The sequence below is a fragment of the Pygocentrus nattereri genome, chromosome 13 (assembly GCF_015220715.1).
Source record: "Pygocentrus nattereri isolate fPygNat1 chromosome 13, fPygNat1.pri, whole genome shotgun sequence".
NCBI classification, from domain to species: domain Eukaryota; kingdom Metazoa; phylum Chordata; class Actinopteri; order Characiformes; family Serrasalmidae; genus Pygocentrus; species Pygocentrus nattereri.
Window position 1 is genome coordinate 2,324,094 of NC_051223.1, and position 72,089 is coordinate 2,396,182.

General features: G+C 40.9%; 3 protein-coding genes across 9 annotated transcripts in view; 1 reads left to right on the plus strand and 2 right to left on the minus strand.

Moving 5' to 3' along the window:
* The first annotated feature begins 4,318 nt into the window (after window positions 1–4,318).
* On the plus strand, window positions 4,319–16,936 carry a1cf (apobec1 complementation factor). 6 transcript variants are annotated; one of them, XM_017723803.2, is made up of 12 exons: window positions 4,319–4,432; window positions 6,780–6,923; window positions 8,574–8,708; window positions 8,963–9,093; window positions 9,726–9,964; window positions 10,339–10,503; window positions 11,812–11,909; window positions 12,382–12,661; window positions 14,063–14,280; window positions 14,398–14,534; window positions 14,725–14,885; window positions 15,627–15,778. In XM_017723803.2, the coding sequence occupies exons 2-12, from the start codon at window positions 6,825–6,827 to the stop codon at window positions 15,776–15,778; spliced, it is 1,815 nt and encodes a 604-aa protein (XP_017579292.1). In that variant the 5' UTR covers window positions 4,319–4,432; window positions 6,780–6,824. The 6 variants fall into 6 exon arrangements, with proteins under 6 accessions (XP_017579292.1, XP_037400276.1, XP_017579293.1 ...); XM_037544379.1 differs by lacking the exon at window positions 4,319–4,432 and adding an exon at window positions 4,449–4,608; XM_017723804.2 differs by lacking the exon at window positions 4,319–4,432 and adding an exon at window positions 5,382–5,487 and having other exon boundaries at window positions 5,589–6,923.
* A 5,576-nt stretch (window positions 16,937–22,512) lies between these two features.
* On the minus strand, window positions 22,513–43,680 carry asah2 (N-acylsphingosine amidohydrolase 2). The gene is made up of 21 exons (XM_017723800.2): window positions 43,556–43,680; window positions 42,541–42,674; window positions 41,817–41,920; window positions 40,601–40,744; window positions 37,985–38,161; window positions 37,696–37,823; window positions 36,315–36,392; window positions 34,930–35,050; window positions 34,619–34,744; window positions 34,271–34,357; window positions 34,087–34,191; window positions 33,002–33,083; window positions 31,737–31,852; window positions 31,406–31,500; window positions 29,826–29,865; window positions 29,493–29,591; window positions 28,055–28,150; window positions 27,794–27,940; window positions 27,398–27,454; window positions 25,809–25,897; window positions 22,513–23,054 (listed from the first exon to the last, which is right to left on the minus strand). The coding sequence occupies exons 2-21, from the start codon at window positions 42,668–42,670 to the stop codon at window positions 22,856–22,858; spliced, it is 2,220 nt and encodes a 739-aa protein (XP_017579289.1). The 5' UTR covers window positions 42,671–42,674; window positions 43,556–43,680; the 3' UTR covers window positions 22,513–22,855.
* Window positions 43,681–51,071: 7,391 nt separating this feature from the next.
* The window catches only part of sgms1 (sphingomyelin synthase 1), a 30,042-nt gene continuing 9,024 nt past the window's right edge, over window positions 51,072–72,089 (minus strand). The window contains exons 1-7 of one of the 2 annotated variants that reach the window (XM_017723808.2): window positions 66,426–66,522; window positions 61,602–61,940; window positions 60,797–61,287; window positions 60,590–60,707; window positions 55,211–55,364; window positions 54,469–54,635; window positions 51,072–53,308 (exon numbers count right to left, since the gene is read on the minus strand). In XM_017723808.2, the coding sequence (XP_017579297.1) occupies window positions 53,135–53,308; window positions 54,469–54,635; window positions 55,211–55,364; window positions 60,590–60,707; window positions 60,797–61,287; window positions 61,602–61,730 (1,233 nt within the window). In that variant the 5' untranslated portion in view covers window positions 61,731–61,940; window positions 66,426–66,522 and the 3' untranslated portion in view covers window positions 51,072–53,134. Of the gene's footprint in view, window positions 53,309–54,468; window positions 54,636–55,210; window positions 55,365–60,589; window positions 60,708–60,796; window positions 61,288–61,601; window positions 61,941–66,425; window positions 66,523–72,089 lie in introns of those variants that run through there. The other variant, XM_017723809.2, reaches the window with a different exon arrangement.

Here is a 72,089-nt window from a genome sequence, read left to right on the forward strand (position 1 = left end):
ACTGAGAAATCTGAAAGAAATCAGAGTAAGAGTTTACAGGCACTGAGAAATCTGCTTACTGCGCTGAAATCTATCCGATTTTTTAACCGGATTTCTAGATCAGACTGCGGTGTTTACACGACCGTTTGAACAATCAGATAACTGCAGAAATCTGATTCTGATCGGATTATTGAGTTCATGTAAACGCACTCAATGATTCGGTGAATTAATAGACAATAAAATAAAACAGATGATGCTTTATGGTTATGGTTAACAGAAGATGCCTGCAACTCGCAACATGCTCATAGTTGCATGAAATTTTCTCTGTGTGGTCTTTTTTTTGCTGAAAAAGAAGCATCTCTATAATCAAGTTGGTCTTTAGATGTCTTTATCAGACTCTGGATATCCAATAGGTCAAGTGTTTTGCAATGACACTCATTTACAGCCTGTCTTTATTTACAGTATGCCTTTCATCGAATCAGATGTCCATTTAAAGTCAATTTCTCAACCACTGACGGTCAAGTTATGCTGTCTTGGGTCAGTTCAGATCAATTTTAGTCTGAATCAGATAAAAGACAACACCGATTTTCCTCTCAGATATGAACCAGGGTAATAGTGAAGGTCATTGCCATTCATAATCTCTGAATTACACGCAGTATAAATCCAGGGCTATGGCTTATCAGTGGAGTGTCTTTTGTAAGGCGGAGTCCTCAGGTGCAAATGCCACCTCAGCGCTCGATTCTGGATCTCCACAACTGTGAGGATCAGTCAGACACCTCCTGCAACCGGAAGGTGCCACTGTGGTAGCTGCTGAAATAGCTGTGGGCCTCCTCCTGCAAAGATATATTTCACACCACTGTAAGAAATGGACATTATTTTCAACGGAAAGTTTTCCTAGGCTTTTTAAAATTCCATCAACATGATCGAAGGTAAACTTTTGGCCAGGATATCCGAGGCACCTAGTTTTTCACAATGTTTTCTTTCTCAGTTTGCAGTAACTTTATTTATATAACACATTAATTACAGAGATATTTCTTCACAAAGATAATACCAAACTGTCTTTCTACACCCTTTATTATGAGATTATACAACACCACACAAGCTGATTGGTTGAGAAGTGTTCTAACCGTGCTGTTATTTTGCCATAACATCACGTTTTTTTCACAAACACTGTATCACTCTGCTAAAACACCATTGCTAAGCAACGAGTTTGACAGCTGTAGGAGCCGCTAAAGCCATTTGAACATTTTTACCTCTTACTTTGCGCACAAACAGAAAGTGGATACTTTTAAGATCACATTTGACCGACTTGTTACTCTGACGTAGCAACAAGCTGCTTGTTAAGGAACTATAATTTGGCTGAAGGAAGTGCGAACATTAAAACATATTAAATGACACGTTCACAGCCCAATATATTAATTTCTTACTTTATATATTAAACTGTTGTATAAAAGCAGCAGAACGCTCGAGGTCATGTGTTATCGGCAATAACATCACGACTGTGATGATCTACGGCCAATCACAGTCGTGATGTTATTTCGCGATAACACGCTCCCTCTCGTGTTCTGCTGCTTAATTGGCACTCAAAGTTTTGACGTATTTACATCACATTTGTACTTGTAGCAGTACTTTGGACAACAAAACCTGCAAATCTTTATAACAGCAACACCTACAGTTCATACCAAGGAAGACACTTAGCCAAGTAACTGGGATTAACATAAAACTGAGTTTTGCAAAATATCCCCTTTGGTATTAGAAAATAAAAAGAATTTTTGTTAAAATTCATTAAAAGTATCTGTATCTAAATGTTTGAAAGGCAGGGCGGCATGGTGGCGTGGTGGGTAGCGCTGTTTCCTCACAGCGAGGAGGGCCTGGGTTCGATTTCCCCGGCCAGGCGACCGGGGTCCTCTCTGTGTGGAGTCTGCATGTTCTCCCCGTGTCTGCGTGGGGTTCCTCTGGGTTCTCCGGTTTCCTCCCACAGTCCAAAGACATGCAGTCAGGCCAGTTGGACATGTTACATTGCCCCTGGGTGTGAGTGTGAGTGTCTGCCCTGTGATGGACTGGCAACCTGTCCAGAGTGTATCCTGCTTTCTGCCTGATGACCGTTGGGATAGGCTCCAGCACCCCCCCCACAACCCTGAGGGAGAAGCAGCTTAGGAAATGGATGGATGTTTGAAAGGCTATGTATAAGTGACTGCTGGAAACTTGAAGAGACTATGGCTAAATGTTTGATTCATTTGTCTTATAATGTAATTGAATATGATGCATCCAGTATAAGCAATTATATAAAACCTGGTTGACTGCTTCTCTTGGGTTGTCCACAATGTAAATATGCAATAGCATTAGGCAGCCTATAGGTTTTCTAGTGTTACGTACAGGGCAACAGGTCATAGGCCACTCAATCCTTCCTCAAGTGCTTTTATTTATGAATATGTAATCTTGCATAAAGAAAAAAACGTCTGGAAAACAACAAACCTAATGTGTTTGCACTGGAGGAGGTCATCCAGAAGAACAGAAGCAAGAGCTGTGTGCTGCGGTAAACAGTGGACATTCTCTCAGCCAGATATAATCTACAATCCATGAGGACTGCGTGATTAATATTCAGAAATAGTTACGTAACGCAACGCACAGACAAAAACACACACTCCGTGAGGCTTCGGTCAGACGGGATTATTTAAAGCCGCCTGGTGTGTGAGTGTGTATGAGTGAGTGCTTCAGAAATTCTCATCCCCTGCTCTGCCTGACTGGACTAAAATCGATATTACGGCTATGAAATAAGTTCTTTCAGAGTCAGTTACTGATATACCTCTTAAACCCAGCACACATATGCAGCTATCAGTGATGCTGTTTTCGAGTCACCGCGTGATGCTAAGAGTCTCCTCACTATCACATTTGCATTTAAAAAGGCTCCAATCTGTGGGAGTCACTGAATGAGTCCCTGGTAGACCAATTCTTTCTCAACCTGAGAGTAATATCATCAAATCCAAAGCCCTTTGTAACTCCATCTCCTCCCCAGTTTCCAAGTGAACTGCTCCACCACATAGGGGCGCTAGAATCCAAAGCAAGTTCCCCCTTCTGCCATCTACCCTTCAAGACAGTTGTTATGGTCCATTACCCTGAAAAACCAGGCACAGATCTTCACTAACATTCCATTGGATACTGTACACAATCATTTTGGCCAAACACAGTTCTCTTGGCCTTCATCTCTTGGACTCTTTTCTTTGATCTGTCCATGGTTGGGGTAAGGAATGAGCCTCAGAATGGCAGACTGCCATCCATTTATCAAATAAACTGGGTCAGAGATTTTCAGTGGGCCACTCATGAAACAAGGAATGACAGCTTCAATTCCATGGGCTTAGCTCTGAGATTCCCAATCTTGGTCCTGGAGCACCCCTGCTCTGCATATTTCAATGTTTTCCCTGCTCTGACAAACCTCATCCAGTCACTAACTAATAATCCAACTAATTAAAAAGGTCTTCCTGAGTTGAAGTGGGTGCGTTAGAGCAGGAAAAATCTCAAATTAATACCAACTGAAACCATTCTAAGGTCTTTATATTGTTCTAGAATTGACCAGCCAAACGAATCTAAAGTATTACTTTAGAACCAGGATTGGGAACCACTCCGAAGCCCAAGAGCAGAGGACCTGGCTACTCTCTGCCCATATCTACCTCAAGCAAACAAGCCAGTGAGACAGCAAACACAACATGGCATCAGCAGTAGTGTGTTTACCTGGTCAATAACCAGAATTAAATCAAAGGATGAAAAAGAAAATCATGTTAGCTCTTGAAATTCCCTACGTTGGGAAACTCTCAAAGCACAGTGGACTAATTTCTATCTGTATGAAGAGAGGGAAAGATGATTTAATGATGATAAACAAGACAGGGCTCTGACGATATGGAACTTTGCCTGATATCGCAATTCAGTATAGCAGGATATTAACTTTTTCACATAAACAAAGTGATACGTAACTAATCTCTCGCTTAATTGCCCCCAGGAATAAGAGAAGGTTGAGTTGCATCAGAGGCATCGTTCTCATTACAAAGTCTGCAAGAGAGCTCATCAAGACCAAAGCAAGGCCCTTTCTAAAGTGTTGCCAAGTAACACATAATATCATGTCCATAAACGTGCAGCTAGAGCCATAATTCATTTTGGGCATTTCTCAGAAGAATACAGGCCTGCTACCTGGAGGCACTAAGATAGATCTTGGTGTTCCTGGTCAAAGGGCTTTGCCTGGACACAGAGAGAGAAAGAGAGAGGGAGAAAGAGAGAGAGAGAGAGGCAGGGAGATAGGGCTGGTTAACGTTTAACCCGCCCAGCTTGTAAAGCAGCTCCAGGACAGTGAACCTTTGGAGTTTGATATGATGTGATTACAGAATCACCCCAGTGACACGTTGCCCAGTTTGCCAGAATGAAGGTTTGAGTCTTCCGGGAGGTGATCTCTGAAATTGCTCAGGTAAGCTCCCTTGTCTTTTCCCTCACACGTTGGGTGCCACTAACTGAGGCAGCTTGGGAAGATGTTCCACCAGCTGGCTCTGTTTCGTGGCTCTGTGTTTGTGTTATTTTTTTCTTTTCCTTTTCTTCTTCACCAGTTAACAGATACCAGTCTGCAAAACTGAAGTCATTGTCAAGGTAGGGCGAACGTAAGGCATTTGAATGGTCAGCAATGTTTCAACTGGACTGACAATAATGGATGGTTAATGAAAACTTTGCAGGCAAAATACAATTTCTTTCTTCCTATCTCCACTTCATGAGGGCTGATGCTGCCGAGCACACAGTACAGTGCCTATTTGCCTAGTTTCAGCTGATAAAGGGCAATGGAGCTGCTCCTCATAGTGAGTTGTTGCCTGACGGCTTTGGAAATAGGCATAGTCATCATATGTGTGTAGCCACCATATATATTTAAAGACATAATGATCGGCAGCAGCTATTATTCTATTGCTGTAGCAAATATAACGATGGTGGGATATGAAAGAAGCATATGGCACACTAACCAACCAGAGTGTTATGCCATGCCATGAGGTTTGCATTTAACTTCCTCTAAATTCAATAATTGGAGGCGATAAGCAAGTCACATAACTAAACAATGTCAGTTTCTTCATATTACAATGACTACCTACTTCAGCGAAAGCCTTTTCAGGCAGTACAGGCTAACGCAGTGGCCTTCAGTTCAATGTGTATTTAAGCTTTGGTCAACAAAGCCCCAAAAAGCAGGTACCGATCCGAGCGAGATAAGGCCCCGTCTAGTTATCTTGTTTATGCAAACGGTAACCAGGCTGGTGTGGAGAGCTAACTAATGGAGCTTTCTCCTACTGTATTAGCTGTCTCAGTAATGTGTGGCCTAATGCTCTGCTGCAAAACAGGCCTATTCTATTATCTCAAATGTTGACTTACGTTTATTTCAGTCGACAGAATGTGGTAATGATCTTCTCTGGCACTGAAAAACTGTCCTCATTTGCTGACTGGGAGAGAGCCTGTGCTAATGGTTCGCTTTAATGTGACTCATCAGAGGTAAAAACCTTCCATTTTCAACATGGGGCCTGGACAGTATAGCCAGTGTCTTACCAGTATTGCAGAAGCCAAAAGCAGTCAGCTGTCTTGTTGCTTGACAGACTGCAAGGGCGATGTGGAATGGACATACAGACGGTGGACCTGCTGAATGTGGCAACTTGGCTCCAGCAGTGCAGGAGACTGCACTTCGACAGTTTCCCAGTGTAGGGCAGCACAGAAGAGGCTTTTACACCAGTGCACCCATATTGGGACACACTTGCAGCAGAAGACAATAGGCGTGAGATCATCACCTCAGTCGTGATTGAAGACCCGTGCTTAAGTGCCTTTGAAGACGAATCGCAGTCTCGTCGCCTTTGACCCCCATTCTGCAGGAGCGTGGCTTTGTTTTCATGTGTCCCCTTTGATCAAGTAGAGCTTGAAAGAGACAAAGACAGCCACTCCATTGATTATTTTGAAGGGCTTGGTGCTTCTGGTAGTCCATTTTCTTTGGGCTACCTGTGATTGAATCAGGCTTGTTACACAACAGCCTCATCACCGTTGACGGTGTAGACAGATGAGGCTTGCTCTGATCTGCTGAGTGAGCACTGCTGTCAGCGATTTCAAAGACGGTTTTGTAACGGATGGGGATGGATTCACTCCTTCTTATACGTTGAGAAACGTTGCTTTGAGTTAACTTGAAAACGCACAGGTTGATTCCACATGGATGAAGATAATCACAGTAATTGTGTTGTAAAGCCAATGCACACAGTTGAATCAAGTCAAGTCTAAACAGTATTGTTAAGAGGATTGGGAGGGAAAATGTGGAGTGCTATTACTCAAATTCAAGCATATGTAGTCGCCGACTGCTCTGGATCACCACAGTTAATAATTACACAGTGGTCCTTGACCTAGAGCTGAGAGAAACGTCTATCTCTCTGCACTCACATTGTTCACTTTAGCCACCAGAGAGAGAGAAGCAATTTGTGTGAAGAGTTTTCTTTATGAATCTCAAACAGGGAGAGGGGTAAGCAGCATGAATGAAAGTGGACTTTTCTGCCCAGCCAAGATGAATGTGAATTTTATCCGGTAATAGATACGCCACTAATGTCACATGACGGTCCACCCTGGGATTTGAAGTTTGTGAGGTAGTTGATTTGATGTGTGCTTAAAATGTGACCCAAATGGACAATTCTCTGTCATGTTCTGTTTGCAACCTTACAAGGCGACATAAAGAGCCACCACGGCTGTTCAGCATGCATCAGCAAGCCTTGTCTTGTCATTCACGTTGTGTTTGAACTTTGATTTAATTTCAGTGAGCACCCCTAATTCTGCTGATTTATTGCTGATAATCACTCACAATGGAAACCAATCAAAAATGTGGGGATGGACTGACTGGCACGCAGAAAGAGGCTGCTCTGCGCACTCTCATCCAGCGCACAGGATATCAATTACACCAGGTAGGAGCCGCCACTAACAACAGACTGCATTACCAGCATGTCCAGGTTCATGCAAAAGTAAAGTTCAGAGAGGGAGCTCAATTTGGGACAGAAATAGAGGCAATGAAACGAAAGAATATCTCTGGAAAATTCACCACATATATGCACATTAAGATCTTGGCAACACTTTGCTAAAGCCGGAATTAATAAGGCTACATAAGCCTTTCATGACAACTGGCATAGACCTATGTAAGATGTATAAAGACTGATTGCTAAATGTCAAAACATCATTTTCAGAACATTAAAATTGCCTTTATACCCCAAAATGAGCCTTTTTATACGTTTTAGACGTATGTCAGTTGTCATGAAAGTCTTACGAAGGTGTCATGTTACATTTCAGCGCAGACGCATCAAAAACAAGAAAATTGAATAGAACTTTTTACATTATATTCTTTTACACTTCGTACTTTAAAGAACCATCCAACGAAACCAAAAAGTGGCTCTTTCACTGCATCACTCCAGAACCCTTTATTTTAAGAGTGCAGTGTCAGGATGTTGTACTACAGTACCACCTGGTGGTGAGAGATGAGCATTGCTCTCTATGTCTGTCCCAGCCAAGTGCATTTAAAGCATTCAGGTTCAGTATCAGGGCCGTCCTGCACTGCACAGACTGGTAGCATTGCATGAAACATTAGATTAGAGCTAGCAGTCAGTCATAGCTTATCTTTTTTACTTCTTATGCATGAAATCCAACTGCTGTCACGCGTGGTTGTTTCTCTCAGTGACTCTGTTGATCATGGGCATGGATTAGTATTTTCAATGCAGCAAATAATGTGCAGTGCAGGCCCAGTTCTGAATACCACCAAGCTAAAGCATGCTCTCTCACTCCATCCTTGCAATGAAAAGAAATCACTTAGAGTGAGTAGTTCCTCTGCCATTTACGCTTACTGGCCGCTTTATTAGAAACACATACTTTTCTGGTATACGTTTAGAGAATGTTGAAGGACAGTTTGTATTAGCTCTTTTCTATCCTTTAGTCAGTCATCACTTTCTGACCACAGAGCCGCTCTTGGCTGGATGTTTTTGGGTGACGGACCACTCCCAGCTGAGCAGGGATACTGATGTGTGTGAAGACCAACACCACTGAGGCGGATACACTCATACTATCCATCGCTGCTGTCAAAACAAAACCTCATATCTCTATTTTTGTCATTGTTTTTCAGTTTTCTGCCATAGTTTGAAAACGCTTGCTGTTTGTAAATTTCTTGATGAATGGACCGAAAGAAAATGGCCAAAAATGACTTGGAAAGACGTCTGGTTCCATTGACTTTCATTAAAAGTAAAGAAGGTTTTTCTTGCTTTTCTTGTAAAGTTATCGTTTTGGAGATACGAGGTTTTCTTCCAGCAACCGCAACATGCTACCGTGCCACCATGTCACTGTCATTGCTGTGCTGAGAATGGTCTACCACCCAAAAGAACTGATCAGTGAAGCGTGTAAAAATTGGTTGATAGATTCTACATCACAACACATGGTCTAGTCTATAATCGCAGGCTTATACAGTAGACCTGTAAAATAGATGGACTGAATGAAGTGGCCAGTGAGTGCATAACACTGTGGTCATTAACTGCTGATTCTCAGAAGTTTGTCATACCCTTTGTCTTGTTCTTCAGGAGAACGGCCAGAGGAGATATGGCGGTCCGCCTCCAGGTTGGGAAGGGCCGCCTCCAGAGAGAGGCAGTGAAATTTTTGTGGGCAAACTGCCTCGAGACCTCTTTGAGGATGAGCTGGTGCCTCTCTGTGAAAAAGTAAGAACAATTTTGAAAGCAAGCGCTGTAGACCCTGCAATAGATTTCTTAACATGAGCTGTAAGTGGTGATAAATCACACTGTAATTTTACGTTAATTATTCCTTATTGGAACTTATTGTTTATTGAAAGTGCAGATTCTGTCTGTTGTCACGATGGAAAGTCAGTGTTAATGTAGTGACTAAGTTTTTCATGCAAAAAGGAGAAAGAGATCTTTTGGTGTTTTTCTAAAATGATGTCTTTTTCTCTCCACAGTTTGGCAAAATATATGAAGTACGAATGATGATGGACTTCAATGGCAACAATCGAGGTTATGCTTTTGTTACCTTCAGCACAAAACAAGAAGCCAAAAATGCCATGAAGCAGCTCAATAATTACGAAATCAGGTAAGATGCTACTCGGAGCCTCTTAATTAGAACCACTTACCTTATAAGTTCTATCACTCACCACTTTACGAGCTCCACCTACATTATCAGCCCAAGTACAGACTGTGGCCAATCTGTAGCCCATCGTGCACAATTCTTCTACTCCGTTTATCCAGTTTCTGATTCCAGGACCGCTGTGGGCCAGGCATTATTTTGGTGGTGGATCATTCTGACTACAGCAGTGGCACTGACGTGGCGGTGGCATTGATGTGTGTGGCACTGGTAGGGGTGTATCAAGCACAGTGTCACTAGGGTTGTTCTACTAGGCTGGTCCACCACCCAAAGTCCACCAGCCAAGAGCAGCTGTGTGGTCAGAAACCATAGGCTATAATGGACTAGAGGATGGGAACAATAATTGTGCATGGCAAGACTTTAGTTGAACCCTGCTAGATAACCATGCCATAAACATGTAATGGCAGATTTCTTATGCTGTCGTTAGTTAACATATTATGTCGAGTAATATAACAATGTCACAGCATATGCTTATAGCATATGGAGGGCTGTAAGTTGGAGGTTTCTAATGAAGTGGCTGGTGAGTGTGTATGACTAAAGCACTCTGCAACTGAGATAACACCTCTGTGATCTTTCCCTAGAAACGGCCGTCTCTTGGGGGTGTGTGCAAGTGTGGACAACTGTCGCCTCTTCGTGGGGGGCATCCCCAAAACCAAGAAGAAGGAGGAAATCTTGGCTGAGATGAAGAAGGTGACGGATGGAGTGGTGGAAGTGATTGTTTACCCCAGTGCTGCAGACAAGAGCAAAAACAGAGGCTTTGCCTTCGTGGAGTACGAGAGCCACCGTGCCGCTGCCATGGCCAGGCGGAAGCTACTGCCAGGTAACAACTGACTCAGACAAAGAAAGCAATGCCTCCGTCAGTTCAGCGCTGGCATTAACGAAGGACAGAAGGTGTAGATGTATAAAATGATTCTAATCATTTCTAGTAGTGATTTTTAATTTCTTGATAAGCTACCTGTCTTGACGTTTGATCACCACTTTACGAACACAAGGCATTCTGGATTTTATCATAACTTCAGCCTGGAGGTTATTATGCATTCATCTGCGTCTCATGTTCATCATTCTGGACGCATCTCGGATTTTTTTTGCAGCTTCCTTGCGTCATTCCAAAACCTTTTGAAGGGTAATGCTTGAATGTACTGTGGTATTCTGTCCTTCTGAGTGGTGGTGTGACAAATGATTGTGATTCTGCAGGCCGAATCCAGCTGTGGGGTCATGCCATCGCTGTGGACTGGGCAGAGCCAGAAGTGGAAGTGGACGAGGACACCATGGCCACCGTGAAAATCCTCTACGTGAGAAATCTAATGCTTGCCACAACAGAAGAGAGCATAGAGAAGGAGTTTAATGCCATTAAACCCGGTAAGTCAAACAATAACTGGCACGAAACAAACACATAACAGTTACGTTCAACAATATCATAGAGTGCTACTGAAGATTATACAACATATAAAGATTACACGACTTTTAAAGGTTCAGTCAGTTTGCACGAAATGTGAAAACTACACCAGCAGTTTATTTATAATCGGATCTCCAGTAATGAGCCTCAAATTACTGGACCCAGTGTATCGCTCTGCCCTGAGCTTCATTACTGGAGGTCCCTACAGAATCACCACTGTGAGCTGTGTGCGAAAGTTGGGTGGCCCTCTTTAACGGGACGAAGGGAAACACACTGGTTGATTTTTATTTATAAGACACTCTCTGGTCTTTTGCCAGAATATATCACTTCACTGATGAATACAAATAACAGTAATTATCAGACTCGCTCTAGTAACTGGATCAGCTGCCAGGTACCAAGAGTTTTTACTGAACTTGGAAAATCTGCTTTTAGTCACAGCACCAGCTGGAATTCACTACAGGACCCACTAAAACTCGGCTCACTGGCGTCACTCAGTCATTTTAAACTTTTAATATCGAACCACCTTCAGACTGCCTGCACCTGTTTTACTTAATCTTATTTATTCTTAACTTTTATTTCTTGTTTTAGTTCTTCTCTTAGTTCTTTATTACTTTTAACTTATTTTAATTAGTTTATTATTATTATTAATATTATTATTATTATATTTTTGTAGTAATAATTGTTTTGTTCATTTCTTATCTTTTGATCTTAATCTCTTATCAATTAAACCTCAAGTTTTATTTTTATTATAATTTTTATCTTTTTTTTCACTGTTAGTTTTAAATGTTCTTTTAATTTAAAATGATTAAATATAGATATTATTTTCTTCACTTTAGGGAAGAAAATGTTCAACTGCAACTTTCCAGATCCAGATGTCTAAAAGAATTACACTCAGACATCCCTGAGGATTTCAGTCTGGAATTTTATGAATGAAGCACAATAAAAGGCAGCTAGAGCAGAGAACAGTTACCTATACAGTCTTAATGGCACATTAACAAGATCAGCCTGTTTAATTCTAAGCGATAAAGAGAGGGTCAAAAATTGTCATGTGAAAATGAACTACACATTGCACAATACAATAAATATGTTGAAGGTGGGTCATCTAGGAACACCCACACACACATTTTCTTAGCCGCCTATCCTCCTGGGTCACAGGGGTGATGAAGCCTGTCCCAGCGCTCATTGATTGCTGACAGGTTGCCAGACCATCGCAGGGCATTTGAACGTATGGAGGCTTAGCAGCAGAATTGAAAATGTGTGTGACCTCACAGGTGCAGTGGAGAGAGTGAAGAAGATCAGGGACTACGCCTTCGTTCACTTTTCTCAGAGAGAGGATGCCATTACTGCGATGAAGGCCCTGAACGGAAAGGTGAAAGAACCAGCTTATTTAACATCGCAGCCACTTTTGCACATTGTGCCGCATGTCCTACGCACATATACGCTGTTACCTTTGTTTGAATCCGTTACGATACCGTGTATTCAATAATATACACCCAGTTTGGTTACATTTACTAAATGATTTATGAAATGAAGCCATCACTCGAATACAAGTACAAGTTTTAAAAAAATAGGACGTTATTGGAAGCTGTGAAAATAGGAAATATTAAATGTGTACAAAATGATCTGTAGATGACTCTGTAATAATGGGCAAGGGTGAACAGCAATAAGAATAAAGTTATAAATAAAATAAAATGCTGGATCTTATATCAAAAGGAAAAAAAATGAATCGAATAATAACTAGACTCTTGAAAATACTTTCTAATGTCTAGATTGTAATATTTCAGTCTACACTGTACAAGAGTGTAGCGTATTAATAATCAATAAACACTTTGCCTCTTCAGGTTGTTGATGGCTCTCCGATAGAGGTGACGCTAGCCAAGCCTGTAGATAAGGACAGTTATGTCCGCTACACTCGTGGCACAGGAGGACGTGGTGCTTCCCTGCTGCAGGGTGACTATGCCTACACTCTGGGCCAGATGTATGACCCCTCGACTGCCTACCTGGGTGCCCCTGTGTTTTACGCCCCACACGCGTATGCAGCTCTCCCGAGCCAGTTCCGCTTCCCCACAGCCAAAGGTCATGTAGGGGCTCGGGGGCTGGTGCGCTCGCCTTCTGTCAGAGGTGAGTGTTGTAACTAAATCACAGGCGAATCAGTCTTTTCTGAACCCAAGTTGAACCCAAATCAATAGGCAACAAAACGTGCTTCTTTAATTCTGCACTGGAGCTTTAAGGATAAGGTGGCTAAAAAGTAACACAAACTTGGACACCACACTTAGCACTTCAGAGAACACATGCCTACATTATCATAGGCCAGTAGTCTAGAAGTAGGAGATGTTAGCCAGCAACTGGAAGGCTGCGGGTTCAAGTCCCCTGACTGGCCGGGTGGTTGTACATCCAACTATGCCAGGTGGTGCTGCTCCCAGACTGGACACTGTTAGGCAGCAAAATGACACGTTTCTGTTGAATTACGTCATAATTCTTGTCTCGAACCACACTGAGCTGTTAACTGGTCTCACATAGCTTGATTCTGTAGCTTCTAACATACTGCTGAAAAAAGTTAAGTGATACTTTTTTAATCCCACAAACGGGGAAATTCCACCTCCGCATTTAACCCATCCGTGAAGTGAAACACCACATACACACTAGTGAGCACACACACACACTAGGGGGCAGTGAGCACACTTGCCCGGAGCGGTGGGCAGCCCTATCCACGGCACCCGGGGAGCAGTTGGGGGTTAGGTGTCTTGCTCAAGGACACCTCAGTCATGGACTGTCGGCTCTGGGGATCGAACCGACAACCTTCCGGTCACAGGGGTGTCTTAAGTGACTTATTAAGTAATCAATAGAGCATCAGTGCTGTTTGAGGCAAGTAACATATGTGATGATTACGTCATGCAGTTTTAATGGATCTACTTGTTGGGTTAAAAGCTACTATTACTCAACAGTTATTACTCAGAGCTCCAGTACAAAATGAAAGAAGCAACTTTTAGACCAAAATGTCTTAGCTGATCAACAACATTGGGGAAAATGAAAAATTGGGTACATTTGATTTGTTTGCCAAACTGTCATGAATACATTGGCTTTTTGAACAACGCTACAATTTTTCAAATGAACGGTTTTGTGTTTTTTAATCAACTTTTAAACAGACAACAAATATTGGTGGGTATGTCATTTAGCCTGTCAAAAATCCTATGATATTTTTGCATATTACTAAAATATGCTAAATGTCATTTATGATAACTTTGTTAACCATGTCTGGCTTTTGGTGCAGCATTTTGAATATGTTCTCCATGCCTGCATAATACAGCCATGTAATGTCGATCAAATCTTTTTGGAAATTGGGGTACCAGTGTTTTCATGAAATCCATAAATATAATGATGCAAACAATCAGAGCTACTTTAACAGAAAATCAGAAGGGAGCCTGTACTGTGCTGGCTTGGAAGTCTTTTCTCTGAATCTTGACTGAAACCCAGGTGATTTCTGGTGATTTGATTTGATTTAATGCCTTCTTGCATTCCTAGAAATTTACATGAATGTGCCTGTAGGGGCGGCGGGCGTGCGTGGTTTGGGCGGCAGGGGGTACCTCGCCTATGCAGGCGTGGGCCGCGGCTGTCCCACCTACCAGCTAAAGACAGACAAACGCCCTGAGGACAAGCTCTACGATTTGCTCCCTGGCATGGAGCTCACACCCATGAACCCTGTGACCCTAAAGCCTCAGGGAATCAAGCACGCTCCACAGGTACTCTTATGACCACGCAGTACATTCCTGACACACACATACACACACACACACTTCAACAATTTTTCCAACTGTTCACATGACCAGCTTAAAGGAGCAATGCTTATCATTCTGCAGATCTTGGAGGATATCTGCCAGAAGAATAACTGGGGACAACCAGTGTACCAGCTTCACTCTGCCATCGGACCAGATCAGAGGCAACTGTTCCTTTACAAAGTCACTGTCCCTGCTCTGGCAACCCAGTACCCCAACATGTGAGCTCACCTTTTGTACAAATGCATCACAGAACGACTTTGCAAAATGCAAAACTGTAAATAAATAAAACAACACACACTGTGCATCAACAGATGAGCTATCATCTTTAACCTTACAGCTACTAACAAGCTATACATGTCTAGTAGAGTGAACAGTAAAACATGCTGCTGCTTATTTGTACCTCCACAGACACCCATTCACCCCAGCTAAGCTGTGTGCAGCAGTGGACGAAGCTAAAATCCACGCTGCGGAGCATGCACTGCAGACTCTGGGCCTGCAGACAGAGGGCACTGACGCATCTGCCGCTGCCGCTGCCGCTGCCGCCGCCGCTGCCGCTGCAGCATTCCCAGGTATGTGAGGTCTGTAAGACACTAATTATGACTTATTATGACTGCTTATGTTCTCAGCTTGAAAACGTTATCCAGTGCGGAGTCATTCTGCATGGACTGATAAGTAGATGGGATTAAGATGCATGACTTAATAACATAAATGAAAAATAGGTCGGAAAAAAATATACCATAATGCTGAGAGAGTCAGGTTGTAGACATAATGTAGAACTGGCAACATTTTCACTATTAAAGTCATGACCTGTTGGTTATGGCTGTATGTCTAGTAGCTTTAAAATATGCAGCGGCCTGCAGGAAACATCATGAATAGCTTGGCAGCCCAGTATTATTTGTAGTTATGATCCAATAACCGCTTTATCTAATCAAGATTTGTCCTTTTCAAACTTACTACTTTTTACTGTATGTATGTTTGGGTTTATCTTATGCTGAGATAAGAGTGCTTTTAAATAATAATAAGACTTTCGCACAGTGCAGTATTTAAATAGCATCAATATTTCTTCACTATTTAAAGTCTGAGATGACCTTAATTATTTCCTTTAACAAACAAACAGCATTAATGTTTAACATAAGCAAAATGAATATTTGGCATCGAGCTGTTGTTGCCTGCATTTTTATGTCTTCTCCACACCAAAAAGACAATTACTTAACTTTAGACAATAATTATTTTATAGTGGTTCGTAGTTTAAACACTGTTTTAAGATGCCGGTACCAGCATTTAACGTTCTCTCTCTCATGCTGCTCCAGGTTATGCAATAGCCAACACCGCTGCCACAGTTGCCGCTTCCCAGCTCAAACAGACCGTGTCTCTGGGTCAGGACCTGACGGCGTACGCCACCTATGAGGGTTATCCAGCGTTCGCCGTGGCAACCCGCGGAGACGGCTACGGAGTGTTCTAAAACCAGCACCACAATCTCAGTCAGCCACACTCAGATGTGCAAGTGCCCATTTCTGCCCCATGCGGACACCTCAGCCTCTTCAGGGGAGCAGAGACCATTGCTAATATTACCGTCCAGCAGATTGACAGAATGGTTTAGCTCCCTTTCCAGTATCATAGGACATGGTTTTAACTCATCTCAGGAATGGACAATCTGAGGGCTGTTAACAGTAAAGCTTCAAACACATCTGTTATAACAAAGTACACTCAATACCCACTTTATCAAAAAACGCCTAGCTGTACTTCCACTTTGTGAGGTCCACCTACCTTTTGACCGGTGAGTGTCCTCCACGTCCATTACACAATGATGAAGTGAAATGAAATGATTGGATATGAAAACCTTGGTAGTGAAGAATGTGTCAGGTTCGTTTCTCTCGCCAGAGATACACCCTAACCAGTTTACCTCTGGCTGGACAACCTCGCACGACTTTGTATGTTCTTATTGACGCTGCCTTTAAATGAACTTTTAGAGATGTCCTACGCAGAAACCAGACGCTGTCCTATAGACCATAAACACTTTGTATCGCCGTAGATGGCTTTCATACTTCTTTGATATTTAAAGTGCGTGCTAGTTTTGTTTCAGTATTTACTTTAACAAAGACGATATCAGGAATGTTTAACGTAGGGAAAAGGTGTGGACAATGTGTGGCTGTCATATTTACTGTTCATCGTGTTGTTTGTTTTTTTTTTTTTTAACAAATGTGACACTTTAGTTTAGACAGTTAGTTTATAAGTCTTTTCCTTTTATTACTGCCTTTAGAAATAATAGTTCCAGGCTTGCTACCTACTACAAGCTTTACACATCCCTCATCCTTTGATGAACGATAACTGTGAGACGTTTCTCATAACACGGTTTTTTTCAGACATGGAGATGCCTAAGCAGTGACAGTATTAAAGTGTGTGTAGCACTTAGAACTTATTTTTATACCAGAATTCCAGCGTTATTTGTATGACGTTGTTTTGAGATGTTGCAAATCATCTGTCTCAGTGATTGGCATAAAGAAAATCATAAAGAGGGTGATATTTCAATTCCAAACATCATTGTGCTGGGAAATGAGAGGGAGTGATGGGATAATTTCAACGTGTCATCTAGCATCAATAAATTAAGCTCAATTCTGTAGCTGTTTCTCTGTGATCGTTTGTTTTTTTATGCTGATGAAAAGAATGAACAAAGAGGTTTTAACAGCCTTCAAATCACCCACTAAAGTCATTTAACAGTTAGAGAAACAGTTTTTGCAAGATTGCGTATTTAAACACTGATCTACAGACATAAACTGTGATCAGAGTGGTATGAATGACATAATATCATTGATTTTTATAATACATAATAACATTAAAACCGGTAACTGCACCATCTTCAGAACACTGCACTGGAAGCTGCTTAGAACAGCTTCTCGAATCCTCATAATGAGAAAGGCAGCAGTCTTTCACAGTGAAATGACAAGGTCAAGGAGTAGGACGAAAGCTAAACAGTCGTGGGCTGGAGGTCAGGGAACCGGCCCTGTGACCGGAAGGTCGCCGGTTCGATCCCCAGAGCTGACAGTCCATGACTGAGGTGTCCTTGAGCAAGACACCTAACCCCCAATTGCTCCCCGGGTGCCGTGGATAGGGCTGCCCACTGCTCCGGGCAAGTGTGCTCACTGCCCCCTAGTGTGTATGTGGTGTTTCACTTCACGGATGGGTTAAATGAGGAGGTGGAATTTCCCCGTTTGTGGGATTAATAAAGTATCACTTAACTTAAACAAATGGACGAGGTTAGAAGAACATGAACAATAAACCTCCAGCACATTCAGGCCCAATCCCATTTCTTCTTTTTACCCCTACCCCTTGTTGTGAGTGTCAACCTAACCCCTTGGAACTGAGTTACATAATACAGTGGTTATCGTAATTTTAATGGAGAAAATTCTCACATTTGTGGTTTTCTCTGGTCGCTCGTGCAGCCATCTTCTAGTTTTTTCTCATAAGGCTCCATTTGGGGTGTGCCTCTGAAAAACCTCCATTTGGAGGGCCATATAGGCCCAGTCCCATTTCACCCCTGGCCCCTACCACTTAGCCCTAAGCCCTCCGTTTTGCGCATTCATGTGGTTAGGGCGTCCCAATATTAGTTGAGATAGAGGGGTAGGGTGAAGTGTTAGGGCTACGTGGCGCTCCAAACGGAGATCTCTGCTTTTCACAACTCAACCTCCAACATGAGAAAACCATTAGCTGGCTAGCAAACTACTTCTTAGTGCTGGACGAACTACACAAACCATGTACTCGAGTTGAAGTAGAGATACCCAGGGTACAATATCACTCCAGTAAAAGTAGAAGTTCCTCCCTTTAGACCTCCACTCGAGTAAAAGTACTAAAGTATTTACCTTCAAATGTACTTAAGTATAAAGTACTAAAAGAGTAATTAACTTAATTCAACTTAGTTACAAGTTTAAGTTTAATAAAAACTTGCTTTAAGCTTCCTTTACTACGTTGATCTGTAGGCCTCTGTTCATAAACATAAACCAGCCCAAACTAATTTACTATAAAATGAAACAGTGTTTGTAGAAATTCAGAAAAAAGCCGCGTCAGTCTCGACTGCATTTGACCCAACAGGTCAAAACCAGCTCTAAACAAAGTGACCGCTGGGCCCTGATTGGTGCTCTGGCTTTGCGCTTCTTTCGTTTTGACATGTTACGTTTTTATACACACAGAAACCAAAAGGAACGACAGATTTCTCAAAATGTAGGAGGAAAAAGTCGGATATTAGACTCTGAAATGTAGTGGAGTGAAAGGAAAAAGTCGCCCAGAACGGAGAAACTTCAGTACAGATACACCAAAAATACTAAAGTACAGACACTAATTACATTTACTGAGTTACTGTCCAACACTGCTTCCTTTAACATTTTCAGTCATTTTAGAATAGCAAGTACGATACCTTTTCATTAAACCTACTCATGGGTTCCGTTGAGAATGACTGTCAGCTAATTTAGCTAATCTTAGTTAATCTTCACGTAGGTGAACAACATGACGCCGAGTATGAAATGACGACGCGACTGCAGTGGCCTATGATTACAGACTGGCAAAGGCATAAAGTTACATTGCCCAGCTTTATAATTAACACAGGTTAAACTTTCAAGATCATCCCAGTTTAACCATAACTAATGAGAGAAAGTACACGGTACAAGTGGCATGGTGATGCTAGCAAACTGCTTGAGGAAATGCCTGCGTATGTGCTGGAGAAGATTAGAAGTTCAGGTGTGCAGTGGTGGACAGTAACTCAGTAAATGTAATTAGTTTCTGTACTTAAGTAGTTTTTTTTTCTGTATCTGTACTGAAGTTTCTCCGTTCTGGGCGTCTTTTTCCTTTCACTCCACTACATTTCAGAGTCTAATATCCGACTTTTTCCTCCTACATTTTGAGAAATCTGTCCTTCCTTTTGGTTTCTGTGTGTATAAAAACGTCACATGTCAAAACGAAAGAAGCGTAAAGCCAGAGCACCAATCAGGGCCCAGCGGTCACTTTGTTTAGAGCTTGTTTTGACCTGTTGGTCATACCGATCCAGTGCAGCACACGGTTCAACGTCAGCGCAGCAGCGTAAAACTTTGGGAGCACATACATACATATATATATATCTTCTTCTTCTTCTTCTTCTTCTTCTTCTTCTTCTTTCGGCTGCTCCCTTTAGGGGTCGCCACAGCGGATCATCTGCCTCCATCTTGCCCTGTCCACTGCCTCCTCTACTTTCACACCAACCATCTCCATGTCCACCTTCACTACATCCATAAACCTTCTCTGAGGTCTACCTCTTCTCCTTCTACCCGGCAGCTCCATCTCCAACATTCTTTGCCCAATATATCCACTCTCTCTCTCTCTCTCTCTCTCTCTCTCTATATATATATATATATATATATATAGGGGCGGGGTCAGCGGCGGCTGTGTGGGTCTCCTCTGGCTAAATACAGCGACAAAGTCTCTAAGCAAGTTTAGTCTGAGCTTTCAGGTTCTCTGATCTCATTTTAGTGCATTCTATTTATTCCATTTGTTGCTTTATATCATGTTTTATTCTTGTTATTTTATTGACCTTTGGATTTATTGCTTAATTTTAAACTTGTAAAGCACTTTGCTCAACTTCGTTGCTTTTAAATGTGCTCTAGAAATAAAATCGACATTTATATTGACTAAGTTGTCAAACGCGGCGACGGTACGAACGAAAACCGGACTGGACTGAACTGCGTCGGCCTGTGCTCAGAAGTTCATCAGATCCAGTGCAATCCAGGATTCCAGTCCGCTTCTTCCAGTTTTCCCTGTGTCTTGTCGCTGAGCGCTGGAGCGTTTGAGATGTGCTCGACTCCACCATAGACCATCGTCTATTAAGTGTTTGTTTTGTTTGTTTGATTTGTTTGTTTGTTTGTTTTTACATTTATTCCAGCGCTGTTTGCTTTCGCCCTTTTAGGTCTGTTTTAAATGGCTGTATTTACAATCAAACATTTTTGCCCATCCGATTGAACCCATTCCGAGCATATGTAAGCCTGAGGTGTTTATATGCACGCACTACTCAACACTGACGGAAAATCTCAGTTCACATGCACGCCAGAGCCAGTTTATGACGAGCCTGGTCACTTCTTGGTTCCCCCGCTATAAAAATACATGACAGCTGAACAGCAGAGGGCGCCCGCGAGTCGTCCATCAGAGCTGTGCTATCTCTACAAGCTCTCTAGCCCGTGGAGTGAACGGAGCCAAACGGATAAAAACGAAAGGTTAAAATAGCTTCTAACCATTTTCTAACCATCAGAAAAACTCACCTGTGTGCTTGTTTACTATTTACAGCAAGGGGGCAGAACAACGCCAGCATTACTGCCACTGAGTGACGAGCGAGCGGAGCAGCTCATTGGCTGTTCGTGCTCACTGACGTCATGGGCATGAGAGTTTTAAATTCGAGTAACAAAAGTGTTTAAAAATATAACAATGGCCTTAAAACTGTTTTTTTTTTTATTATTATTTATAAATTATGATTTGACTCAAATGCTCAATTTTAACCCATTCGTTTGGACCAGCTTGGGAGAAACCTGGAATCCATTACAGACTGGTAGTTCTCCTCTCTACCAGTCCTCTGTGCACACTGCAAGTAATCCCAGTTCTCAGCTGGTGCACTTGTGTTTTAATCAGTGGTGGACAGTAACTCAGTAAATGTAATTCGTTACTGTACTTAAGTAGTTTTTTTTTTCTGTATCTGTACTGAAGTTTCTCCGTTCTGGGCGACTTTTTCCTTTCACTCCACTACATTTCAGAGTCTAATATCCGACTTTTTCCTCCTACATTTTGAGAAATCTGTCGTTCCTTTTGGTTTCTGTGTGTATAAAAACGTAACATGTCAAAACAAAAGAAGCGCAAAGCCAGAGCACCAATGATGAACTAACCTAACCTGTAAAAACACCACAATATAGAAATATGTCCACATATGCAGTCGAGACTGACGCGTTTCTTTTTTTCTGAATTCATACAAACACTTTCATTTTATAGTAAATGAGTTTGGGCTGGTTTATGTTTATGAACAGACGCCTACAGATCAACATAGTAAAGGAGCTCATCTGTGATCCTGAGTTTAAAGCCAGTTTTTATTCAACTTAAACTTGGAACTAAGTTGTAAATAAATCTGAAACTGAAACTTTGCTTGTGTGTAAAAGTGATTTCAGAGCCACTCGGTTCTCCCTGATGGAAACTGTTTACCTTCAGTGTTTTGTGCTTCTGATCATTTTAATAGACGTCAGCGTCACTAATTAATGACGTTCTATTAAAAGACTGGTTTACCAAGAGAGACGCTGGAGGACTTTCACCTGAAATGAGTTCATGAAGCCAGTCTGGTTATAAAAATGATAACAGGACCAGATCAGAGCCAGAATTACTCTTTTAGTACTTTTACTTTTGATACTTAAGTACATTTGAAGGGAAATACTTTAGTACTTTTACTCAAGTTGAGGTCTAAAGGGAGGAACTTCTACTTTTACTGAAGTGATATTTACCTTGGGGGTCTCTACTTTAACTCAGGTACATGATTTGTGAACTTCATCCAGCTCTGCTTTTAAACTACTTTAAAATTATGGCAGACTCAGGAAAACATACTTCACATTTGCTTATTAAAGAAATATTTGTATACAGGATATAATATTGAAAATATAAACATTTCTGGTTTGAGACTTGATCAGCACTTTGTTAAGTAGGCATTCTGAAGACTCATTTTATTACAACCTCATTCTTGATGTTGTACAGCTTTCTCAGTCAAGTCTCACTTTTAGAATCATCATTCTGGACCCAAACTACACACATACCTACATATATCACTGTTGTCGGAAGAAAACCTCGTATCTCCATTTTTGATGTTTTTCAGTTTTTGGCATAATTTGAAAATACCTGTTGTCCTTCACATTGTGTGTAAAGTACATGATGAATGGATCAAAAGAAATGACCAAAAATGACTTGGAAAAAATTCTGGTTCCATTGACTTACATTAAAAGTAGAGTAGGTTTTTTCCTTCTCCTGTAAAGTTGTCGTTTTGGATATAGATTAAGAGATTCTTATTAGTCCCACAGCAGGGAAACTTCAACTCCGGCATTTAACTCATCCGTGAAGTAAAACACCTCATACACTCTAGTGAGCACACACACACTAGGGGGCAGTGAGCACACTTGCCCAGAGCGGTGGGCAGCCCAATCCGCAGCACCCAGGGAGCAGTTGGGGGTTAGGTGTCTTGCTCAAGGACACCTCAGTCATGTGCTGTCAGCCCTGGGGATCGAACCGGCAAACTTTTGGTCATGAGGCTGGTTCCCTGACCTCCAGCCCACGACTGCCCCAACCCGAAGTTTTCTCACGACACCAGTGATATATTTATATGCGCATACATGTGTGTGTTTGTGTGTATGTGTGTGTGCATGGATATGTCTGTGTTAGACCTACGGTTTACATTTCTTCTACATTTATGGTTACAGTTCAGCTGGTTACAGTACTCTTTCATGATGGCAAACGCTTCCAGTAGCTAAGTTTGAAACAGACAGTTAAAGGGGAAGACACATTAGCGGGAATAGAGTGTTTTCGAAACTTGGAATACGTCTGAAGCTCCCTCATATGCGGTGATCACAGGGGTGATAACCACTCGCTTTTTATAGTGGCCGAAGTGTCGGATCCTGTAAGTGCCTGCCGCTGCTGAGAGAGGGATGTGCCACTCCACTGTGGCATTGCTCTGCCCACCAGACCCTTTAATCCAGTGAAATCTGGACACACAAACAGACCAACAAACATGCACAGTGCTGAGTGCTTAGTCATGGTTGAACTGCCATCACTCTAGACCTTGAAACCCATCACTAAAATGAGCACAAAATGTCAGGGATCTCGGTTGGAAACATTGTCCTGTAACATGTACTGATTTTACATGTTGACATGTTGTCATAGTGGGTGAAATGCATAAGGCATTATAGTTAAACTAACATAAGCTCAATACATTAACTGAAGGTCTATATCCAGGTGCATGGTTCAAATCTAATGCTAAGTTCAAGTGGTGTTGGAAACTGAAACTGAACTGTTTTCTGACTACCGGCCGACAAAGTCACATTTACGACTGGAAAAGAATTATTTACTAAATGTGCTGCGTAAAGTGACCTTTCACTTTCCCCCCGGGAGGAAAAATGCATTAAACTTGCCAATGAATGTGAAAAATATACCTGACGCATTTCAGCTCTTGGCCCAATATAATAAAAAACTACAAATGTTGTGTTTTATAACGCAACAACAGTAAGAAAAAGTTGGATGTGACATTTTCTTATCCCATGTTGGGGATGTGTCTTTCAGCAAGGACTCAAATTCAAATGGAGGTGTATCTAGTAGTTAAGCAGCCATCTGGTGCACAAGACCTTTCATTGAGCACCCAAGTGCAGCATGAGTCACACTGTCTGTAACGGCTGGTTATGCCAACAAGATAAATGACTAATCTGACTCTGTTTTTAAAGTAATTCCTCTACATATCCAGAATTTCAGCTCATGTGCTCAGGTTCAACGACAGAAAAGTAGTCGGGGGTCTTGGCGCACATAAACTTTTGGCCTGCCTGAAATCTGAAGCGAATTAAAGCTGAAATAAATCGGTTTCTATCTGATTGTTTTTAAATGACCTCTGACGTGGACTAAGCAGAGGCCCAATTGACATGTTCCGAAAGAAATGTGTGGTAAGATGATAGGTGTCAGTAAACTTTTGGCCTGTATGCCTATCAGCAGATCTGCTTACTAAAACATTGTGTGTGCAAGTGGTTGTGTAATCAGTGACAGGAGGCTAGAAATCACAATAACGCTTGTTTATGTTTATGGTCCCTGCATAAATGTGCATTCCACAGATTTGAACATTTTTTCATAATTAAATTGTTAAGCTGTAAAGAAAGTCATTCAGAATGGTTTGATGTGAAACGCTCCGTTCTAGAGAACCTACTTCATTTAACTGTTTAATGCTTCGAAAAGCTCCCTCACAGAAAGCTGTTACATGAAAGCGCTGCCTGATGTTAGAGACATTGTTTATGATAGTTTTGAGATAAACACATACATGACTTGCTTACTGCACTCATTTAGACATTTATGAACATTTATACTGTACAGAGGTGGACTGTAACTGAGTAACTGAGTAAATGTAATTAGTTTCTGTACTTTAGTATTTTTGGTGTATCTGTACTTAAGTTTTTCCATTACTGGGCGACTTTTTCCTTTCACTCCACTACATTTCAGAGTCTAATATCCGACTTTTTCCTCCTACATTTTGAGAAATCTGTCGTTCCTTTTGGTTTCTGTGTGTATAAAAACGTAACATGTCAAAACGAAAGAAGCGCAAAGCCAGAGCACCAATCAGGGCCCAGCGGTCACTTTGTTTAGAGCTGGTTTTGACCTGTTGGTCATACCGACCCAGTGCAGCACGCGGTTCAACGTCAGCGCAGCAGCGTAAAACTTTGGGAGAGTCTGTTCAACATAAATGATGAACTAACCTAACTTTGTGTAAATAGAGCTCAATATAGAAATATGTCCACATATGCAGTCGAGACTGACGCGGCTTTTTTCTGAATTTCTACAAACACCATTTCATTTTATAGTAAATGAGTTTGGGCTGGTTTATGTTTATGAACAGACGCCTACAGATCAACATAGTAAAGGAGCTCATCTGTGATCCTGAGTTTAAAGCCAGTTTTTATTCAACTTAAACTTGGAACTAAGTTGTAAATAAATCTGAAACTGAAACTTTGCTTGTGTGTAAAAAGTGATTTCAGAGCCACTCGGTTCTCCCTGATGGAAACTGTTTACCTTCAGTGTTTTGTGCTTCTGATCATTTTAATAGACGTCAGCGTCACTAATTAATGACGTTCTATTAAAAGACTGGTTTACCAAGAGAGACGCTGGAGGACTTTCACCTGAAATGAGTTCATGAAGCCAGTCTGGTTATAAAAATGATAACAGGACATCAGAGCCAGAATTACTCTTTTAGTACTTTTACTTTATACTTAAGTACATTTGAAGGTAAATACTTTAGTACTTTTACTCAAGTTAAGGTCTAGAGTGAGGAACTTCTACTTTTACTGGAGGAATATTTACCTTGAGTGTCTCTACTTTAACTACTTTAGTCCATCACTGATACTGTATGGGACTTAGACTTTTATGCCAACACATCTTCCATGAAATCTTTAAGTAGGGGTCTTTAAATACCTTCCAAAATCACTGTATGCACAGTATCACATGAATTAAACTAGAGTACCCTGTGTTTGACCAGAGGTGAAATGAAAGCTCTTGATAAGGCTCTGACTCAGCGTTTGCCTTATCAGTGAATACACTTCAGCAGACAATTCAGTGTGAAGGAATAGCATACAAGCATTCTGTAGCTGCTGGAGAAAACAGAGCCAAAGTTATGCCATAAATAGATAGAGTCCTTTAAAAAAAACAGTGTCTGATCAGGTTACTGGTGCACGTGTACATATGGATTAGATGCATTAATGATCCACTACCTTGTCTCCCACGATGCATCTGTATGAATGACCTCCCATGTGCCAGAGCTGTTGTGAAACCTTTCCACTGTGATGAAGGTCTTGCCTCTCTGTTATCATAACCAGCAGAGATTATGAAGTATTCAACACTTTAAACACCAAAAGTGCAGCATTAAGATTTCCTTATTAGTCCCACAACGGGGTAATTTCACCTCCGCATTTGACCCATCCGTGAAGTGAAACACCACATACACACTAGTGAGTACACACACACACACTAGGGGGCAGTGAGCACACGTGCCCAGAGCGGTGGGCAGCCCAATCCGCAGCGCATGGGGAGCAGTTGGGGGTTAGGTGTCTTGCTCAAGGACACCTCAGTCATGTGCTGTCAGCTCTGGGGATCGAACCGGTGACCTTCCGGTCACGAGGGTGGTTCCCTGACCTCCAGCCCACGACTGCCCCAAGTTATGCCCCAATTAATGTGCCAAAATGATTAACATGGCTTAACGTAATGACAGTAATGTAATGTATTTAACTGTTAATGACGGTGGCAGCAAGGCAGATTCAGACAGCCAGGGTAAGTTTATTGTTTATTTTTCTTGTGTTTTATCAATGGACTGTGTGCAACAAAACTGCAAAACTTATTTGTAAGCGTCTTTTCTCCCATTCCACATTAAATGGTGCAGTGGTTACGGTAAAATAAAAAAAAGAGGGCCCGAGGCATCGGAAAGCACCTGTGGCACCATTTAAGATGGAACAGGAAAATCGAACAAGGAGCTAACAAACAAGTAGCTTGTTAGGAGTTCAGCCTCCTAACAAACAGCGTGCCAGATAACGTTAGCCACGTTTGCCTTACAAGGTACATCATGATTCATGTCGAATGCTGACAGGACACTTTGTACGGCTTTGTGATGTTCCGTGATGTTTGTCAGATAACTAAGCCAGAGACATAAATGAGGAGACAGGCCACTGGTTTAAATACGAATACATAGCGTTGTTATAGAGTAAGGCCTGCCCTTCAAGAAAAATAAACTGCTTGCAGGTTACGCCAGTAGCGAGAACAACCCATAAGACCGACTTTGTACGTTACTGAGCCAAACTCTACAAACTAGTTATGAGGTTTTGAGTCAGATTTTATCAGTGATTTCAACGTATGGACATAAGGAACATTGAGAAAGCTGCTTTCTGCCACAAAGCCCTGATGGCAAAATTCTATTTGCATATTCATAGATCCAGAGGTGTCAAATCCAGGTCCAGAAAGTAAAAATCCTCCCCAGGATTTTGTTCCAACAGGCTGGCTTCTCTAGTTAGATCACACCACCAGCAGAGCTGTCCAGCCTGTTGGAACAAAATCCTGGGGAGGATTTTTACTTTCTGAACCTGGATTTGACACGTCTGCTAGATCCAGACCTAGTGAATGAAAGCAAAGGTATAGAGTTACATTTAAGCAACTTTTAAGGCATTAGGGAATTTTTCTTGGAAATAACTTCAAAATCTATATAATTAGGAGCTTCATCAATGAATCAGAGTCTCGGCATAAGCCTTTTGGTATAAGCTGTGTTCAGCAGTTTCATGAAGCATTTTAGAATGCACACTACCAAATAACTCACCATGTCCCCGGAGTTTCTGGGATTACCAGCAACAAAAGTCACAGACACAACCTCTCCCTGCACACAACAAACCATACAACAGAGCGTAGCTTAATGTATGAAAGACTGTGGGCACGGCAAACCATTTGAAACTCCATAATTGCATCTGTTAAATAAATCACAAGCAATTATTTATTGAATAACGGTGTATTTTATCATTATTGCACTTTGTCATCTTCTTTATAAACGATACACCACTAAAGGCTGTGCATTACTGTCAGGTTACCACAATTCTTCACTAAGACCTCTTAATTATAATAAAGCCATGATAGTTCAGTGGTGTACATTTTACAGCACCTGCTAAACTAAAACTAAACTATCCATTTTATGAACCAGATTAAAGCCTGCGTGACTCACCACTTTATAAAGTGAATCGACCTGCTCTAAGACTTGGCCGAAGGTGGTGTTTTCTGGCACTTTATCCACTGGTGGTTCTCCCAGTAGAGGAAAGACATTGGTGAAAAATGGAGGCTCAGGACCTTTCGGCAACTCCCCCACTTTACCCTGTGATGAAGAAGTGCATTTTATCACAAACAGTACAGAATGAAAGTACGTATTTCACTCTGGCTGTGTTTAAACTGGTAGCCACAAGGTTAGATGTAAGCGAGATATTCTTGCCTCTACAATGGCTTTGGCCAGGCCTCTGAAGTGCTGGATGTAGGCTGATAGAGTGTGAGGGCCATAGATAGTGGAAGCACCTTCATATCGCTGCACCTGTGAATGAAAAATAGTGTCCACTAGATGTTGAATGTGGGCTAATATTGCACTGGAAATCCCAAACAAGAATCCGTCTCTATGGCCAAGTAGCCCTGAAAAGTCAGTTATCTCTGGCAGTTGCAGATACTTGACCATGTTTGTGTTCATAAGTATGGTCTGAATTTGGTGAAATATCATAGCTGTGAGTGCTGTTTATGTTTTTGTCATGTTTGACATTAAAACCAGAGCTGGACGAAGTTCACAAATCATGTACTTGAGTTAAAGTCGAGACCCCCAAGGTAAAATATTCCTCCAGTAAAAGTAGAAGTTCCTCCCTTTAGACCTCCACTTGAGTAAAAGTACTAAAGTATTTACCTTCAAATGTACTTAAGTATAAAGTAAAAGTACTAAAAGAGTAATTCTGGCTCTGATGTCCTGTTATCATTTTTATAACCAGACTGGCTTCATGAACTCATTTCAGGTGAAAGTCCTCCAGCGTCTCTCTTGGTAAACCAGTCTTTTAATAGAACGTCATTAATTAGTGACGCTGACGTCTATTAAAATGATCAGAAGCACAAAACACTGAAGGTAAACAGTTTCCATCAGGGAGAACCGAGTGGCTCTGAAATCACTTTTTACACACAAGCAAAGCTTCAGTTTCAGATGACTTTGTAAATTAGTTACAAGCTGAATAAAAACTGGCTTTAAACTCAGGATCACAGATGAGCTCCTTTACTATGTTGATCTGTAGGCGTCTGTTCATAAACATAAACCAGCCCAAACTCATTTACTATAAAATGAAAGTGTTTGTATGAATTCAGAAAAAAAGAAACGTGTCAGTCTCGACTGCATATGTGGACATATTTCTATATTGTGGTGTTTTTACAGGTTAGGTTAGTTCATCATTGGTGCTCTGGCTTTGAGCTTCTTTTGTTTTGACATGTTACGTTTTTATACACACAGAAACCAAAAGGAACGCCAGATTTCTCAAAATGTAGGAGGAAAAAGTCGGATATTAGACTCTGAAATGTAGTGGAGTGAAAGGAAAAAGTCGCCCAGAACGGAGAAACTTCAGTACAGATACAGAAAAAAAAACTACTTAAGTACAGAAACTAATTACATTTACTGAGTTACTGTCCACCACTGATTAAAACAAATGGAAAATGTCAGAAGAGAACAAACAAACATTTTAGCAACTATTTACATAACTGCATTAAAATAGTATAGCAAATAACAATAACTAGATTTCGAATTTTCGAAAACACAAAATAATGCATGATTGCCATCTCGCTGGTTAACCAACTCCTAGGACAACTGTGAATAAGCAAGAAAAGCAAAGCTAGATGTCATGGTTATTTACCTGGTACTCCTCAAAGGTAGTAATGTAATGCGTGTAGATGTTGCAGAGACCAGTAATGACAACTTCTGTGTTGGTGAATGAATTATGCATCTCCAGCTCCTAAATTGGTCAATAAAAAACATCATCACCTTCATCACCACTCACAACATTCACAAAGCATTAACAGTGGTAGTCTTCTACTACTGCAAACAAAATAATCAAACCATTTGAACCTCCTTTGAATCTAGACCGATTCATATAAGTGGAGAAACTCTAAATGAGCTGATGTCATTGGAATAAACAGCTTTTATTCTTCCCTTGAGCTTGGTATTCGGTATATGTGCATGTTCTCACCTGTTTGACAGCCTCTCTGATTCTTCTCCCAGACATAGTGCTAGAAAAATATGAAAATGTGAAACCTCATGCCTTATAATTCACATAAATTCACGCAGTTGCACTTTTTATTGGTTAATAGCTTCTGCAAGGCCAAAGTGATTGTTTTTCCCTTACCCTAATAATATACACTGCCTGGCCAAAAAAAACGGTCACCACCTGGATTTAACTAAGCAAATTGGCAAGAGCCTCCCATTGGATAATTACTGCATGGGTGATTATGTTTCAGCTGGCAACAAGTTATTTAACCCTAACTGATGCGGTGAGTAGTTAATCTGTTTCAGAAGGGTCAAATTATTGGCATTAAGCAGAGAAAACTTCTAAGGAGTTTGCTGAACCTACTAAAATAAGGTTAAGAACTGTCCAGCGCATTATTAAAAAGTGGAAGGACACTGGGGAAACATCATCTTCGAGGAAGGAATGTGGTCAGGAAAAAATTGTGAAATCAAATCATAGAAAAACAACAGTAAAACTCAGGGATGTGTCTAATAGTGAAAGTAAGAGCGTTTCCACACGCACGATGCGAAGGGAACTCAAGAGACTGGGGCTAAACAGCTGTGAAGCCTCAAGAAAACCACTTATCAGTGAGGCTAACCAGCAAAAAAATGGCTTCAATTTGCTAGGGAGCATAAAGATTGGACTCTGGAGCAATGGAAGAAGGTCATGTGATTTGATGAGACCAGATCTACCCTGTTCCAGAGTGATGGGCACATCAGGGTAAGAAGAGAGGCGGCTAAAGTGATGCACCCATCATGCCTAATGCCTACCGTACAAGCCTGGGGTTGCTGCACTTGGTCAGGTCTAGGTTCAGCAACCAAAGAATGAGGTCAGCTGACTACCTGAATATACTGAATGACCAGGTTATTCCATCAATGGATTTTTTTCTTCCCTGATGGCACGGGCATATTCCAAGATGACAATGCCAGGATTCATCGGGGTCAAATTGTGATTTTCACATGTGGATTGGCCACCGCAGAGTCCAGGCCCGAACCCCTATGAGAATCTTTGGGATGTGCTAGATAAAACTTTGCACGGTGGTCCAAATCTCCCATCATAAATACAAGATCTTGGGGGAAAATTAATGCAACTCTGGACAGAAATAAATGTTCTGACATTGCAGAAGCTTGTGGAAATGATGCCACAGCAGAGGTGTGCTGTAATCAAAGCTAAAAGCAGTCCAACGAAATATTCGAGTGTGTGAGCTTTTTTTCTGGCCAGGTAGTGTATGTCTGGTGTCTGAAGTGTGACATAGTTATATAAATATCTGACAGTATGACATACTGTTATCTATGAAAAACAACAAAAGTATATTGCACAGCTAAAAGCAGCAGAAGCCACCTTGAAATGTGATTTTTGTCCATACTGACGTTTATGTTCATAGACAACAGCTTGTAATACCTTTTCAGAAGCAACTATATGAGATCATTTCTGAGGTACCACCAAACCTGCCTTAGCTGACCAACTACATTTAAGTAAGGAGAATAATTTATTTTTAGTCAAGCTATAATTTTAAGGTTCATCTGTCTCGCTCAAACACTTACGTTGCCTCTCCTGGGACTGCCACTATGGCCACCGAACCGATGGTGATAATCTGAACGTCCACTATGGCTGGGTGCCACGGCAGAGGCCGGTTCATCTAGAAAGCCCATACACAACTTCAGGTCACACCTAAACATTAAAGCACTGAGGGACATCTGACAAAAAATCCTTTGTATGAACTGTTCTGCCCTGTGATGGACTGGCGACCTGTCCAGGGCGTATCCTGCCTTCTGCCCGATGTCTGCTGGGATAGGCTCCAGCATCTCCCCGCGACCCTGACGGAGAAGCGGCTTAGAAAATGGATGGATGGATGGATGGATGAACTGTTCTTACCTCACCAGTACTAAAGAGAATGGGTTTGGGATCGTGACAGTCTTGAATGTCTTTCGAAGGAGTTCCAAGGACTGAGTCCCTAATACCATCCCAAAACGGATCTCCTTCAACTGCCCCTGTAGATAATGAGTTGTTGACTTAATGCTACAGTAGAGATTGGACAGCATTGCTCATTACCTGGTGGCAAAATAAGCACTGAAACAACTAGTTGAGGAACCAAAAGCAACAGAATGAAGGTTTGAGAACTTCTGAGAGCTTCTGATTGTAATCGTTTTTAGAATTAGTCTGTGTGGGCTTTTTTGAAAAGTGCTTTATCATTGCTTCTTCCCAGAAATGCAATTTTATGTAAAGCTTCTCTTTCAGTCACTCGTCTTCAACACAACAGATGGCAGTATAAACTAGGCCCCAAGTGTCAGCAATTAAAAACTTTCCTACAAGTCCAAAGGATGTTATGAAGAACATTGTGATGAGCTGCAAGTACAAAACTTTTAATGAGACTCCACTGCAATTCTGCATGTACACAGACTTTAGAAGATGCTTCAGCACAGGCTTCTGTAGAACAAACAGAGCTTCTCCATTTTCCCGTACTTGTGAATCCACATGTAGTTCTTTTTAAATGAACCAAACTCAGATCTGCTCAAATGAACCCGAAAGGAAACCAGCTGCAAGTGACCTTAGTGCTTTTTGTGTTTGCAGTGGAGGCACTCAAGAGGGGACTCTTTACGATAAGCCTTGAGGTTGTTCGACCATAAAGAAAAAAGCGAATTGGACCGTTTCACTTTCACAACAAACCAATTAGACAAAAAATAACCAACAAACTAACGTTACTGAGGCCACATCAAAATCTCTCTATGGCTGTTATAGAGTCGATTTCAGTTCTGGCTAGCACAAAGTAGCACATTCACTTTCCTCACTAAATGGGCAATGCCAAATTTCAGAAGAAGTTGTCATGACCTGCTGTACAGAAAGATTTATGCCTGTTGGCACATTCATATTAGAGGCTCGCTGAGGAATTTGTTTCAAGAGCTTTTAGGAAAAGGCGACAAGTGCTACCCCTGACAAGCCTGACCAAGTAAATCAGGAGAAGACTTTCAAAGCTGTGTTTCAGCTGGGCAACTGAAGGAAAAGTGTCATTTGTTCTTTTTATTATTTAACAAATACATAATTCCAGGCCATTTACTGCCTTGACATTCCAATATCATCCAACAATGGCAACTACAAACAGGCCCCATGTGAACAGACTCAGAAAAGAAAGAATAACTTGCCTTGCGTAAAGTTAAGATCTCCTCCTCCATCTATTGTTCCTGCAGCAAAGCTGTGGCCAAGCGCAGGTTTACATGTCTTAACCTGGTGGCAGCAAAATTCAAATGAGCTTAACTGCATGAACATATACCTGTGCACACCACAGTGCCATAGAACAACTTTGGACTAAAATCTTCAGAGCGTGAAATAAAAACATTTCAGATGTGTGGATCCGTTGAAGGTCTATGCAGTGGCATATTAATCACAATATTGTCATGAGTAAAATGTTTTATTGATTTTCTAAACGGAGGTAAATTAACACGTCCTCTACAGTTACAACAGCCATCGCTCATACATGAAACAAACTTAAATACGGCTTTTTCTTCTGCAATTTTATGCGTCTGTTTATTCGCTGAGTTTAACATACTGGAATAAAAATACACAAAGTGTAAAATGTGCCATAACTTTTGCATTTTTTTCTTCAAAGTGCTAAGTGCAGAAAATAAACAGGTTGTCACGATTGGCCCCTCCCTGTCCTGTCCATGTGTTCGTGTTGTGTTTTGATCTTCCATGTGCATTTGTTTTGGTTTCCTAGTCCGGCCCCTTGTTTTGGTGACTCCTCCCCTGATTATTCTCACCTGTGTCTTGTGAACCCTCGTTAGCCCTCTTGTATTTAAGCCCTGTGTTTTCATTAGTCTAGTGCTGGTCTTTGTGCTGATCTTTGTTGTTCTTGGTGTTGGAGTTGGATGCTGTGTTGGATGCTGTGTTGGATGCTGTGTTGGATGCTGTGTTGGATGCTGTGTTGGATGCTGTGTTGCATGCTGTGTTCTGGTATGTCTGTCATGTCTGTCCCCTGATCTCTCCGTATTGGCTACTTGAACCTGGACCCGTCACACAGGTACTGTGCAGTACAATGTGCAGAAGTGCATTCTCTGTAAATGATGTGTATTTTCACTCAGAACATGAACAAAACATTGCCCTTTAAAACCACAACAAAATAAGCCAAGAAATGTTTGTTTCACAGTTCTAAGGATTGAAGGATTGTAACCATGGAGCAAAAATACAGTAAAGCTTTATTAGATTAAGTAATTCTGCAAGGGTTACTCACATTGTGGGTGGAGTTAAGCTGGACAGTGACATCTGTCATGTTGACCCACTGGTGAGCAGCGTGGATGCTGCCATGCAGCTCCTGCTCAGCTTTGCTATACAGCTCCTGCACATCGGTACAGGGTGTTAGGGAGTGTGGAGGACAAAGCTAAAGATATAAATGGAAACAACTGTGTATAGCGCACCTTCGCCTTTCTGTAGATATTCTCTCCTATAATCCTGGTGCTTTCAAACATGTCATCCCCCGGCCCAAAAGCAGCACACATTTTAGTCTGGAATCACAGGAAGAGAAATGAGAAGATTTCACCTGCACGGTTTTTGGCCATTTTTGGCCAGGGCTTTAGTTGTGACTAGGTAAGACGTAGCTTATAGACTGGTGGTGCAAATGAACTGTGTAAAACAAAACTTTGAAAATAACCTGTGCTAAAGTAAACCTGTGATAAACCAAAGACTTTATTCACAAATTAAATTGTAAACATACACATAGCCAGTGCAACCCACAATCCAGCCCAGTATACGTAAAAGTAACTCACCCCACCAACGGGACAGGAGCTGTTGAGGTAGTCGCATTTGTCTCCTGTGTTTATGCAGTATGGGCCACGAGTGTTGGGAGATACATCTCCACTGTTGCTGGTGGCAAATGCTGCTACAAATGGACCCTACCAGGTGAGGGAAGAACATGATGCACTGGGGAAATCTGTAATCCTACATACGGTTCCCGTCAAAATTTTGGACATATTCACTCACAAGGGTTTTTCTTCATTAGCCCTCTTTACCTCATAGTATGAAGTAAGACTTTTAAACTCTAAATGAAGAGATTCTTAGAAACAATGAGACACCTCACCTCACCAGGTAACGAGCCAATGTTTTTCTCTTGCTCAAACAGATAGGAAGCGTAGCCAAGGTTGTCTGAGCTCACCAAGCGATTGGTATAATTCATACTGACTGGATGAACAGCAAACCAGCTGAGAACAGATCAACAAAAAAGGGTCAGTTTCTTAATTATTGTGTTCAACCTTATCAATTTTTTTATTTTTTCATTGACATTCTCAGCACTCCCATTAAAAAAGTGTGCACTATCGTCTTATTTCAGAATGGCACTAATAAAACCATGGTCTAGTCATGTGATGTATAGCAGACTAATGTAATTGATGCTTGCGATGCTTGGATTGTGCAGCAAGTATTTAAATTTGATTAGAAAAAATTCGTTGCAACTACGTCACATGTCTGTTTCACATCTAATAAACTTACATTAAGTATGAGCTGTTCACTCGACCGTTAGCACCTCCATATACCACCGCACAGGTTTGAATCCAACTATCTGAAGATGTACTCCAAACACCCTTGTAGTTCCCTGCAAAGTGTACTGCGCAGGGTATTCATACATTTTAAGGGAGTTCTCTTGGAAGGAAACTACACAGGGAGAAGTGAATAATGGTTTATCCCTTCGCAGGAAGCTGCGGAAAAATGACCCATTGGTCATTGCAGGTCTCTTGAAGAAGCGTGTTTGATGACCATGCTGCAGGATGTCCCAAATGAAGGTATTTATTAACTCCAGTTAATTTTACTGACATCCAGCATTCCAGTGTGTGGGGAATATATCAGTACTGCTTAGGGACCTTGTGGAATGTTTATAGCATCTCAGCTGCTCAGTGTGTTCAAACATGTAGAGTTGTATTTGTCAGTGTAGCCTCTTACCATGCCTGAGTAGCATAGTTCATGAAAGGTTAGAGCGTAATAACCAGGGCAGTGGGCAGGAGGGGTGAGGTTTAGATAACTAAAAGTCACAAAGGCATTTCAAATTTGCATAATCATGCATATTCAAAAATACTAGTTTTAGTATTTCTAAGTGGTTTTTAGTTTTAGTAGTTGGGCACATAAATAATAGGAAATTGTGACAACATTCGATTTGTTTATGCTTTAACCAGTTAAACTCTGACAGTTATATATGACATTTATATTATAACCTAAGGATTATTATTTAGCGATTACATGGAAAACAATGCGCACGTGCAACACGACTTGTCAGCAAGTTATCAAAGTGTAGAATGCAAGCCTGATTAAAGTTCAACTTTTTAGGGGATGGCCTACTGTAAGTGTCCTTCTCAGTGCCATTTGAAATCATAATCAGTTGCCAAAATGTATAACTGGTTGCTAAAAAGTTCTAACGTTGTCATAATATATCAGTTTGTGTCAAACACTTGTTTAAAGCTGCTGGTGTAAATATACCTGAAAATTCCCATTCCATCCCCATCCAAATCTGTAAACTTCAGGGTCACAATCTGCTCATCTGTGTTGGATTTGTATCTGGAACAGAAAAGTCCTTACCAATTCAGTATTCATAATTTCACTTTAATAATCAGATATATTTATGCAAGACATGATCCATCCATCTATCCATCCCATCCATCCATTATCTTCCGCTTCTCCGGGGTTCGGGTCGTGAGGGGCAGCATCCTAAGCAATGAGGCCCAGACCTCCCTTTCCCCAGTCACTTCCACTAGCTCCCCGGGGGGATTCTGAGGCGCTCCCAGGCCAGCTGGGCAATATAGTCACACCAGTGTGTATTGGGTCTTCCCCGGAGTCTCCTCCAAGTTGGACTTGCCTGTGACACCTCCACAGGGAGGCATTCAGGCGGCATCCTAACCAGATGCCCGAACCACCTCAGCTGGCTCCTCTCGACGTGGAGAAGCAGCGGCTCTACTCCGAGTCCCTCCCGGATGAACGAACTTCTCACCCTGGAACTTCTCACCCATAGATCGACCAGTAAATCGAGAGCTTTGCCTTATGGCTCAGCTCTTTCTTTACCACAACAGACCGGTAAAGAGCCCGCATCACTGCTGACCCAGCACCAAACCTGTCAATCTCTCACTTCCTTTTACCATCACTCGTGAACAAGACCCCGAGATACTTAAACTCCTCCACTTGAGGCAAGAGCTTATCGCCGACCCAGAGAGGGCTCTCTGCCCTTTCCCGCCTGATAACCATGGCCTCGGATTTGGAGGTACTGATTCTCATCCCAGCCGCTTCACACTCAGCTGCAAACTGATCCAGTGAAAGCTGAAGTTCACGGCCTGATGTCCCCAATAGGACCACATCATCTGCAAACAGCAGCGATGTGACCTTGAGGTCACCAAACTGGACACCCTCCATCCCCTGACTGCGCCTAGAAATTCTATCCATGAAAATTATGAATAGAATCAGTGACAAAGGGCAGCCCTGACGGAGTCCAACTCTCACTGGGAACGAGTCTGACTTTGTGCCGGCCATGCGAACCAAGCTCCTGCTTTGTTTGTACAGGGCCTGAATGGCTCGTAGCAAAGAGCCATGTACCCTGTACTCCCGAAGCACCTCCCACAGAATACCCCGGGGAACACAGTCGAATGCCTTCTCCAAATCCACAAAGCACATGTGGACAGGTTGGGCAAACTCCCATGAACCCTCCAGAATCCTGAAAAGGGTTAAGAGTTGGTCCAGTGTTGCACGACCCGGACAGAACCCATACTGCTCCTCCTGAATCCAAGGTTCGACTATAAGCTGGACAAGCAAGATATGCAAGACATGATATATACTACATATACCTTAAATATGCAACACAAGCTTTACACACCTTTCCCTCTCCTCTTTAGGGTTGTTCATGTATGAATGTGGGCTTCTGTTGAGGCTGCTGTCCACAATTTCTCCTTTGTTCAGAAAGATTCTCCCAGGCTTCATATTATTATGTGCCACATCAATACTCTGGTTAAGAGGATTATGGACATTTTATTTCAGAAACGTTAAATAATCAGTACAGAGCGATCTGCTATGACAATATTAAGAGTGATACTGATGCCAGTTTTCTTGATTTAAAGTACTCTTAACAGTCTGCACAGAAAAGACAACAAATCAGCAAGAAGTACCTTCACAATTCCCCTGACAATGGGCTGGGTAGATGACTTGAGATAGCCTTTACTGGTGATCATAAAGAGAGTGTACTGGAAATATCCCGCCAGGCCGGAATGTGTATGCGTTCCACTCAGAATCACGTTGTCTTGCCTGTATAGATCTCCATATTTCACCTCAAGCTCCTTCAGCACCTATAAAAACCACAAGCAGTGTGAGGTATGCGTGGTCCTATCATAGCTTCTCAGAGCACAGTTCAGAATAACGTGAGGTAATGGGACAAAGTTTTAATTAGTGTTTGTAATATGAAAAAGGATTGAGTTTTGCTTCAGTTGCATCAAAGCAAAAAGATGAATAATTGGAATAACAACACAGCGCTCACCTCACAACAGCAACAGTCGACGCATTGCTTTCTTATCTAAAATGTTGGATTTCATGGTATATACTGAAGCCTACATACTGTAATAATTTAATATGATAATTTTATGTATGTTTGTTTTATTTATTGTCAGCTTTTTTCGGTTTTGTATGTATCCCAATGTATCCCAAATTTCATCAGTTTCAAGCAACATTTTTTCATTTTGGTGCATAATTACTAATGCTCCTCCTCCCACTAGTCCTACTACTACTACTACTAATCAATTCCGATTACCCTTCACGTTGGATATTTCATGATGAATGGACCAAAAAGAAACATTATATATATATATATTATACCCAACCCATCCAAATAATTGAATTCAGGTGTTCCAGTCACTTCCATGGCCACAGGTGTATAAAGCCGAGCCCCTCGGCCTGCAGACTGCTTCTACAGACATTAGTGAAAGAATGGGTCGCTCTCAGGAGCTCAGTGAATTCCAGCGAGGTACCGTGATCGGACGCCACCTGTGCAGCAAGTCCAGTCATGAAATTTCCTCACTACTAAATATTCCGCAGTCCACTGTCAGTGGGATTATAACAAAGTGGAAGCGATTGGGAACGACCGCAACTCAGCCACGAAGTGGTCGGCCACATAAAATGACAGGGTCGGGTCAGCGGATGCTGAGGGGCATAGTGCGCAGAGGTCACCAACTTTCTGCAGAGTTCATCACTACAGACCTCCGAACTTCATGTGGCCTTCAGATCAGCTCAAGAACAGCATAGAGAGCTTCATGGAATGAGTTTCCATGGCTGAGCAGCTGCATCCAAGCCTTACATCACCAAGCGCAATGCAAAGCGTGGAATGCAGTGGTGTAAAGCGCCGCCACTGGACTCTAGAGCAGTGGAGACGTGTTCTCTGGAGTGACCAATCACGCTTCTCCATCTGGCAAAGAGAATGGATGATTCTGGGTTTGGCGGTTGCCAGGAGAACAGTACTTGTCTGACTTCATTGTGCCAAATGTAAAGTTTGGTGGAGGGGGGATTATGTTGTGGGGTTGTTTTTGATTTTGGACAATTTCACACTCCCAACTTTGTGGGAACAGTTTGGGGACGGCCCCTTCCTGTTCCAACATGACTGCGCACCAGTGCACAAAGCAGGTCCATAAAGACGTGGATGGGCGAGTTTGGTGTGGAAGAACTGTGGAGTCCTGACCTTAACCCAGTAGAACACCTTTGGGATGAATTAGAGCGGAGACTGTGAGCCAGGCCTTCTCGTCCAACATCAGTGTCTGACCTCACAAATGAGCTTCTGGAAGAACGGTCAAAATTTCCCATAAACACACTCCTAACCCCTGTGGAAAGCCTTCCCAGAAGAGTTGAAGCTGTTATAGCTGCAAAGGGTGGGCCAACATCATATTAAACCCTATGGATTAAGAATGTGATCTCACTCAATTTCATATGCGTGTGAAGGCACATGACCGAATACTTTTGGCAATATAGTGTGTTTGTATGTATATATACACTCTACAGAGTACATACTTCAGTACAGTTATTGTTTATTTGCCAAATTTAATATAATGAAAAAGTATATAAAAAAAATGAAATGTGACCTTTTAGAAAACTAATGCCAAATTGCATATTTTGTGTTTTATTTTTCCTAGTATGTTACAATCAAAACACATGAGTAAAACATGTACACCAAAATTTGCGTAGAATATCAGCAAACATGTAATTTTTATATTTTTCTTGTATATGACTGTATTTCAGTGCTGTCAGAAAAAAAACCTTGTATCTCCAACATGGTAACTTTACAGGAGAAGGAAAAAAAAACATACTTTACTTATAATGTAAGTCAATGGAACCAGACGTTTTCCCAAGTTATTTTAGGCCGTTTCTTTTGGTCCATTCATCATGAAATTTACACACAATGTAAAGAGCACCAGGCATTTTCAAATGACGTCATCGACTGAAAAACATCAACAATGGAGATTCAAGGTTTTGTTCTAACAGCAGCGATATCATAAGTCATATACAGTCAAATATTTTCATATGACTAACTATTCTGAAAAAGTCACTATGTATTACGGTTGCAAAAAACGTACTAAACTTTTCTCTTAACACTAAATACTTATTCATTTTTATATATTTTAAACTTTGAAAGATTTAAAATCGCAAATGCTTTGCTTTTCACTTTTCACGCTGTTGTCAACTTGCTTTACAAGCCTTCAGAAAGTGGATACCTAGTCATCTAGATATCAGGAATATCTGATTACCTCCAGTCTCAGTCTTTGGGAGACCATGCCTATTTCTGCACTCACAAACACCACCCTCCTGCTGCCGTCGTCCACAATGAAAGCCCTGCTGAACAAACGAGTGTGGATCCCTCCTGCTGTCTGATCCAGGTTGGCATAGCCCATCTTTTACAAAACATACACCAGATAATCAGTGATGTTTAATAGCCTTGAAGGCCAAGTTACATCAAAGAGATCATCATTCATTGCAAATGTAATTGCTGGGTTCTTATATGGTTTCATACAGCCATAATCACCCATAATAAATCTTTCAGTCTTCCACTGCAGAGTTGCAGTTTATATAAGTTGGTCCACCTTGTGCTCCCAACACAAATGCATTGTTTATTTGTGATTCTGAGTTTAAAGCCAGTTTTTATTCAACTTAAACTTGGAACTAAGTTGTAAATAAATCTGAAACTGAAACTTTGCTTGTGTGTAAAAAGTGATTTCAGAGCCACTCGGTTCTCCCTGATGGAAACTGTTTACCTTCAGTGTTTTGTGCTTCTGATCATTTTAATAGACGTCAGCGTCACTAATTAATGACGTTCTATTAAAAGACTGGTTTACCAAGAGAGACGCTGGAGGACTTTCACCTGAAATGAGTTCATGAAGCCAGTCTGGTTATAAAAATGATAACAGGACATCAGAGCCAGAATTACTCTTTTAGTACTTTTACTTTATACTTAAGTACATTTGAAGGTAAATACTTCAGTACTTTTACTCAAGTGGAGGTCTAAAGTGAGGAACTTCTACTTTTACTGGAGTGATATTTACCTTGGGTGTCTACTTTTAACTCAAGTACATGATTTGTGTCCTTCGTCCAGCTCTAATTAATTTCTAAAGATATTTATTTTGTATGGATGTTTATGCTGTTATGCTGCCTTAGCTGTACGTTTTTTGGAATGTGTAATTGAGCTAATGTTAGTATGGAGGCCCCAAACATTGTTAACACTTGTCCACCTTGCAGCAGCAGCGGCTACTACAGAATGCATTTATGAGTGGAGCGTGGAAGGGTCAGTGGGAGGACATCTCCAAAAGCATACAGTCGTATGCAAACTCAGAAAATCAACACAAAACATGAACCAGGGTTTTCAAACTTTTGCATAACAACTATACCACCCTTAGTTACAGTCACACACAAAATGCATAGATGATAGAGAAATATCAAAATCTACCCAGTAACTCCAGGACCACTCACCATGGGTATATCTCCCACTGGTCCTGTGCAATCTGCTCGTCCTACGCCAATCAGAAAGGGGTTGTCCAGAGGTTTTGCTGAAGGAATGGGTTCCTTTGTCTCCTCTGTGTGTTTGACACAAATATGAAATATCATAAACACTTATTTATACTAGACTCTACTAATTTTTTGTTTTGTTTGTTTGTTTTTCATTTTTCAACTCTTCTCAAATTAGATGTTATACAATCACTGGTCAATTTAAACATTCTGCTTTGGCTTTCTGGTCAGTACTAAAATATGTACTCCTGCTGAAAAAAGGTATTGATGCATCCCTATTCACTTTCCTTTGAAGTCATCGAGTTTGGTTATTGTGCGTAGAATTTTAAGAGTCAACTTTAAACACGTTTTATTCAATACACTGGGAGCAAGTTATTAAATGAAATCTAATTCACTGCAATTAACTGTTTATATATCTGTATCAATTCTGAACTTGTCAGCATTGAGGCTTCTGAAATAATGAATGCTATTTGATATTAAATCAGAATCCCAACGATTGTACAAAATTCCTGCATGATTAAGTAATTAAGATAAATTAATTAATAAGCAAACAAAGTGAAGAGTGCTTTGATGTGAAATGCTCCATTCTAGAGAAACGTATTGAGCAAGAATTGTATTGTATGCAGTTTTGAATGGTAGCCTACTGTACATTCATGGTGAGTTATAGGCTTAGAGCACGAGTCATTACGTGTTTGAGAGTTGAGGTTGATGGCTAAGGCTGTGACGAGTCCCACTGATATTCCAGTCATTAACAGGAACAGAACCATAAGCAGCGCCTCCAGGCTACTGAGACCACAGCAAACAGCCTTACGAGCCATTCTTCTGCACAGAGACACAGAGAAGCTACTCAGAAAGTGACACAGAGAGACGGGATTAACCACAAATAGAACAAATACGCAAAGAAAATAAAATTCCGTAAATGTACAGTAACAGTACAGTAACAGTATAGTAACAGTATAGTAACTGTAAAGTAGATAAATTCTAGAAAAGGCCTATGAGTTATATACATAAAACTACAATGACTGATTTTTATTAACTGTTTTACAAATTGCACTGAACTAAATTCAACTGAACAGGCCTAATTATGCTTATTCTCTAATGAAACATGAAGTTAGTGTTTTCTATGTGCTCACAATGTCCATGATACGTTCGGAAAAGCATATTATGACACGATATCAATTAAATATCATTTTGCCCATCCCTAGTGTGAACATTAAATCAGCAAAATGTCAAATTGATTTCTGATCTAAACACCGTTAAATCATCGACGAGAGCCTTAGAGGTCACAAAAACATGGTGCAATTTAATATTTCTCACTCAAAGCCCATTGAAACAAATGGAGGCATTAAAGATTATAAACTTTCCATCAATGTACAATCAATCTACATGCTTGTAAGCAAAGTAGGAGATATTTTATTATGATATGCATTACCAGTAAAAGCTATTCTTGCACATTGATTAAAGGATTTTTTATGACATGTTTGCCGTTTGTTGACATTGAACCAAGCTCAAAAAATGGGCAGACTTGAATCTGTCAATACAGAACGTAAATCGAATATAAATGTTACTGTTTACCTAAATCTATACTTGCATTTCTACATTTAAACAGTGGCATATAGCGAAACAAAAGGGTTAAAGCATTTAATAGGCCAAATCTATCAACATTTTAAAAATTGCAGCTTACATAGCTGTTGGCGACTTACATTTAGCGAGCGCACTCCGTGACCAAATCAATAGCTCTGAGTTGAGGCACAAATGCATCTGATCCTGATAGAGCAAAGCACTTATCCTGACCAGGGACAAAGGTAGCATCGACACGCATGTTTTACAGCCACTATTCTAAACCATTCAAATGTAAAACACCACGTTTCCTCGCCAAGGGGTGCATTAGTTACGCAACTGTGAAACATTAGATTAGAGATGCAGTAATTGAAAAATTATGATTATGAAAGGTTCTAAAAATGATTGCCATGTAATCCAAATATTGAGCAACAATGTTCTTATGAGAAACAGATTAACAGGTAGTAGGAGATGATTATTGCTTAGAAGAGCAGCTCAAGAGAGATTTACAGTTGCACTACAGTAAAAATGTATATCGCTGTTGTCTGAACATCTCCAAAATGGTAACTTTTCAGGAGAAGGAAAAAACCTACTTTACTTTCAGTGTAAGTCAATGGAACCAGACATTTTTACAAGTCATGTTTGGTCATTTCTTTTGATCCATTCATCATGAAATTTACACACAATATTCAGGACAACAGGCATTCTCAAATTATGTCAAAACCTTAAAAATGGCAAAAATTGACATCAGCAACTTTAATGCAATTTAACCAAAAATTGGTTTATAGTTTCACTGTCCCCAGAGAACTCTGGAAATATGCATTAAGCTGTGTGTAGCACTGGATGAGGCAAAAGCTGATGCTGGCGCTGGTCCTGTCAGTTAGACAGCAGCAATGCTTACTGATTTATGGAGAACCGTCTATTTGACATTTTACTCTGTTTGGAAACTTTCGTCCATTGAATTTATGGTTATAAAACTTCAAATCCAGAATAAGTAGAGTTTAAATAAAACATTTTCATATATTTAATATTTCACCATATAAAGTTCATTGTTTTTGTAAAGATACATATAAATTGATGTCTGCAACCTGTTCGGAAAAGTTGGGATAGGAGCAATTTAAGACTAGGAATGTGGCAAAATGCTCAGAAGACATCATAAAAAGATGATGCAGCATGCTTGGGCAAAAATAGAGCATCCAAGAAAGGGCGGAGGCTCGCCACTTTGCCAAACAATTGGAATTGGTGAAGAATCCAACATTTTTGTTTTGTTTTCTTCACAAGTGCTGCATAATGCCACCCAGGAAGCCGGAGAAAGGCTGAAAGCCAGAACTGAATGTTGTTAATCCCTCTGACGGTACTGCATGAGAAACCACCTCTGTGATAGACATCATCGCATGTTCGTGGGAAAATTTTGACAAAACTTTGTCAACATACTCTGCTCATGTTTGCATCCATAAACACAAGTTAAGTCGGTACTGTGCCCATATGTTAATAACGTCCAGACATGCTTCCCAATTCTCAGAGTTCATCTGAAATGGACTGATGCATGGTGAAAATGTGTATTGTGGCCTGATGAGTCAGTCTTTCAGATATGAAAGATATGAAAATCATGTGTTCCATATTCTCTGGACTGAAGATCAAAAAGGATCATCCAAATTGTTACCAGCATAAAGTTCAAAAGTCAGAGTCTTTCATGGGTCTTTCATGGTATGAGGGTATGCTAAAGGCATTAACACTGAAAGATACATATTGTGGAGTATCAGATGCTGCCCTCATAAGTTCATAAGATTTTTAATTTTATTAAATACATTTAATATTGTGCTTTTGTACTGTTTTCAATTTAATATAGCACAAAAAGAATATCAACTGCTTTATGTTTAGATTTGCAAGTCACATGCTCCAACGTTTTTGGAATTGGGGTTTGTAAAATTACAATAATAACTTGAGACTTTTAGGTTCAGGAGTCAAAAGACAGCATAAAAAAAGCAAAAGTGGAACTTCAGAACAGTCGATGAACGTTTACCTTATGCAGCCACTAAGCAAATAAATAAGTTTATAAACTAGTATGTCGTGTTTGACTTCAAATATCTTCGGTCAACCATCCAGAGCAATGGACAGTGCAAAAAAAAGGTGAGGAAGTGGGTGCAGGCAGGATGGAGTGGGTGGAGACGGGTGTCAGGGCTGATGTGTGACAGAAGGATAGCAGCAAGAGTGAAAGGGAAGGTTTACAAGACAGCAGTGCGTCCTGCTATGATGTGTGGTTTGGAGACTGTGGCTCTGTCTAAAAGACAGGAGGCTGAGCTGGAGGTGGCGGAGATGAAGATGCTGAGATTTTCGTTGGGAGTGACCAGGATGGACAAGATTAGAAATGAGCAGATCAGAGGGACAGTGAAGGTGGAGCAGTTTGGAGATAAAGCCAGAGAGGCCAGGTTGAGATGGTTTGGACATGTGTTGAGGAGGAATAGTGGATATATTGGGCAAAGAATGTTGGAGATGGAGCTGCCGGGTAGAAGGAGAAGAGGTAGACCTCAGAGAAGGTTTATGGATGTAGTGAAGGTGGACATGGAGATGGTTGGTGTGAAAGTAGAGGAGGCAGTGGATAGGGCAAGGTGGAGGCAGATGATCCGCTGTGGCGATCCCAAATCGGAGCAGCCAAAAGAAGAAGAAGAAGAAGAAGTATGTCATGTTTATTTGTCACATTTGTTAAAACTAACAAGTAAAACGAGGATTTTAGGATCATCCATCTGTAAAGTCAACTAAAGAAACAGTAGGAAGAACCATTCAAATGTGTTAAAACACCAGGTTTACATAAAAGTCATGGTGAGAAAGAACTTCATTTATTACCAGCGCTGTATCTTCATCACCGAAATTTCATCTTCTTCTTTGTCTCAAGCTTGCAGACAGTGCCTCTGTTTCACTGCTCTTTTTAAGCCTTATTGCCTCACACCCCACTTAGTGGGTACATCTACACACAATTTGCATGATAAGCTGCACTGTTGGTAAATCAAATGATAAATTCAAACACATTGTGGGCACATACTGTCGTCACATCAAGGCTCATATTGCACTTTCACCGGACCCAGAGTGTTACAGGGTGAAGAGACTTAAAGGGAACAGTGTGTTAGAGGGAATAGAGCATTAAACGGAGTGTGAGAAGGAATAGCTACCGTGAACAGATCATTAGATGGAATAGAGTGCTTTTGTCACTCTGAACACATCTGAAGTTCCCTCGTATGCGGTGACCACAGAGGTGATGACGTTGGCCTGTTTAAAGTGGCCGAAGTGTCGGATCCTGTAAATGCCCGGCTGTGCTGAGAGAGGGATGCGCCAGTGAGTTTGAAGTCATAGTTAAGTACACTGATTAGCCACTTTTTAAAACACCATTCACTGGACACTTCATGAAGTCCATCTACCTTATACAGACATTTTGGGCGGTTCTCAAGAGGAGAAAAAGGGTATGAAATTGAGCTTATTGAGCTTGATGCATATTGTAATCACTCCTATCAAGACAGAGAATGTTTTAGATACAACCAAACATGTTAAAAGCTTTTCCAAAGGTAAACAAAGGTCTATCTATATGTGGATTTGAGTCCCACATTATGGAACATGCGCTTTCTTAAGGAGATCATCAGCGTTTCATCACAGGCAGTAAGTACTGCAACAGAGGGAGCATCCTCAGAGTACTGGATCTTGTAGAACAAGATCTATTCCTGGGACAAACCTTGAGGAAACAGATCTCGAAAAATGGCATATTTTAAAATACACTTATTTTACACTTCAACCAAAAGGTCATTAGTACAGTCAGAGAACCGTGTGTCTGGGCTGAGAATACTGTGCTGTTCATTTAGGACTTGCTTATGCCAATATACCAAAGTCATATGCTTAACCTCAGTTCAGTTTGTTGGAAGAACACCATTAAATATGGTCAGGTATACAACCTTACAGATAGGATATCACACTTGGCCTTTTGTAAATATGATATCAATTTCACCGAAGACTGTTGTGATCCTGAGATTCCTTTAACTGGTGGTAAAAATCATAACTCATGATAAGGCCCTGACTCAGCCTCTGCCTTATCAATGAATGCACCTCCAAAGATAAACCCAATGTCAAAGACTGCCCCATAAGCACTCAGTATCTGGCTACGAAAGCCCTTTACACCGAGTCACTGCACTGCTATCTCATAAATTTGCATAGGCAGGTCTTTAAAAAAGATCACTGAATGGATGTGAAGATAAACGTGTATGTTGATGTCCCACCTGGTCTCCCGCGATGCATCAGTATGAACGATGTCCCATGTGCTTGTGGTGTTGTGAAACTTCTCCACTCTAATGAGGGTCTTGTCCCTCTGCCTCAGAAACAGCAAAGATTAGTAGTAAAAAGGTAAAATAATGGTAACGAGCTGTGCTAAATTTTTGAGTTGTTCATAAATTATAAGATAAAGAAAGACATGTCGTATAAAGATATTAATCACTGAACTCATTTCTGCCAGATCTATACTTTATATACAGCTCCGGGCTACTGAAACCATAGCAAACAACCTTCCGAGCCGTGTTTCTGCGCAGAAGCACAGAAAAGCTGCTCAGGGACTAGAATTGGGACATGGCTAGATCCTAAACCCGATTTGATCAGAATTCAGCACACCTGTTTTCTTGAGGCTAAAACATTAGGCAAGCCAGTGATGCCGTGATGCATATTACACATGTAATTGTTTCATGTGACATAAATAAAAGACTTAAATAAAAAGTTTGAAAAATCTACATATCTTCATTTGTATTGTCAGATTGAACTGAAACAGAGCAAAGAAACTTACAGCATCTATTAAAAAAACAACTAAAAACATAAGATTAAGAGACCCTTATTAGGCCCGCAACGGGGATGTTTCACCTCTGCATTCAACCCATCCGTGAAGTGAAACACCACATACACACTAGTGAGCACACACACACTAGGGGGCAGTGACCACACTTGCCCAGAGCGGTGGGCAGCCCTATCCGCAGCGCCCGGGGAGCGGTTGGGGGTTAGGTGTCTTGCTCAAGGACACCTCAGTCATGTGCTGTCGGCTCTGGGGATCGAACCGGCGACCTTCCGGTCACGAGGCTGGTTCCCTCCGTTTAGTGGCCAAGCTCTGTGATAAAATCCCAACGTCTCCCGTTCCGGAATTTTAATGGATCAGGACTCAGCAGAAAGAAACACTTCTAAGGACAAAGATTGCCTGGCCTTGCATTATATTACAAGCAGTGATCAGTTCTTTTAGAGCGTACACCACTAAACATCCCTTCCTTGTCAATGGGGAGATTCGTTGTGTAACTTCCCAAAAGTTAAATCCGTTCAGTAGTGATGTTTTAAAAACATAAGTTTTCTGGTTTATATATAACCTAGAACAATGAAGTCAAAAGTATAATTTTTCTGCAGTATACTTCTTTACATTGAAAATAAAAAGATGAATTAGAGGCCAACGCAACCAGGGAGGATATGTTTAATACTATTTGGGAATAATTGTATATTTTTTTGTCCTAACATCCTATTTTTTGGCCAGTATAAGTAATAGGAGAGCTGGCTGAGCTCCTTTAATTGGTAAAACACTTCTGACTTTTATCTTCCACTCATCTTTGTGAAATCTCAATCAGCCATTGGGCAGAAGGCAGGATACACCCTGGACAGGTCGCCAGTCCATCGCAGGGCACACAGACATACACACACATCCAGGGCCAATTTAGCATGTCCAGTTGGTCTGACTGTATGTCTTTGGACTGTGAGAGGAAACTCACACAGACATAAGGAGAACATGTAAACGCTACAAAGAACCTACTAACCAACTGGTGGTTGGTTAGTGTAGTGGTTAATACTATTGCCTTCTATGCTGTAGACTGGGGTTCAATCCCCCACCACCCTACACTATAACCAATAGGGGTCCTTGGGCAAGACTCCTAACACCACCTTAGCCTCCCTGTGTAAAATGATCAAACTGTAAGTCGCTCTGGATAAAAGCAGCAGCCAAATGCCATAAATGTAAATGTATCCTGGTCACCCAGCCAGGAATCAAACCCAGGCTCTTCTTAATGTCAGGCAACAGCGCCACCCACAGCCCAAAAACAGCAGCTTAAAGACAAAATGTTAAGTTTACAGTGCTGTTTGCAGCCTGTTAAGGGGCTTTATCTTGTGATGTTGTAGGCCTCATGTGCATGAAAATTATGTACAGAACTTATATAAGGACCAGCAGAAATAATGTATACAGAGGATTTTCAAGTTTTAAATGCTTTGGTAACTGTAGTGTGACGACTAGAATTTAAGCTGTGATGTGTTACAGGAAAAAACAATATTACTGTAACACATTACTTTGTACTCTAACACTGGTTGCACGTAGCACACACACACATAAATTATATGGGACAGGAGCAGATAATCCACATAATCCACAGAGAGGAAATGTATGTTTTAAAGGCATCATAATTAATGTTGTCCTGTTAGAGACATACGTGTAATGTATTGCATTACCCCAACACTACACAACAGAGAGGAGAGTCAAAACATACTATTTGTTTTTGTCCTCACAAATAATCCAAATAAAAAAAAACAAGAATAACTCACATAAAAATTCGTTTCTGTACTTAAGTAGTTTTTTTTTCTGTATCTGTACTGAAGTTTCTCCATTCTGGGCGACTTTTTCCTTTCACTCCACTACATTTCAGAGTCTAATATCCGACTTTTTCCTCCTACATTTTGAGAAATCTGGCGTTCCTTTTGGTTTCTGTGTGTATAAAAACGTAACATGTCAAAACGAAAGAAGCGCAAAGCCAGAGCACCAATGATGAACTAACCTAACCTGTAAAAACACCACAATATAGAAATATGTCCACATATGCAGTCGAGACTGACGCGTTTCTTTTTTTCTGAATTCATACAAACACTTTCATTTTATAGTAAATTAGTTTGGGCTGGTTTATGTTTATGAACAGACGCCTACAGATCAACATAGTAAAGGAGCTCATCTGTGATCCTGAGTTTAAAGCCAGTTTTTATTCAGCTTATAACTAATTTACAAAGTCATCTGAAACTGAAACTTTGCTTGTGTGTAAAAAGTGATTTCAGAGCCATATATATATATATATATATATACACACATATACACACACACACGCTATATATCGCTGTTGTCAGAAGAATCTCAATTTTTGATGTTTTTTAGTTTTTGATATAATTTAAAAAATGCTAATTTGTAGTTCTACAGTTACAGACTGTCCATCTGTTTCTCTGATACTCTTGTTACCCTGTTCTTCAGTGGTCAGGACCTCCATGGACCCTCACAGAGCAGGTACTATTTGAGTGGTGGATCATTCTCAGCACTGCAGTAACACTGATGGGGTGCTGGTATGAGTGGATCAGACACAGCAGTGCTGCTGGAGTTTTTAAACACCTTGTCCACTCACTGTCCACTCTATTAGACACTCCTACCTTGTCAGTCCACCTTGTAGATGTAAAGTTAGAGACTCATCTGCTGCTGCAGTTTGTGTTGGTCACCCTCTAGTTCTTATATATCACGGCATTTGACCGGGGGTGCTCAAACTGTACGCCTAATTCAAATATGATCAGACAAAAAGTTGGTAAATAAAGCAAATCTGTAAAATCATCAGAAAAAAAAAAACAGTTTAAACACAATTCTGTGCTCATGTTTGTCATTTATTTGTCAAAAAAGAAGGACAAACTATTAAAGTTTAGCAGCTTTTGTTTTTTTCCATTGGATAGATTACAGAACAGCTCAAATGTTATGGACTTGTGGAGTCCTAAGCATACAGGACAACACAGTAGAACAAAACCTCTCCCAACATTCACTGGACACTGGAGACCTCGCCCGCTAAACAGTCTGGAGTTAAGGCAGACCCAAAGACACAGGCCTAGGCAAAAACAGCATGACACAAAAAAATGAACAGGACACAATAGTGTTTGTATTCCACTTACAATGAAACAGAGTAATAAATAAACTCAGTACAAATTAAACAAACAACAAATGATCACAGACATCGGAGTTAGCTTTGTGGCCATCACTGCCTCGGTAATACTTCGTTTTAATGTTTGATAAACTGGAACAGAAACACGGAAAGAAAAACCCGCTGCTGGATAATTATTGCTGGCAAGAACGACAATAAGTACAACAACAGTGTAAAATTTTACTAGGAAATGTTCATTTTTTTTCTAGCTTATAAGAAACAATGAAAGTGGAAAAATTTCACAAAAGCAATAATAACTACAACCACAGTTAATATACATAAAATTAAATAATAATAAAAAAAAAATCTGTGTATTCAAACTATGAGGCCCTTGTACTTATAATCGTTTGTACCAGCAATAGTTCTGTACTAGCCTAATTTTCTCTTCAAGCATTTTTGGGGTAAATCCCTTTAATGCTTTAAAGCAAGTGGTTCCAGATACTTTAACATATGGCTGCAAATCTCCTGGAATAACCCCATACCTCGAGCATGTAGTGCTTTTGTAGAGAACAGATACGACTGCTCTGCCTCCCTTGAAAGAAAGCATTTGTTTAACCAAATCTATCTGCCACATCTGTTTCACAGGGGCAATTACCACTGACACAAACCTTAAAGTGATTCTCTGTAGCAAAAGAACAGAAAACCCACTGACTTATACATATTAAACATATTTTCAATAGAAGGTAATGGGGAGATGATGAATCTACAGGTTTTCTGCTGTTTTTTTTAATAAAGGTGAAATTACTGTTCATGGAAACTGACAATTGCCTATAGATGCGGCAGAGAGAGATGTTACGGTGGGATTAGGATAGAGAGAAAAGGCTGGAGCGCTCCTTTAAAGAGTTTATGTCAACAGCAATGCAAAACCGAGACCGTAATAAAAAAAGAAAAAAAAAAAAACAGCCAACATAAATACATAAACCATATAACCACACAACGACTGCACATTCATGGCAAGAAAGGCACTGAGGAACTTCATCATCAAAACAGTATTCTTGTCTTCATTGGCTCTCTGCTTAAAAAATGTAACATCTGTCTGAAAAATGATCTAATTTCATAGAAACGTTTGCAAATCTGTGGACAGCTACAAAAGGACAATTCTCGTCAGACACACCACTGCTCTGCACCTGAAGTCCTTCGTGGGCTCTTTCAGGATGGCAGTTCGGTTAAAGGGACATTCCTAAATTAGGGGTTAAACAGATACTCTGAAAAGATGACTCTTTGCACAAAGCTTGGAGGGAAATGTCTAGAGTCTTTCTCAAGTTAGTCGGTAAAAAGAATGGCTCAGTCTTCTGTAAGCACAAGGAAATGTTCGCAAAAACTGACCACCACCAGCCCATCTACTTTAATTATATGCTGGCTCAACTAGAGCAAGTTTAAACATCTACGCAGAAGACAATGGGGAATGCAATTAATTGTTAAATATTTCTGATGAAGTGATCTGTTTTGGCATGCCCCATCTTAACCTAGGTGATAAAGGCATTAGCCGGTCTGGCCCCGTATACTACACACTACATAGCTGGCAGTAGACTGGGTCTGAAATGCAGATGGAACGTGGGCAGTGTGTGAGGAATGAAATGCTTTGGATGACTTTTTGACAGTCACAGTGCCGTGTAGCTCAGTACTAAAGGGATTGGCTTAAGAATGAGAGTTTGTTAGGCCATCGTCATGTGATTGAGTCCTGGCTCTTAAGGCAAGTGTTTCAAGTCCTACTCCCCCGGATGGAAACCGCAGTCAATCGGAGTCAATCCTGCTGTACTTCACATTACCCCACTGCAGCGATCTCCATGAAAAGGGAATCTGGTAGCTCCGGGGGACCACGGTTTGGACGTTCTGCTCCAGGTACTGGAAAAACCTGTACCACCACACACGGGACAGGAAATTGCCCTGAGATGCCCCCTTCAGGTCCTTTGCAAAAGAGGGAAAAGAAGGTCAGGTTCACTTATCCAACAGCAGTAGTTGGAGCATAAAGATTAGGACAGTGGTCTGCATAATATTCTCACACCTGACTGGCAGGTAAAGGGCCTTATCATTAACTTATAATGTCTAACACTTTATCATCCATCCATCCATCCATCCATTTTCTAAGCCGCTTCTCCGTCAGGGTCGCGGGGGGGAGCTGGAGCCTATCATCCATTTGTTTCTTCAAACATTGCATAGTGAGTCATAGAATAACCACCTTCCCTAGAGAACCCGTCACCGGATGCTTCTTTAAAGGATATCATATGGTCGATATACCCACGCTGCAGCGATCACACTACTTAAAATTAATCAAAAGCCCAGAAAAACTTTTGGCTCAAAACACTTTCAATAGGGTTTCTTTTATAACTTCATCTGGAGTCAATAGGCTTTCTGAGACAAAGATGACAAACCCATAAGGTGGCACTTATCCAAATAACCCTTCTGACACTTATTTTTAGGGAAAAGGATCCCGCTTAGTAATATACTGTATATATTCCAAATGAATAAAATATTTTATCTATTATAAAAGTCCATTAGCTTGGACTTTTGAATGGCCATTTTTAGGCAAAAACTAAACTACTGTGCCATTTTGTGCTGCTTTTGCATGTAATTTTCAGCTGAAGGACAATAAAGAAAGGGCTGTTAAACTTGGCAGAAGAAGAGCAAAGGATGGACAAATGAAGCTAAACCAGGAGTGACATGGCACTGGAGTGCACTGCTATAACAAAAATGGCAAACTACAAGAAGCAGGATTTGTAAATATATATATTATATATAAAATGAACAAAATATTCAGCATCTCTTTACAACAAAGCTAGAATTTCAATAATTTAGGCCATTTACACCGTAGTAAAGTCTAAAAGTCTTGCCAGGTGAGGCCAACTTCAAAACTGTAGCATACTCACAAGCCTACACTGCAAATGTATATTAGTCCCATATTTATTAGTCTGGCTAACCTGGCATGTTACCTGCACTTCACTCTGTCAACTATCAGCTAAGGATACCATAAACTACTAGACTAACTTAGCAGCTTAGCAGCAAATGTTACAGGCACCAAAAAGTCTAGGTACTAGGTAGGTGGGCTACTGTGTAAGGTGGTCACTTACTGGCTGGTTGGCCATGCTGTGGTACCACCAGAAGAGGCGTGTAGTGATGAAGTAGGCTACGACTACATCTATAGTGTAGTGGTCATGAGCGAGGAGGATGCAGAACACACCCACGACACATAGTGCCCCGCAGCCCCAATGGTACCACCAGAACCGTCGAGGTGAGTCTGTGGAGCACAACGAAATGCAGAGCTTGATTAGTTCTCTAAATGCTGCTTCCTCAGTCCTTTTAAAATCAACTTAAAGGCAATAAAAGGGCAACTCAACTCTGCTTCATTTATAGAACCTTTAAATCAACTCAACCGCTTTTATCTGTCAATGAATTTCTGACTCTTGGTATCCCTGAAACTAACCTGCATGCTGTGACATAAAAAAAGCATAACCATGTATATTTATTTATATATATATATATATATATAAAAAACACTAACGCACCTAAATAATAAGGGATAACTATGTATTGCTTTCATAAAGCTGACAGTTCAGTTCAAACAGAAAAAAGATGTTCTAAAGACATTAAAGGCATGACTGGTCCAGTAACTTGCAACACTGAGCGATGAGCTGTTAAACGTCCATACAATGGTTTTGACACATGTGGTGCGGAGTGTAACTGCGGTCAGCTCTGCAAATGATACTTATTCTAGGGTGTAACTGCTAAAAAGCACCACAAGGTGGCTGCGCTGTTCACACTGAGTTTCTGGGAGAGGTCACATCGGTGGAGAAATGTGTGTTGTTTTCTTACATTCTCTCATGAAGAGATAGGTGAGGGTCAGCATCACGGTGTGGCCGCTGTACAGGTAGTCTCCACACATGTTGTGAGAGCCAGTGATGGTTAAGCCGCCGCCAGCGATCATCTTCATCACCCGCCGCATCTGGGACTCCCAGTCACCATACAGCTGCAATAGATTGGAGGTTTGTGTGAGCCATGTGCTCGAGTCTCTGCGCACCCTACTAGCGCTTTAACTGTTCCAGCCTTCCAGCTGTGTCCTCCCAGAAAAAGCTGCTCCTGAAGGGGTCATTGACAGTGTTACCCTTCAAAGAGGCACCAACACTCATACAAGCAACCTTGGATTTTTTTTTTTTTTTCATGTGCATCTGAAATGGCTTAAGGAGATATTTTCAGATAATCTATTTGCATATGGAAGAGGAAAGTCAAATAAAATAGGAGGAAGGTTCTAAAATTGTAGCTCCAAAAATTGTTAAATGATATGGAGAAAATAGGACTTTAACGACCATGCAAGACCTGGCAGACCACCAAAAAAGACAAATCAAGCCCCATTTTGGCTTCAGATGTGGGAAAAAAATCCCCAAGTGTTTCTGTCCATCCTTCCACAGTGATAAGACAACTTAAGAATATGGTCTGAAAGCACATGTAAACATCAAGAAATAACTACTAAGGAAAAGAAACAAATAGAAAAACATTCAGTGTGTAAGTTTAACCTTTTCCAACGATGACAGCCCAGTATTTAGTTTTGGTTATAATCCAAGACCTAGTTTGGCCAATCAGTGCTTCATTATGTTAAATCAGGTGTTCTGGTGGTTGAATTTAACAAACCCATACGATGGCTAGGGACACCCAGGAGACATATGGAACTAAAATTTGTCTCTTAAACTTGCTTACAAAATTACTTTTTCAAGATATGAAACTTTTGTTGATTTTTTTTTACTATATTTGTTAATTGGCATCTATTCTAATGATACACTCTTAAAAAAGATGGTTATTCAAAGCTTCTTCAGTAAGGACAAGTAGAACCATGAGCACTCAACGAACAATTCGCATGCCTGAAAGGGGTCTCTGCCTTTTGAAGTCCTTCAGATTGATGGAGGATGTTGTATTTGGTTATACACTCATCAGGCATAGCATTATGACCACCTCCTTGTTTCTCTACTCATTGTCCAGTTTATCAGCTTCCACTTACTGTATAGGTGCAGACTGTAGTCCATCTGTTTCTCTGATACACTGTTACCCTGTTCTTCAGTGGTCAGGACCCCTATGGACCCTCACAGAGCAGGTCCTATTTGGGTGGTGGATTATTCTCAGCACTGCAGTAACACTGACGTGGTGGTGGTGGTGATGTGTTAGTGTGTGTTGTGCTGGTACAAGTGGATCAGACACAGGAGTGTTGCTAGAGTTTTTAAACACTGTGTCCACTCACTGTCCACTCTATTAGACATTTCAACCTTGTCACTCCACCTTGTAGATGTAAAGTCAGAGAGGCTGGCTCATCTGCAGTTTGTGTTGGTCATCCTCTAGTCCTTCATCAGTGGTCACAGGAAAGGACACTGCCCACTGGCTGAATACTTTTGATTGGTGGACTATTCTCAGTCCAGCAGTGACACCGAGGCGTTTAAAAACTGTGTCTGATCCAGCGCAACACACACTAACACACCACCACCATGCTGAGAATGACCCACCACCCAAATAGTACCTGCTCTGTGAGGGTCCATGGGGGTCCTGAGCACTGAAGAACAGGGTAACAGAGTATCAGAGAAACAGATGGACTACAGTCTGTAACTGTAGAACTACAGAGTGCAGCTATACGGTCAGTGGAGGTTATAAAAAGAGTATAGAAACAAGGAGGTGGTCATAATGTTATGGCTGATCACTTCATATAGAACATTGTTAATATTCTATATTAATGTTCTATATAGCACCAAATGGTTCAATGTTATAAGCTTGGCATTGTGACAACAGAACCTTTTGTTAGCACATGCGATCAAATTTAATATACTGCATCATCAAAAGCGTAATACAAAGCAAGCCGATGTTAAGCTGAAAGTTCTTTCCCATGTTTGTGAGAAAGTTTACGTTCTCTCTCTTCCTCTGCGCTGCATCCAACAGGAAAGCAAGATCTAACAAGTGAAAAGACCGTCTGGCTGAGCCTTGCTGATGATGAATGGTTTCCAGCAGGCGCTGCAGGGAGGATTTCCTGCCTTGTGTAGTGGGTGTATGCCCTCAGTTTCACACCCACCCAAATGACTCACACACACAGACACGTCAGGGCGAGAGTTCCCTCATGGGACTGCACCATGGAAACCAGTCACACTACAAATAATCACCTTGCTTCTCTCCTTTATTACTCATTCTTCTTCTTTTAGCAGCCTTTTTTCAAACACTGCAAATACCTCTTTGCCAAGAGCAGCACAATATTGCACCATAAATGTATATATGTACAGTATCTTGAAAGGTATTCAGGCCTGGGACCTTTTTTTAAACATAAACAATTGCAACAGCCCAGGATTTTGAGCTGTTTGACTATGAATCAGTAACTGCTTACTTACTTACGCCCTTTTCACTCTGCAAATTTGCCCAAAGATTAATCGGAAGTGACGGAGGACTGCGACTCACTATAAATGTTTAAAGGGGTTAAGATTAAAACTGACCACGCCACACAAAGACATCAGCGTTGCCCTGGCAGTGTATTTTGGGTGGTTGTCCTGCTGAAAGACAAACTTCCTCCCCAGTTTGAGTGTTCTGGCAAAAGAGAGCTGGTTTGAATCCAGGCCTTCTTTGTACTTCGCACCATTCATCCCACCAGACAGTCAGTCCCTCTAGCTGAAAAGCATGCCCATTACATGATGCTTCCACCACCCCATTTTACAGTGTGGATGGTGTTCCCTGGCTGAAGTGATGTATTTGATTTATCACACATGCCACTTAGTGTTCAAGCCAACACATTCCACCTTAGTCATGTTTTTTATTTTGCATTATGACAGACTGAACGGAGCTTAAGTGGAAAGTTCTGTTTATGCTTGGCATTAAAACAACACTGTATATGGATGTGGCAGGTACGCATATTTAAAAGATAAATCTGTGATCAGAACCTCCGCATTTAACCCATCCGTGAAGTGAAACACTACATACGCACTAGTGAACACACACACACTAGGGGGCAGTGAGCACACTTGCTTGGAGCGGTGGGCAGCCCTATCCACGGCACCCGGGGAGCAGTTGGGGGTTAGGTGTCTTGCTCAAGGACACCTCAGTCATGGACCTCATAAGGGACGGTTCCCTTAACCTCCAGCCCACGACTGCCCCTAGCAGCCTTAATCTAGAGGCAATCTCCACCCACAACTTTCTATGATATTGGGGCCTTATTACAGCTACATCATGTTTTGGGGAATCTGGAGGCCGCGCTGGTGAAAATGTCCCAAACCTTTTGTAACATGGGCTGTGCTTTGAACCGTGCCTGAGCTGGACCTTCTTTTAATCTTCCAAACATGATCAGATCCCGGACTTATTTTGAATGCTCGTTTGTCTTCATTTTAAAATCACAAGGATTTATTGCTGTTGAACGCTGCTTTTCTTCTTTACAAGCAAAGCTGTACTATTTACGCAACAGCAGTTATCTGTTAGATCAGCTAATGTCAGTGCAGCATTCCTGTTGGGACACCCTTAAAAACTAGTAGCTACTAGCAAACTAACCTGGTCTTTGGGGGAGCAAGTGAAGGCAGACAAAGAGGAAGTATAAACACAAACAAGTCTTTCTGCAGCCATATTTAGTGACAACGAGAAGTCGATTTAGATTTTTTTTTTTTTTTTTTTAAGAAATCTTAGTAACTATACTTTAAAAATAGGCAAGTAAAAACTAAAAATGTGGGTAAAGAACTTAAAGAAAAAAAAATAAAAGAAACCATGATTCTTAGTGCTTATAAGAAGTAAGAAACCATGACTTCAGAACTCATAAACTTCTTCTCACACTCAAAAGCGGTTGCGAAAAAAGGGAAGTGAAAATAGTTCACTAATGTATGTTTTATGGGCGTGGTCTATATGAAGCTGGGTTTGCAATAAAGGCTAACGTTCACATGACAGCTCTTATTGCCCAATGAAAGGACCAGCATGCACTTGAAACCTGCAAGCTCAATCGGAGGGTGGGAAAATTGATCAGAATTCAGGTTTTACTCGTGTGCCCAAGCTCAGCCAACAGCTCGACAGACTTCTCAGATGATTTAGTAAGAAATCATAGCAGTAAAAAGTGAATACTAATGTGCTGAGTTGCTAAGCATTTGTATAGACTAGAAGCTGAGTTAAAGGCCCTATCATTAAATTAATAACTTCTATGCAGGGTGTTTGTCTTAAAAAGTTAACTCTGTGGAAAATAAAAATACTTCATTTACTTGATTCAAATGTATAATTTAATAAAAGTAAATATGTTACCAGTCTTTCAGTTTACTGATAGTAAAAGTTGTATTGACTTCATATTTCGTTCATGTGAAAATGGCAGACGTGTCAAATCCAGGTTCAGAAAGTAAAAATCCTTCCCAGGATTTTGTTCCAACAGGCTGGACAGCTCTGCTGGTGGTGTGATCTAACTAGAGAAGCCAGCCTGTTGGAACAAAATCCTGGGAAGGATTTTTACTTTCTGGACCTGGATTTGACACCTCTGGAAAATGGACAGATTTAGCTATGAACTAATTTTCTGTAATTGTGTTTTTATTTTTGTTTCCCTCGCAGTGAGCCACCGCAAAAAAAAAAGTTTCCTTTCTAAACGTTCTAGCAACGGCCCTGTCTACACTTCATGTTTCACAAGGATTTTATGACAACGGACTGTTAAGCCGTTACCTGTACCTCCTCATACAGTCATTTTGCATCGAGTCTTTCATCTCAGGTTATACATCATATTACAGATTGTTGTATTTTTCTATTTGTATATGTGCCTGTACATAGGATATTTTATATTTATTCTTCTTGTTATCTTGTCTAGACCCTTATTAACATTGCTGTACATTGGCATTTCTTTCGGGGTGGGTCAGTGGGTCGGTGGGTCGGTCAGAGTTTGAATCTTGAACAACTGGTTGAGTTTCTATGCCAGATTGCTATTTGCAGATAGAACGCTATAATTTTAAACTTATCTTATGATAAGACAAAGCGATGACTTTGATATCCAATGAAAAGCGATTGAACTATTTAGAATCTGTTTTAGTATTTTAAAAGTGAACATTTTGATCCTCATTATCTCAAAACTGAACATAGACAGAACCTTAAAATTCTAAGACAGCAATATGAAAGCGACTCAAACTTGATCTCTGTGTTCACACAAGAAAAATCCAATTTGTGACGCACCACAATCCTGCAGTGTGAATGTAGCCTGTGCAGTTGGATTTGGTTCTGAACTCCTACCTTGGGTGAACACTTGAAGTGCATCCCTGGAACAGGCAGAGTAGTAATGTACATGGTGATACACCGGTACAGATACAGGGTCCCCACAATGAACAGGAACCGCCTGCCAACAATTGACCTGTCAATGCAACATGAGACAGAATGATGTCGTCAGAAAAACAAATAACAAGGAATTTAAAAGCTTGTGCTGTTGGCCAAAACACTTACTTGTGTTTCATGAGACTCCACTGTATGATCCACAAGATCACCAGAATCATCCCGTTTATCTCACATACGGAGAAAGCCCACTCCACTCGGTCGAAGAAGTCAAAAAACTTGTCGGGTAAAGGAGGGGTCGCCTCCTTAGGAGGCACACGTTCGTGGACTATAGAAATCATGATGGTGGTGATGACGAAGCAGCAGATGGCGTATAAAAAGGCTACACCGGTTTTGCCCCATTCGGGGGGGAACCGCAGGCCAGTCGGCTCCGGTATGGGAATACGCACCAGTTCCTTATTATAGCCGTTGACCAAACCGTTCTGTTTGTTCTTGCTGGAGGCCCTGGCGTCACCATTGTGAGATACGACCACATGACCGTTGGCAAAGCCATTTTTATGCACTTCGATATGGTGCTCAATGTTGAGCGTCTTGATCTTCTCCAGGAGGTGCTTCCCACCATCTGATGTGATTCGGGATAGAGGAGGCTTCTGGAAGTCAGCCTGGAAATAAGGAGGGGTGGGTTTTTTTTTGGTTTTGTTTTTTATCACCATTATTCCTAACAATATACAATATGTTCACAGTAGTACATACAGATTTGTCTTTTTCATTCATAATATATGGATATAATTTGACTCAAAACTTTTGGCACAAAAACTCCAAACTCATGGCTCCAGCACAAAACCAGAAAAGCAAACTTCAGACAATAAAACCAAACATGTCTTGGCCGATCAACTACCTTTAAAATAAGAGGGATAAAATATGCAAATCCAATATTTATTGCCTGTCCATTCCTTGCAGATGCAAATTAAAATACCTGAGAGAGCTGCAACAAGGTTCGACCGTCCATGTTTCGCAGGGGTCCAGCATACTCCTGCATGCCCTCTTCAGCCAGCCAGAGACCGACCTCTTCCTCAGACCACTGAGCTGCCTTCTTCATGCCCATCCCTCAGCTTGTAAAGATGGAGTGGAGAACCAGAGGCAAGGGAGAGGAGGTGGCACAAGAGTGTAGACCACTACAGTACACAAGAATATCCTCTAGTCACAGTCATTTTTCAGAAGAACAGCAGCCGAAAACGACGACTGTAGAAGACAAGCTCACAGCTTCACAGGGGTTAATCCAAATACGGTGTCATCCCTTAACGTTCTGCGCTGTCTGGGGAAAAAAGTAGATTGAGAAGATCAGTCAAAGCACTTCAATGAACAATTACTGACAGCAGATTCAAAGTACAAAGAGTTTGTGGACAAACTTTAAGCTGGCTCATCAAAGCCTATTACAAGAGCATGAGAACTAAGGACATGGGAGTTGACTAGATTGAGAATTTGACCTGAGGTGTTTGACCAATATTGTGTTTAGGTCAATAGAACCTTGACCTGCATGTAACTATACTTTTCAATTAGCATGGAATCTAAAGCTTCTAAGACATGATGGATGGATGAATGAAAGATAGGAGGGTTCGATAAGTGCAAACAAATAACTAAGGATCTCTATGGCAATAAGGAATGATGTAAAAAACGTGTTAAAGAGGAACAGGGAAAAACAGAGGAAAGTGTGTGCGCTACAATAGGTGTTGAAATGTGTTTAAAAGATGTAAGAAGCACTTCTGTATTTTGCACTTCTGCTCAAAAACATGACCGCAAGTGGTAGAAAGACAGCACCACAGCAAGAGGTTGTTTTAGATTGAAAGACAACAGACAAGGAAAAATGACAAGGGGGGGGGGGGAATAAAAACAGATTTTTCAAAAAAAGGAAAAAAAATGATCTTCCTACAAATAAAAAATATCACAATTTATGATTAAGACAGTGAAATGTATGGTTGTGCATAATCTAAAAGATATAAAACTTGATATAATGATATAAAACCCCAATTCCAATGAAGTTGGGACATTGTGTAAAATTTAAATAATGATTTGCAAATTATTTTCATCATATTCAAAGCCACATTCTGCACATGTTACAACAGCGTGGCTTCGTAGTGAAAGAGTGCGGGTACTAGACTGGCCTGCCTGCAGTCCAGACCGTCTCCCATTGAAAATGTGCGGCACATTAGGAAGCTCAAAATACGACAGCGGAGACCCCGGACTGCTGAGCAGCTGAAGCTGGACATCAAGCAGGAATGGGAAAGAATTCCACCTACAAAGCTTCAACAATCAGTGTCCTCAGCTCCCAAACGCTTATTGAGTGTTAAAGGAAAGGTGATGTAACTCAGTGGGAAACACGCCCCTGTCCCAACTTCTCTGGAACATGTTGCAGGCATCAAATTCAAAATGAGTGAATATTAGCAAAAAACAATAAAGTTTATCCGTTTGAACATTAAATATCTCGTCTTTGTAGTGTATTCAGTTGAATATAGGTTGAAAAGGATTTGCAGATCATCGTTTTCTGTTTTTAGTTATGTTTTACACAACGTCCCAACTTCACTGTAATCGGGGTTGTAAAACTGAAGTTTCTTCATTAGCCTGTTAGGGATTGCTTAACCTAAAAAACATAACTAAACACAACATAGCAAGAATCAAAACAGGGAAGTTCTCAAATACTGAGAAACTAAAGTAAAATAAGAAGGGGGGGGGTGAACAAGCAAGTGTTTCTAATCAGAAATATTTATTTCCTTTCATCTGGTGTGGTAGTTGTTGCTATATGTTTAATAAACACACTGCCAGTGCATCTAGCATCTACCCATTTAAATAGCCAATCATTGCGGGACAATGCTTTCTAGGGTAAGTTAGCCTGAAGGTGATTGTCACTGTAATCTACTCTTTTTATAAAGCTTTTAGGCTGGACTGTATTAAAATATACCTTAAAGCAGCACATTTCCTGCCATATAACCTCTTATTGTCCAGGGTATATTTTGGTTTGTCCACCTGAATTTACATGACCAAACTGTAAGGCAAATTATTCAGTTACTGCATGTCATAAACGCAAATTCATATATTGCTTACAATTTACTGCTTAAAGCCAAAACTCCTTTGTAGTATTTTATAAAAAGAATTTTTCCAGAGCAGATCGCTGAAGAGATGCCATCTGTTTAGTGTATAGCCCAGACGACACCCACCTCTTAAATGCAGCTTATAAAATATGAAAGTTATGAAGAATATGATGAAGTGCTTTTAGGAACCACTGGTGGTCTCAAGGATCATCTGACTTGATGGTATTGGGAACTGGATGGCTCTTTCCAGCTGGCTCAGTTCTACTGTATATATAGCGTAGACAACTGGAGAAACACGTATATGAAGACTAACCCACCTCAAACTTTCTTTAAAATGCACAAAGAGGAAATTTCCTGCTTTTGCTTCATGGGCTTGTTTCCAAAGCCCATGAAGAGACACACCCTCTCACTCTTACTGACATCTACAACTGGAACACATGCATTGCCTTCACTTGAAGAATTCAAAGAACGTGAGCTTGTTAGCCTGGGTGGGGCAAGTCTGCTCACAGATCTGCTCCAGGCAAAAGGAAGGGATGGTTCACATATGGTTTACGTTACGGTGGGGCTCCCTCTGAGGCACAATCAGCTACATAAGTTTCACAGACTCAGTTTCAGCAACTCTAGATGAAAACAAGTCCAGCTTTCTGATATACTGTCATTTGTAGAAGCATAATTAAACAAACCACAATGGTTTTAGGCACACAGATGCGCCTGGCCCGAGGTTTCCTGCCCAAAGTCAGCCCTTCAAGCGAAAAAACTCAAAGCGTTGTGGGTAATACATTTAGAATGAGTAACACAAAGTGTGGCTAATTTCTTACTCAAACATGCAAAGTTAAGCAACGAAACCTTTTGTAGGCTCATGTGGCTGACAGGCAAACAGAGGCCTCTACTCTACACAGATAACACAAAAGTGAGAGTGTGGCAACCGTTTAGAAGTCAAACACCAACCAGCTTCCAAAAGAGATCCGAGGCGGCCCCGGGGCCGCATTACAGAATCTTTTTGTCTTAACTGGAGACCTGACCGGGCAAGACAAGATCTTTCACAAACTCGTATGACAGAAGCAAATCTTGCCTTGACTTCGGAATTTTATGTTAACAGCATCTTATTTCAAGTTAAGAAACATGAACTTTCTCGATCCACAATCAACCATCATGTCTGTTATCTGGCAACTGACCACACGAGCAGAGCTGAAACGCAAACATCTAATCAATCAAGCTAGTTAAGCCAGGCATGCAAGTACCTTTCCTGACGTGCAGAAACGCTCAAACAAAGCTAAAGCACTAGAAATGAAAAGTTAAGAATTCTGCGTCAGCGCTTTGGTCTGTCCGTCACGAGATGTGCACACACACGTAAAGGACAGCTGCTGTAGTAAAAAAAGAAAAGAAAAAGTGACAGGGGTCAAATGTTCTTGGTAGTTTGGATGGTATAGTTTAAATATGAAGTTGTATGAAAAAGTATGAACATGTTTTATTTGCAAGTATTTTTCGGCACATTCCCTTAGACACAGCACTTATTATATTATAGCACAGTTCCTGTTTATTCAACATATTGTTAAAACATTTGAAATGGTTGCAGCTTCCAGATAACAGACATTTGTGCCAATTACTGAAAATATCGTTGCAGCAGAAGAGGAGTTCTAGGGTTTGGGAGCACGTGGTCTGCTCGATGTCAAAGGGCTAATTAACCTTTTAACATTAGTATAAGTAGTGCATTCAAAATACGTGGCTGGGTCTCAAGACTTTAGACTGATGTGTGAAAGCCCTACCAGACGAAAGGGGATTCTCCAAAATTTCTGCGTAATAAAATTAAGATGCAAATAAGTCACTCAAAGTGATTTGATGTGAAACGCTCGGTTCTAGAGAAACATACCAGTCAGAATTGTTCACGGCAGCCGGATTTCAAAGGTTTACAAACAGTTATTACATGAAATACCTATGAATATGCTGCCCAGTGCCCAAAACATTGTTTTACTATAGTTTTGAGATGAGGTTTTGACTTAAAAGGCAGCAACAACAACAACAACAACAACAACAACAACAACAACGGCTTTTACCACCAATAACGTTACAGATAAAAACTCACGTAGGTCCAGTTATTTTGGATATTGCAAATAAATACGGTGTAAACATTTTGACCCATGGTTCCAATCACCACCACTGTAAAGAACTGAGTCGGAAACTTCCTCCAAATGCCTCCGTTTACATCAAACACCCATGAATGACGTGATCTGAGTGATTAAATTATTCAGAACTTTTGGTGGAATTCTCCTTTGTGTTCCAACTCTGAAACAATAAACCAACAAATCCTTCTTGCCTGTGGGTTTAAAAAGAGGCAAACAGACTGAACAACGCCCAAACCAATGTTTCTGAAACCAGCTTCACCCCAAGTGATTTACTGTACGTAAACAGCTTCATTCAAAACCTTTTAACTGTTTTCTTTCCCGAGCTCAGCCTAATCTACAGCCACTATACACAGTACCCACATACTGCCACATGTCTCCAACATAGCACGAGCTAAACATAGCAACACAAGGTTAAGTGGTGAACACGCTCATGAAGTACTGCAAACTCTCTTACATAACGGTGCACCTCATACATCACTGCCAGCTATAGAACCTCTTAAAACGTCACCCCGCGCTCACACCATCTATCTGGATATCTCGCTCAACACCTACGGCTTCCTATTCAAAAGCTGCGTTTCTGTTGAAGCTTACCTCCGACCCTCTGTTCACGTTGGTAGATCTGCTCTGCCCCAAGCTTGAAAACACCACTTGCTCCTGAAGGTCTCAGCCTCTCTTGGCCCGGCTCCTCCCTTCTACTGACTAACTCCCTCCGGCCACACAAGGCCCCGCCTGCACCGTCTAACTCACTCATTTAATCTTCCACTGAGCAGTGATTGGCCTCCAAAAACTGCCACAAGTTTTGCGCAACTGTTAGGCTCTGTTAGTTAGTTGCCTAGCAACATCAAGGCAAGGGGAAACGTACATATATCTAATGAGTAACCACATATGAATCTAACAACTCAATACTGACTCACTCAGGCGGTTGCTAGGATGAGAAAAAAGGCCCTGTAACAGCAATTTGAGCAACCATTCTATATCCGTTCTTAGTGGCAGGTCACACGATGAACCCAAGTCTCTACACTGTAAAAAAAAAAATTAAAAATGGTCAAAAATGTACTTTAAGCAGTTCTAGTTTCATTCACCTTTACAACGGCAAACATGGGCCCGTTCAAAAAACATTTCGTATAAAACAAATGCTGAAATTTTGCACGTTTGGTGATAAGAAACCAAATTTAAACCTCAAAAATAAATAAATAAACACATTTCTGCTGTCTTTTCTAGAGGCAGAGTGTCTCACACGGTGTCCGCCACCGCAAGCAAGTCTATTTGACGTGAAAGACTCAACACGTGCTCTAAGGAAAACAAACGGGCAGAAAGAAGTAGTAGGTCATGCCGAACACGTCGGGTTCATTTTTCATCCGGTCCTATTCTGCAGAGGATTCCTGCACATTCTAAAGTGTTACTGAGTTACAGAATCACCTCAATTTTACTCAACAAACAAAGGTGCTGAAACCTGGACCACAAAACATCTCACCTGGATTAGGTTGCACCCACCCTGCATTATCTACCTCCTCGCAAGCCAAGAAAATGCCCCAAAGAATGGATCTGTTTAATTCAAGTGCCCACCTACGAAACGGGACTAAATCAAGTTTAATTCCTGAAAGCATTCATCTATGAACTCAGAGAGCACAAATGCAGAGCTTCACTGCTCATTCACAGCCGAAAATCAGAAAGCATGTAGGTAGTTGAAACTCAACTTAATGTTTGCCTGTGGCAAAAACAGGGACCTGAATAACTGATGCAGAAGGAGAAGGTTGCTGAACGTGCCTAAGGGCTCTTTAGTTTGAAGTTCAATGATGCAAGACATTCAATTTCAAGGCAGCTTTGTTGATTCAAGCCATTACACAGAAGTGATTCTTGAAGACCAGCAAAAGAGCATGCACCACAGACCACAGTCAGTCAGTCAGAGGTGCTCCTGACCCAGCCCATGTTCCAGGAATTTTTTTTCCCCCCATGTAAAAGCACAGCATCAAGCTATTAAACTGCTTCTGACCAGGGCTGCACAATATATCGTTTGTTCATCGTTACAGTGCTTTTAGTTTAAGCCATATCGTAAGTGATATATCCTAGGACTGAAAATGAAATGTTCTTAGATCAAAATCACACCTGGAATGGGCGCAGTATTCAAACCGTGAGAGCTCGTTTAATGTTAATGTAGCCCATCATCATAAGCACTGGCTTAAAAAGCTTAACATGGGAAAATTTTACCTAATAATACAGCACTGATGAACCACTTGCACATGTGTTCGATCAGTTATAAGGAAGCAGAAACACATGTGATGTGTACATGACATTAAAACCAAAACTGGAAGTCGGAAATACTAAGTTCAGCATTTAAGCCTAAAAAAAAAGTGGGTATTCTGATTTTCTTGGCAAAAAAATAAATAAAGAAAAAAAAAAACCCAACACACACACACACACACACACACACACACACACAAACAATTGAACACCAAAAATGCCTTAAATGGCAGATGATGAGTATTAGATCTATGGATTACAGCCATCATTCAATATGACCAGCATACATAAGTACATAATGTACATCAGAAAAAAACATGTTTTCTTTGGATACTGTTTCATCTTAACACTATACGTGTATCTGGTTTCAAGAAAAAAAAATGGGCCAAAGCCTTAACTCAAAACTTAAAATACCTGGAGAAAAAAATGCTATTAGTCAGTTTTACACACTTCGGACATTCAGATTCAGATTCAGATTCAGATTCCTTTATTGATCCCAGGGGGAAATTGCAGCTGTTACAGTTGCAGCCATTTATGTAAAAATAAACACTTTACTAATAATTTAAGACAATATAGAGAAATTTACAGTATGTACACCAGATTTAAGTACTTAAGAATATAGTAAGGTGGCGGTGATTGCGATAGTAATATGAAACATCAGGTATAAAAGCAGTTACAATTATTTAAATTATTTAAATTAAGTTAGTGACATTTGGTTCCAATCACCTCCAATAAGCTTTTAATATTTTAATTTCATTTTATGCACTATCCAGGTATCTGGGAGTGCTATACAAATATACAAATTTTTCCAAGTGCTTAATTTTTAGATAATAATTTTTAACATTTGAAAACATGTGTTATTGTTGAACAATATCCAAGAGATGACTCTTGAGCTCTACATGAGATTTGTAGATGCAAAGCACCTCAGAGACCTCTTATAACACTTGTGTCATATAAGCTTAACTGTATTGTCCAAAAAGGGGAGCTACTAACTGGAGTGAAGACCTTTCTAGTTCCTTTGTGGAACTAGACGCTGGTGCTCTGCACCAATGACCCGTTTGTGTCCAGTTTCTCCTCAGAGATAGATAGATGGATAGATAGATAAATAGATAGATAGATAGATAGATAGATACTTTATTGATCCCGAAGGAAATTTAAGCATCCAGCAACAACAACACAATACAGTAAGAAACATATTCCACATCTATTAAACACAGAAGAATAGAAAATCTATAAGGGTATAAAAACTTTCTGTACAAGGTAAAGAACTTTCTGTAGATGGAGCAGCAGTGCAGTGGATTTTGCTAACAGCCAATAAATAAATTCACAGAGCAACGTGCAAGGTGCAAACGACATTGGTTATAAAAGTGACTGATGTGCCATAGAATTATTAATATGATGCGTCAACACGCCGCTGGGATTTTATATTATCCACTAAACATTTTGATAACAAACAAACATACATTATTATTATTATTATAAACCAAAATAACATAAAAGAATACCTTTTGAATGTTTTGGTTGTAGCTAATCCCGGCCACAATCATGCCTTAACAATGTCTAAGTCTAATGCGCATATCAAATCACCAATACATGCAACACAGTCACACTTTCCAGCCTTGTTAATACAGAATTGTTGGTCTGAATATTTTTACCCTGATTTTCTGTGATGCAATGCAAAGAATACCCAAACACAGAGGTATACCGAGCCCACTCTTTCCCTTTCTCTGATAAAAACATATGTATTTTTATAAAACAATGCATTGCAACAAAGAGCATCGGCCCTTGACTACAGTAAAGTGAAAAGGTGAAATGAAAGAAATGCGAGTGCTTCTGGGCCTTTTTCATAACTGCAGAGATCAACGGTCACAGTCACAGCGTCGGAGTCGTTAGCTCCACACCATGGCAACAGCTGTGTTACTTCCTCCCGGTATGCGCACTCATTGTTTGTCTGAGATAAAACCGATCCGTGTTAAAGTCATCGGCAAACTTACGTTTAAAAGTTACTGTTATCGGTGACGACAGATTACACAGCCCTGTGGAGCAGCAGGGCTGAAGCAAAGAGGGTCGGAAATGTGGTCACCTACCCTGACATGCTGTTTCCTGACGGATAAGAAGTTGTGAATCCAGTAATAGACAGACAGGGTGACGTCCAGCTACCACAGTCTGTTTAGTAGAAGGTCAGGAATGGTGGTGTTGAAAGCAGAGCTGGGGTCTACAACCAGCATGCCGGCATAAGTGTTAGGGCCCAGGGTCAACTCAAATGTGAAAATGAAAATGTGGTTTATTTGCAAACGTGGATGATGGGTTGACCCTTGATGCTGCAGAGCCAACGGTCCTCAGCTGATGTAGTGAGCAGTGCAGGCTTTAGACAGATCCATATTTAATAAAAGCATTGTGGCTAGGTATTAAGTCAAGCCCCAGACTGTCTAGATGTGTTAACAGTCAATGTAAATTCAGATTTCCAAAAGGTTGATGGGCTATTAGAATTACAATATAGCAGATTTCTTGAAACCAAACCTAACCTAATATTTATACAATCCTGCTTTTTAAATATTTTATTTTGGTAAAAGGTGTGCACTGCATCACTATATATATATGGATAAAATTTGCATTTCCTTGCTTAGGTCTCTGTAACATCTGCTCCCTCAATAACAACCTGGAGTAACATTAACGAACTAGACTAACGTGAACTGTAACGGACTACACAGCAGGAGATGCGTGATCACTGAAAGAAGCTTTTTCCGTGTTTTACGCTGTTACCAAGCGTAAATAAGTCATATAGGTAAAACTAATACCTTCGAAAGAGTTCCAACTGGTACATCACCCACAACTATTGCCTTTCCATGAAATTGGGGTCAGTCGTGGGCTGGAGGTTAGGGAGCTGGCCCTGTGACCAGAAGGTCGCCGATTCGATCCCCAGTGCCGACAGCGCATGACTGAGGTGTCCTTGAGCAAGACACCTAACTCCCAATTGCTCCCCGGGCGCCGTGGATAGGGTTGCCCACCGCTCCGGGCAAGTGTGCTCACTGCCCCCTAGTGTGTGTGTGTATTCACTAGTGTGTATGTGGTGTTTCACTTCATGGATGGGTTAAATGCGGAGGTGGAATTTCCCAGTTTGTGGGATTAAAATAGTATCCCTTAACTTAAATACAGGCATCACAGATTTTGCCAGGAGCATTTTTACTGCCCACTCTGCCGACACGTATAGTGCCAGTACTGGCATGGATACTCATTCGGTACTGCTATAGGATCAAACTACCCTAAACAGCAAATTCTGTGTCTGAATACTGGCACAAAGTACTCTGTGAGCAAAGCAGTGAATGTTGCTAATTCAACATTGTTCCTACTCCTGACAAGCTTTTTTGATTAAGAGTGTCATTATTCAGCTACATTACTAGAGCTGATAAGTTTGTTTTTGGAATGCTGTGGTGCGATTTCTACTCTTTGCCACCAAGAGGACGTTCAGGGACCATCAGCAGCTTCTTACATACCGAGAATATCTCAGCTAATGCCTAACCCCACGGCCCCAGCTCTCCTTATAGCCTCAGGCTGGACAGCGGCCACCTTAATGTTGTCAGGTTCAAGCGCAATTAGGCTATCACGATGGTCCAAGAGTTGAGAGAGGAAGGATTAAAAAGTGTTTATAGAACCGTCTCTAAGTCACATAATTAACTGGCCTATTTCTCCCTCTTCCCTCTGCTCCAGGATGACTTAATTCCCCAGCGGGCCACCAACTCACATTGCTGACCCTATTTAAAACAGCCAAATGCAAGGCAAATGGACCAAATAAAAGCAAGAAGCTGTGCGAATGCTCCATGCCTAATGAAAGGCCTTTTTCATGTGCTTTAACCAAAAACTAGCAGATTATATTGAATAGCAGTATTTAACAACAGCTTCTGAGCACAGAGCCTTATTAATACCACTGTGTGGCTCTTACATTTCATTTAATTCCCTCCCCATCAAGAGTGGGATATTTGGCCAGTTGCAACAAGAAGCTGTACAAGGTCAAGA

Bases quoted from the DNA above. Each gene is read 5' to 3' on its own strand.
- a1cf (XM_017723803.2), top strand. From the start codon at position 6,825: ATGGAAACCAATCAAAAATGTGGGGATGGACTGACTGGCACGCAGAAA. The intron at 9,965-10,338 runs GTAACAACTGAC...GTGATTCTGCAG, and splicing joins CAGGCGGAAGCTACTGCCAG to GCCGAATCCAGCTGTGGGGT. The intron at 11,910-12,381 runs GTGAAAGAACCA...TTGCCTCTTCAG, and splicing joins TGAAGGCCCTGAACGGAAAG to GTTGTTGATGGCTCTCCGAT.
- asah2 (XM_017723800.2), bottom strand. From the start codon at position 42,670: ATGGCTCGTAAGGCTGTTTGCTGTGGTCTCAGTAGCCTGGAGGCGCTG. The intron at 40,745-41,816 runs GTGAGTGGTCCT...GTTTTGTAAAAG, and splicing joins CAGTGGGAGATATACCCATG to ATGGGCTATGCCAACCTGGA. The intron at 33,084-34,086 runs GTGAGTAACCCT...TGCTGCCACCAG, and splicing joins AGCTTAACTCCACCCACAAT to GTTAAGACATGTAAACCTGC.